The following is a 72,089-nucleotide window of genomic DNA, read 5'->3' as shown; positions in this document are numbered from 1 at the left end:
CAGTGTCCTCCTCAGCTATATTCATGTCCCCTTGCGTGAACACCGAAGAGAAATATTGGTTCAATGCTTCACCAATCTCCTCCCGTTCCACACATAACTTCCCTCTGCCATCTATAACTGGCCCTAAACTTGCCCTAACCAACCTTCTGTTCTTGACATACCTATAGAACGCCTTAGGATTCTCTTTAACCCTATCCGCCAAAGTCTTCTCATGTCCCCTTTTAGCCCTTCTAAGCTCGCTCTTCAACTCCCTCTTAGCCAATCTAAAGCTTTCTAGTGCACTACCCGAGTGCTCACGTCTCATCCGAACATAAGCCTCCTTTTTCTTTTTAACCAACAAAGAAACTTTTTTGGTGCACCACGGTTCCCTAGCCCTACCAATTCCTCCTTGCCTGACAGGGACATACCTATCACAGACTCGCAGTAGCTGCTCCTTGAAAAAACTCCACATGTCGGACGTTCCCAGTCCCTGTAATCTCCTAGTCCAACCTATGTTTCCTAATTCTCTCCTAATAGCCTCATAATTACCCTTCCCCCAGCTAAAACCACTGGCCCGAGGTTCATGCCTATCCCTTTCCATCACTAAGGTGAACGTAACCGAATTGTGGTCACTATCACCAAAATGCACACCAACTTCCAAGTCTAGCACCTGGTCTGGCTCATTTCCCAGCACCAGATCCAATATAGCCTCACCTCTAGTTGGCCTGTCTACATACTGAGTCAAAAAACCTTCCTGCACGCTTTGAACAAAAACTGACCCCTCTAACGAGCTAGAGCTATAACAATTCCAGTCAATATTAGTCAAGTTAAAATCCCCCATAACAATTGCCCTATTACTTTCACTCCTAAGCAGGATTGACTCCGCAATCCTTTCCTCAACCTCTCTAGAACTTTTAGGAGGTCTATAAAAGACTCCCAACAGGGTGACCTCTCCTCTCCTATTTCTAATCTCCGCCCATACTACCTCAACAGATAAGTCCTCATCAAACCTCCTCTCTGACACTGTGATACAATCTCTGACCAATAATGCTACCCCTCCTCCTCTTCTACCTCCTTCCCTACTTCGACTAAAACACTTGAACCCCGGGACCTGCAGCATCCATTCCTGCCCCTGCTCTATCCATGTCTCTGAAATAGCCACAACATCGAAGTCCCAGGTACTGATCCACGCTGCAAGTTCACCCACTTTATTGCGAATACTCCTGGCATTGAAGTATACACATTTCAAACCCTGCTCCACCCCACCTCTGCAATGCCGTGCATTGCAGTCCCCATCCATGCATCCCTCACTTTCAGCCCCACTACTCAGGATCCCTCCCCCCCCCCCGAATCAGTTTAAACCTCCTTGCATGGCCTTAGCAAATTTACCCCCCAGGATATTGGTCCCCTTCTGATTAAGGTGTAGACCATCCTTCTCATAGAGGTCACACCTTCCCCAGTACGAGCCCCAATTGCTTAAGTACCTGAACCCCTCCCTCCTGCACCATCCCCTCAGCCATGAATTCAAACCTTCCCTCTCCCTATTCCTCTCTAAACTATCCCGTGGTACAGGCAAGAGTCCAGAGATAACCACTCTGTCAGTCTTGGCCTTTAGTTTCCACCCCAACTCCATACATCCCTGCCTAATATCCCCTTCCCCTATCCTCCCTATGTCGTGTGTCCCCACATGTACAATAACTTGTGGTTTATCTCCCTCCCCCCTAAGAATCCTGAATACCCTGTCAGACACATCCCGGACCCCAGCCCCTGGTAGGCAACACACCAACCCTGAGTCCCTACCTTTAGTTCCGACCCTCCTATCTGTCCCCTTAATTGTGTAGTCCCCAATCACAAGGCCCAGTCTTTTACAGCCCCTAACCACCTGAGCTTTCTCACTCGGCTCACCCCCAGAGATCTGCTCTCTATGCTCAGTTGATTCCTCCTCAACTGTAGCCTCCAGCACCGAAAACCTATTATGGAGGGGAACCGCCCCAGGGGATTGTCTTCCCGATTGCTTCTTACCCCTCCTCCTGGCATTGACCCAAGCCTCATTTCTAGGAGTTACTATTTCTCTATAACTCCTATCAACTTCCACCTCCGCCTCCCGAATTATGCGGAGTTCCTCTACCTCCCCCTCCAGCTCCTTTACACGCTCCTCCAGAAGCTGCAATCTAATGCACTTCTTACAACTAAAATCTCCTGAAACACTACTGGATTTCCTCACCACATACATCCCACAGGAGATGCAGCATACTGCCTGAACTGCCATCCCTGAAGCCATTACCAGCAAGAAAAAAAAAAAACTTCCCACACTTCCCCAACTGTCACTCTCCACTGCAGCCCGAGCAGCACTCCCTCACTGAGACACCAACTGTCACTCTCCACTGCAGCCCGAGCAGCACTACCTCACTGAGACACCAACTGAACGGTATCCAATCCAATCCAGTCCAATGCAATCCAATCCAATCCAATGAGATCAAATCCAATCCAATCCACTCCAATGAACGGCATCCAATGCAATCCAATCCAATCCGAGCCAATCCAATCCAATCTAGGGAACGGCATCCAATCCAATCCAATCCAATCCAAGGAACGGCATCTCATCCAATCCAATCCAATGCAATGCAATCCAATCCAAACCAATCCAATCCAATCCAATCCAATCCAATCTAAGGAACTGCATTCAATCCAATCCAATACAATCCAATCCAAGCCAATCCAATCCAATCCAATCCAATCCAATCCAATCCAATCCAATCCAATCCAATCCAATCCAATCCAATCAAATCCAATCCAATGAACGGCATGCAATCCAATCCAATGCAATCCAATCCTATCCTATCCAATCCAAGGAACGCCATTCAATCCAATCCATTGCAATCCAAACCGATCCAATCCAATCCAATCCAATCCAATCCGATCCAATCCAATGCAATCCAGCCCAATCCAATCAAATCCATTCCAACGAACTGCATCCAGCCCGATCCAATCCAATCCAATCTAATCCGATCCAATCCAATCCAATCCAATCCAATCCAAGGAACGGTATCCAATCCAATCCAATCCAATGCAATCCAATCCAATCCAATGAGATCAAATCCAATCCAATCCAATCCAATGAACGGCATCCAATGCAATCCAATCCAATCCGAGCCAATCCAATCCAATCCAAGGAACATAGAACATAGAACATAGAACATTACAGCGCAGAACAGGCCCTTCGGCCCACGATGTTGCACCGACCAGTTAAAAAAAAAAAAAAAAACTGTGACCCTCCAACCTAAACCAATTTCTTTTCGTCCATGAACCTATCTACGGATCTCTTAAACGCCCCCAAACTAGGCGCATTTACAACTGATGCTGGCAGGGCATTCCAATCCCTCACCACCCTCTGGGTAAAGAACCTACCCCTGACATCGGTTCTATAACTACCCCCCCTCAATTTAAAGCCATGCCCCCTCGTGCTGGATTTCTCCATCAGAGGAAAAAGGCTATCACTATCCACCCTATCTAAACCTCTAATCATCTTATATGTTTCAATAAGATCCCCTCTTAGCCGCCGCCTTTCCAGCGAAAACAATCCCAAATCCCTCAGCCTCTCCTCATAGGATCTCCCCTCCATACCAGGCAACATCCTGGTAAACCTCCTCTGCACCCTCTCCAAAGCCTCCACATCCTTCCTGTAATGTGGGGACCAGAACTGCACACAGTACTCCAAGTGCGGCCGCACCAGAGTTGTGTACAGTTGCAACATAACGCTACGACTCCTAAATTCAATCCCCCTACCAATAAACGCCAAGACACCATATGCCTTCTTAACAACCTTATCTACTTGATTCCCAACTTTCAGGGATCTATGCACACATACACCCAGATCCCTCTGCTCCTCCACACTATTCAAAGTCCTCCCGTTAGCCCTATACTCAACACATCTGTTATTCCTACCAAAGTGAATTACCTCACACTTCTCCGCATTAAACTCCATCCGCCACCTCTCGGCCCAACTTTGCAACCTGTCTAAGTCTTCCTGCAAACTACGACACCCTTCCTCACTGTCTACCACACCACCGACTTTGGTGTCATCAGCAAATTTGCTAATCCACCCAACTATACCCTCATCCAGATCATTAATAAATATTACAAACAGCAGTGGCCCCAAAACAGATCCCTGAGGTACACCACTTGTAACCGCACTCCATGATGAATATTTACTATCAACCACCACCCTCTGTTTCCTATCCGCTAGCCAATTCCTGATCCAATTTCCTAGATCACCCCCAATCCCATACATCTGCATTTTCTGCAGAAGCCTACCATGGTGAACCTTATCAAACGCCTTACTAAAATCCATATATACCACGTCCACTGCCTTGCCCCCATCCACCTCCTTGGTCACTTTCTCAAAAAACTCAATAAGGTTAGTAAGGCACGACCTACCTGCCACAAAACCATGCTGACTATCACCTATCAATTCATTACTCTCCAAATAACTATAAATCCTATCCCTTATAATTTTTTCCAACATCTTGCCGACAACAGAAGTGAGACTCACCGGTCTATAATTCCCGGGGAAGTCTCTGTTCCCCTTCTTAAACAATGGGACAACATTCGCTAACCTCCAATCTTCTGGTACTATACCAGAGGCCAACGACGACCTGAAGATCAGAGCCAGAGGCTCTGCAATCACTTCTCTTGCCTCCCAGAGAATCCTTGGATAAATCCCATCCGGACCAGGGGATTTATCTATTTTCAGACCCTCCAGAATATCCTGCACATCCTCCTTATCAACTGTAATACTGTCCATTCGACTCCCTTGCAACCCAGTGTCCTCCTCAGCTATATTCATGTCCCCTTGCGTGAACACCGAAGAGAAATATTGGTTCAATGCTTCACCAATCTCCTCCCGTTCCACACATAACTTCCCTCTGCCATCTATAACTGGCCCTAAACTTGCCCTAACCAACCTTCTGTTCTTGACATACCTATAGAACGCCTTAGGATTCTCTTTAACCCTATCCGCCAAAGTCTTCTCATGTCCCCTTTTAGCCCTTCTAAGCTCGCTCTTCAACTCCCTCTTAGCCAATCTAAAGCTTTCTAGTGCACTACCCGAGTGCTCACGTCTCATCCGAACATAAGCCTCCTTTTTCTTTTTAACCAACAAAGAAACTTTTTTGGTGCACCACGGTTCCCTAGCCCTACCAATTCCTCCTTGCCTGACAGGGACATACCTATCACAGACTCGCAGTAGCTGCTCCTTGAAAAAACTCCACATGTCGGACGTTCCCAGTCCCTGTAATCTCCTAGTCCAACCTATGTTTCCTAATTCTCTCCTAATAGCCTCATAATTACCCTTCCCCCAGCTAAAACCACTGGCCCGAGGTTCATGCCTATCCCTTTCCATCACTAAGGTGAACGTAACCGAATTGTGGTCACTATCACCAAAATGCACACCAACTTCCAAGTCTAGCACCTGGTCTGGCTCATTTCCCAGCACCAGATCCAATATAGCCTCACCTCTAGTTGGCCTGTCTACATACTGAGTCAAAAAACCTTCCTGCACGCTTTGAACAAAAACTGACCCCTCTAACGAGCTAGAGCTATAACAATTCCAGTCAATATTAGTCAAGTTAAAATCCCCCATAACAATTGCCCTATTACTTTCACTCCTAAGCAGGATTGACTCCGCAATCCTTTCCTCAACCTCTCTAGAACTTTTAGGAGGTCTATAAAAGACTCCCAACAGGGTGACCTCTCCTCTCCTATTTCTAATCTCCGCCCATACTACCTCAACAGATAAGTCCTCATCAAACCTCCTCTCTGACAGTGTGATACAATCTCTGACCAATAATGCTACCCCTCCTCCTCTTCTACCTCCTTCCCTACTTCGACTAAAACACTTGAACCCCGGGACCTGCAGCATCCATTCCTGCCCCTGCTCTATCCATGTCTCTGAAATAGCCACAACATCGAAGTCCCAGGTACTGATCCACGCTGCAAGTTCACCCACTTTATTGCGAATACTCCTGGCATTGAAGTATACACATTTCAAACCCTGCTCCACCCCACCTCTGCAATGCCGTGCATTGCAGTCCCCATCCATGCATCCCTCACTTTCAGCCCCACTACTCAGGATCCCTCCCCCCCCCCCCGAATCAGTTTAAACCTCCTTGCATGGCCTTAGCAAATTTACCCCCCAGGATATTGGTCCCCTTCTGATTAAGGTGTAGACCATCCTTCTCATAGAGGTCACACCTTCCCCAGTACGAGCCCCAATTGCTTAAGTACCTGAACCCCTCCCTCCTGCACCATCCCCTCAGCCATGAATTCAAACCTTCCCTCTCCCTATTCCTCTCTAAACTATCCCGTGGTACAGGCAAGAGTCCAGAGATAACCACTCTGTCAGTCTTGGCCTTTAGTTTCCACCCCAACTCCATAAATCCCTGCCTAATATCCCCTTCCCCTATCCTCCCTATGTCGTGTGTCCCCACATGTACAATAACTTGTGGTTTATCTCCCTCCCCCCTAAGAATCCTGAATACCCTGTCAGACACATCCCGGACCCCAGCCCCTGGTAGGCAACACACCAACCCTGAGTCCCTACCTTTAGTTCCGACCCTCCTATCTGTCCCCTTAATTGTGTAGTCCCCAATCACAAGGCCCAGTCTTTTACAGCCCCTAACCACCTGAGCTTTCTCACTCGGCTCACCCCCAGAGATCTGCTCTCTATACTCAGTTGATTCCTCCTCAACTGTAGCCTCCAGCACCGAAAACCTATTATGGAGGGGAACCGCCCCAGGGGATTGTCTTCCCGATTGCTTCTTACCCCTCCTCCTGGCATTGACCCAAGCCTCATTTCTAGGAGTTACTATTTCTCTATAACTCCTATCAACTTCCACCTCCGCCTCCCGAATTATGCGGAGTTCCTCTACCTCCCCCTCCAGCTCCTTTACACGCTCCTCCAGAAGCTGCAATCTAATGCACTTCTTACAACTAAAATCTCCTGAAACACTACTGGATTTCCTCACCACATACATCCCACAGGAGATGCAGCATACTGCCTGAACTGCCATCCCTGAAGCCATTACCAGCAAGAAAGAAAAAAAACTTCCCACACTTCCCCAACTGTCACTCTCCACTGCAGCCCGAGCAGCACTCCCTCACTGAGACACCAACTGTCACTCTCCACTGCAGCCCGAGCAGCACTACCTCACTGAGACACCAACTGAACGGTATCCAATCCAATCCAGTCCAATGCAATCCAATCCAATCCAATGAGATCAAATCCAATCCAATCCACTCCAATGAACGGCATCCAATGCAATCCAATCCAATCCGAGCCAATCCAATCCAATCTAGGGAACGGCATCCAATCCAATCCAATCCAATCCAAGGAACGGCATCTCATCCAATCCAATCCAATGCAATGCAATCCAATCCAAACCAATCCAATCCAATCCAATCCAATCCAATCTAAGGAACTGCATTCAATCCAATCCAATACAATCCAATCCAAGCCAATCCAATCCAATCCAATCCAATCCAATCCAATCCAATCCAATCCAATCCAATCCAATCCAATCCAATCCAATCCAATCAAATCCAATCCAATGAACGGCATGCAATCCAATCCAATGCAATCCAATCCTATCCTATCCAATCCAAGGAACGCCATTCAATCCAATCCATTGCAATCCAAACCGATCCAATCCAATCCAATCCAATCCAATCCGATCCAATCCAATGCAATCCAATCCAATCCAATCAAATCCATTCCAATGAACGGCATGCAATCCAATCCAATGCAATCCAATCCTATACCATCCAATCCACGGAACGCCATACAATCCAATCCAATGCAATCCAAACTCTCCAATCCAATCCATTCCAATCCAATCCAATCCAATCCAAGGAACGGCATCCAATCGAAACCACTCCAATCCAAGCCAATCCAATCCAATCCAATCCAATTCAATCCAAGGAACGGCATTCAATCCAATCCAATCCAATCCAATGCAATCCATTCCAATCCAATCCAATCCAATCCAATCCAATCCAATCTGAGGAACGGCATCCAATCCAATCCAATCCTATCCAAGTAACGGCAGTCAATCCAATCCAATCCAATCCAATCCACGGAACGCCATCCAATGCGATCCAATCCTATCCAATCCAATCCGATCCAATCCAATCCAGTCCAATACAACCCAATTCAAGGAACGGCATCCAATCCAATCCAATCAAATGCAATCCAATACAAGGAACGGCATCCAATCCAATACAATCCAAGGAACGGCATTAGACCAATCCAATCCAATCCATTCCAACGAACGGCATCCAGCCCAATCCAATTAAATCCATTCCAACGACCTGCATCCAGCCCAATCCAATCCAATCCAATCAAATCCGATCCAATCCAATCCAAAACAATCCAATCCAAGGAACGGTATCCAATCCAATCCAATCCAATGCAATCCAATCCAATCCAATGAGATAAAATCCAATCCAATCCAATCCAATGAACGGCATCCAATGCAATCCAATCCAATCCGAGCCAATCCAATCCAATCCAATCCAATCCAATCCAATCCAAGGAACGGTATCCAATCCAATCCAGTCCAATGCAATCCAATCCAATCCAATGAGATCAAATCCAATCCAATCCAATCCAATGAACGGCATCCAATGCAATCCAATCCAATCCGAGCCAATCCAATCCAATCTCGGGAACGGCATCCAATCCAATTCAATCCAATCCAAGGAACGGCATCTAATCCAATCCAATGCAATGCAATCCAATCCAAACCAATCCAATCCAATCTGATCCAAACCAATCTTAGGAACTGCATTCAATCCAATCCAATCCAATCCAATCCAAGCCAATCTAATCCAATCCAATCCAATCCAATCCAATACAATCCAATCCAATCAAATCCAATCCAATGAACGGCATGCAATCCAATCCAATGCAATCCAATCCTATCCCATCCAATCCAAGGAACGCCATTCAATCCAATCCATTGCAATCCAAACCGATCCAATCCAATCCAATCCAAGCCAATCCAATCCAATCAAAGGAATGGCATCCAATCCAATCCAATCCAATCCAAGCAACGGCATCCAATCCAATCCAATCCAATGCAATCCATTCCAATCCAATCCAATCCAATCCAATCTAAGGAACGGCATCCAATCCGATCCAATCCAATCCAATCGAATCCGATCCAATCCAATCCAATCCATGGAACGGCATCAAATCCAATCCAATCCAATCAAATTCAATACAATCCAATCCAATCCAATACAACCAAATTCAAGGAACGGCATCCAATCCAATCCAATGCAATCCAAACCGATCCAATCCAATCCAATCCAAGCCAATCCAATCCAATCCAATCCAATCAAAGGAAAGGCCTCCAATCCAATCCAATCCAATACAAGGAACGGCATCCAATCCATTGCAATCCATTCTAATCCAATCCAATCCAACGAACGGCAGCCAATTCAATCCAATCCAATCCAATCCAATCCAAGGAACGCCATCCAATCCGATCCAATCCAATCCAATCCAAAACGATCCAATCCAATCCACTCCAAGGAACGGCATCAAATACAATCCAATTCAATCAAATTAAATCCAAAACAATCCAATCCAATACAACCCAATTCAAGGAACGGCATCCAATCCAATCCAATGCAATCCAAACCGATTCAATCCAATCCAATCCAAGCCAATCCAATCCAATCCAATCCAATCAAAGGAAAGGCATCCAATCCAATACAATACAATACAAGGAACGGCATTCAATCCATTACAATCCATTCCAATCCAATCCAATCCAATCTCAGGAACGGCATCCAATCCAATCCAACAAACGGCAGCCAATTCAATCCAATCCAATCCAAGGAACGCCATCCAATCCGATCCAATCCAATCCAATCCAATCCAATCCGATCCAATCCAATCCAATCCAATCCAATCCGATCCAATCCAATGCAATCCAATCCAATCCAATCAAATCCAATCCAATGAACGGCATGCAATCCAATCCAATGCAATCCAATCCTATACCATCCAATCCACGGAACGCCATACCATCCAATCCAATGCAATCCAAACCGCTCCAATCCAATCCATTCCAATCCAATCCAATCCAATCCAAGGAACGGCATCCAATCGAAACCACTCCAATCCAAGCCAATCCAATCCAATCCAATCCAATCCAAGCCAATCCAATCCAATCCAATCCAATCCAATCCAATCAAATCCAATCCAATGAACGGCATGCAATCCAATCCAATGCAATCCAATCCTATCCCATCCAATCCAAGGAACGCCATTCAATCCAATCCATTGCAATCCAAACCGATCCAATCCAATCCAATCCAATCCAATCCGATCCAATCCAATGCAATCCAATCCAATCCAATCAAATCCAATCCAATGAACGGCATGCAATCCAATCCAATGCAATCCAATCCTATACCATCCAATCCACGGAACGCCATATAATCCAATCCAATGCAATCCAAGCTCTCCAATCCAATCCATTCCAATACAATCCAATCCAATCCAAGGAACGGCATCCAATCGAAACCACTCCAATCCAAGCCAATCCAATCCAATCCAATCCAATTCAATCCAAGGAACGGCATTCAATCCAATCCAATCCAATCCAATGCAATCCATTCCAATCCAATCCAATCCAATCCAATCCAATCTGAGGAACGGCATCCAATCCAATCCAATCCAATCCTATCCAAGTAACGGCAGTCAATCCAATCCAATCCAATCCAATCCACGGAACGCCATCCAATCCGATCCAATCCGATCCAATCGAATCCGATCCAATCCAATCGAGTCCAATACAACCCAATTCAAGGAACGGCATCCAATCCAATCCAATCAAATACAATCCAATCCAAGGAACGGCATCCAATCCAATCCAATCCAATCCATGGAACGGCATCAAATCCAATCCAATCCAATCAAATTCAATACAATCCAATCCAATCCAATACAACCAAATTCAAGGAACGGCATCCAATCCAACCCAATGCAATCCAAACCGATCCAATCCAATCCAATCCAAGCCAATCCAATCCAATCCAATCCAATCAAAGGAAAGGCATCCAATCCAATCCAATCCAATACAAGGAACGGCATCCAATCCATTGCAATCCATTCCAATCCAATCCAATCCAACTAACGGCAGCCAATTCAATCCAATCCAATCCAATCCAAGGAACGCCATCCAATCCGATCCAATCCAATCCAATCCAAAACGATCCAATCCAATCCACTCCAAGGAACGGCATCAAATACAATCCAATTCAATCAAATTAAATCCAATCCAATCCAATCCAATACAACCCAATTCAAGGAACGGCATCCAATCCAATCCAATGCAAGCCAAACCGATTCAATCCAATCCAATCCAAGCCAATCCAATCCAATCCAATCCAATCAAAGGAAAGGCATCCAATCCAATCCAATACAATACAAGGAACGGCATTCAATCCATTACAATCCATTCCAATCCAATCCAATCCAATCTCAGGAACGGCATCCAATCCAATCCAACAAACGGCAGCCAATTCAATCCAATCCAATCCAATCCAATCCAAGGAACGCCATCCAATCCGATCCAATCCAATCCAATCCAATCCGATCCAATCCAATCCAATCCAATCCGATCCAATCCAATGCAATCCAATCCAATCCAATCAAATCCAATCCAATGAACGGCATGCAATCCAATCCAATGCAATCCAATCCTATACCATCCAATCCACGGAACGCCATACCATCCAATCCAATGCAATCCAAACCGCTCCAATCCAATCCATTCCAATCCAATCCAATCCAATCCAAGGAACGGCATCCAATCGAAACCACTCCAATCCAAGCCAATCCAATCCAATCCAATCCAATCCAATCCAAGCCAATCCAATCCAATCCAATCCAATCCAATCAAATCCAATCCAATGAACGGCATGCAATCCAATCCAATGCAATCCAATCCTATTCCATCCAATCCAAGGAACGCCATTCAATCCAATACATTGAAATCCAAACCGATCCAATCCAATCCAATCCAATCCAATCGGATCCAATCCAATGCAATCCAATCCAATCCAATCAAATCCAATCCAATGAACGGCATGCAATCCAATCCAACGCAATCCAATCCTATACCATCCAATCCACGGAACGCCATACAATCCAATCCAATGCAATCCAAGCTCTCCAATCCAATCCATTCCAATACAATCCAATCCAATCCAAGGAACGGCATCCAATCGAAACCACTCCAATCCAAGCCAATCCAATCCAATCCAATCCAATTCAATCCAAGGAACGGCATTCAATCCAATCCAATCCAATCCAATGCAATCCATTCCAATCCAATCCAATCCAATCCAATCCAATCTGAGGAACGGCATCCAATCCAATCCAATCCAATCCAATCCTATCCAAGTAACGGCAGTCAATCCAATCCAATCCAATCCAATCCAATCCACGGAACGCCATCCAATCCGATCCAATCCTATCCAATCCAATCCGATCCAATCCAATCCAGTCCAATACAACCCAATTCAAGGAACGGCATCCAATCCAATCCAATCAAATGCAATCCAATCCAAGGAACGGCATCCAATCCAATCCAATCCAATCCAATCCAAGGAACGACATTAGACCAATCCAATCCAATCCATTCCAACGAACGGCATCCAGCCCAATCCAATCAAATCCATTCCAACGAACTTCATCCAGCCCAATCCAATCCAATCCAATCTAATCCGATCCAATCCAATCCAATCCAATCCAATCCAAGGAACGGTATCCAATCCAGTCCAATCCAATGGAATCCAATCCAATCCAATGAGATCAAATCCAATCCAATCCAATCCAATGAACGGCATCCAATGCAATCCAATCCAATCCGAGCCAATCCAATCCAATCCAATCCAATCCAATCCAAGGAACGGTATCCAATCCAATCCAGTCCAATGCAATCCAATCCAATCCAATGTGATCAAATCCAATCCAATCCAATCCAATGAACGGCATCCAATGCAATCCAATCCAATCCGAGCCAATCCAATGCAATCTAGGGAACGGCATCCAATCCAATCCAATCCAATCCAAGGAACGGCATCTCATCCAATCCAATGCAATGCAATCCAATCCAAACCAATCCAATCCAATCTAATCCAATCCAATCTAAGGAACTGCATTCAATCCAATCCAATCCAATCCAATCCAATCCAAGCCAATCCAATCCAATCCAATCCAATCCAATCAAATCCAATCCAATGAACGGCATGCAATCCAATCCAATGCAATCCAATCCTATCCCATCCAATCCAAGGAACGCCATTCAATCCAATCCATTGCAATCCAAACCGATCCAATCCAATCCAATCCAATCCAATCCGATCCAATCCAATGCAATCCAATCCAATCCAATCAAATCCATTCCAATGAACGGCATGCAATCCAATCCAATGCAATCCAATCCTATACCATCCAATCCACGGAACGCCATACAATCCAATCCAATGCAATCCAAACTCTCCAATCCAATCCATTCCAATCCAATCCAATCCAATCCAAGGAACGGCATCCAATCGAAACCACTCCAATCCAAGCCAATCCAATCCAATCCAATCCAATTCAATCCAAGGAACGGCATTCAATCCAATCCAATCCAATCCAATGCAATCCATTCCAATCCAATCCAATCCAATCCAATCCAATCTGAGGAACGGCATCCAATCCAATCCAATCCTATCCAAGTAACGGCAGTCAATCCAATCCAATCCAATCCAATCCACGGAACGCCATCCAATGCGATCCAATCCTATCCAATCCAATCCGATCCAATCCAATCCAGTCCAATACAACCCAATTCAAGGAACGGCATCCAATCCAATCCAATCAAATGCAATCTAATACAAGGAACGGCATCCAATCCAATACAATCCAAGGAACGGCATTAGACCAATCCAATCCAATCCATTCCAACGAACGGCATCCAGCCCAATCCAATTAAATCCATTCCAACGACCTGCATCCAGCCCAATCCAATCCAATCCAATCAAATCCGATCCAATCCAATCCAAACAATCCAATCCAAGGAACGGTATCCAATCCAATCCAATCCAATGCAATCCAATCCAATCCAATGAGATAAAATCCAATCCAATCCAATCCAATGAACGGCATCCAATGCAATCCAATCCAATCCGAGCCAATCCAATCCAATCCAATCCAATCCAATCCAAGGAACGGTATCCAATCCAATCCAGTCCAATGCAATCCAATCCAATCCAATGAGATCAAATCCAATCCAATCCAATCCAATGAACGGCATCCAATGCAATCCAATCCAATCCGAGCCAATCCAATCCAATCTCGGGAACGGCATCCAATCCAATTCAATCCAATCCAAGGAACGGCATCTAATCCAATCCAATGCAATGCAATCCAATCCAAACCAATCCAATCCAATCTGATCCAAACCAATCTTAGGAACTGCATTCAATCCAATCCAATCCAATCCAATCCAAGCCAATCTAATCCAATCCAATCCAATCCAATCCAATCCAATACAATCCAATCCAATCAAATCCAATCCAATGAACGGCATGCAATCCAATCCAATGCAATCCAATCCTATCCCATCCAATCCAAGGAACGCCATTCAATCCAATCCATTGCAATCCAAACCGATCCAATCCAATCCAATCCAAGCCAATCCAATCCAATCAAAGGAATGGCATCCAATCCAATCCAATCCAATCCAAGCAACGGCATCCAATCCAATCCAATCCAATGCAATCCATTCCAATCCAATCCAATCCAATCCAATCTAAGGAACGGCATCCAATCCGATCCAATCCAATCCAATCGAATCCGATCCAATCCAATCCAATCCATGGAACGGCATCAAATCCAATCCAATCCAATCAAATTCAATACAATCCAATCCAATCCAATACAACCAAATTCAAGGAACGGCATCCAATCCAATCCAATGCAATCCAAACCGATCCAATCCAATCCAATCCAAGCCAATCCAATCCAATCCAATCCAATCAAAGGAAAGGCATCCAATCCAATCCAATCCAATACAAGGAACGGCATCCAATCCATTGCAATCCATTCTAATCCAATCCAATCCAACGAACGGCAGCCAATTCAATCCAATCCAATCCAATCCAATCCAAGGAACGCCATCCAATCCGATCCAATCCAATCCAATCCAAAACGATCCAATCCAATCCACTCCAAGGGACGGCATCAAATACAATCCAATTCAATCAAATTAAATCCAAAACAATCCAATCCAATACAACCCAATTCAAGGAACGGCATCCAATCCAATCCAATGCAATCCAAACCGATTCAATCCAATCCAATCCAAGCCAATCCAATCCAATCCAATCCAATCAAAGGAAAGGCATCCAATCCAATACAATACAATACAAGGAACGGCATTCAATCCATTACAATCCATTCCAATCCAATCCAATCCAATCTCAGGAACGGCATCCAATCCAATCCAACAAACGGCAGCCAATTCAATCCAATCCAATCCAAGGAACGCCATCCAATCCGATCCAATCCAATCCAATCCAATCCAATCCGATCCAATCCAATCCAATCCAATCCAATCCGATCCAATCCAATGCAATCCAATCCAATCCAATCAAATCCAATCCAATGAACGGCATGCAATCCAATCCAATGCAATCCAATCCTATACCATCCAATCCACGGAACGCCATACCATCCAATCCAATGCAATCCAAACCGCTCCAATCCAATCCATTCCAATCCAATCCAATCCAATCCAAGGAACGGCATCCAATCGAAACCACTCCAATCCAAGCCAATCCAATCCAATCCAATCCAATCCAAGCCAATCCAATCCAATCCAATCCAATCCAATCCAATCAAATCCAATCCAATGAACGGCATGCAATCCAATCCAATGCAATCCAATCCTATCCCATCCAATCCAAGGAACGCCATTCAATCCAATCCATTGCAATCCAAACCGATCCAATCCAATCCAATCCAATCCAATCCGATCCAATCCAATGCAATCCAATCCAATCCAATCAAATCCAATCCAATGAACGGCATGCAATCCAATCCAATGCAATCCAATCCTATACCATCCAATCCACGGAACGCCATATAATCCAATCCAATGCAATCCAAGCTCTCCAATCCAATCCATTCCAATACAATCCAATCCAATCCAAGGAACGGCATCCAATCGAAACCACTCCAATCCAAGCCAATCCAATCCAATCCAATCCAATTCAATCCAAGGAACGGCATTCAATCCAATCCAATCCAATCCAATGCAATCCATTCCAATCCAATCCAATCCAATCCAATCCAATCTGAGGAACGGCATCCAATCCAATCCAATCCAATCCAATCCTATCCAAGTAACGGCAGTCAATCCAATCCAATCCAATCCAATCCACGGAACGCCATCCAATCCGATCCAATCCGATCCAATCCAATCCGATCCAATCCAATCGAGTCCAATACAACCCAATTCAAGGAACGGCATCCAATCCAATCCAATCAAATACAATCCAATCCAAGGAACGGCATCCAATCCAATCCAATCCAATCCATGGAACGGCATCAAATCCAATCCAATCCAATCAAATTCAATACAATCCAATCCAATCCAATACAACCAAATTCAAGGAACGGCATCCAATCCAACCCAATGCAATCCAAACCGATCCAATCCAATCCAATCCAAGCCAATCCAATCCAATCCAATCCAATCAAAGGAAAGGCATCCAATCCAATCCAATCCAATACAAGGAACGGCATCCAATCCATTGCAATCCATTCCAATCCAATCCAATCCAACTAACGGCAGCCAATTCAATCCAATCCAATCCAATCCAAGGAACGCCATCCAATCCGATCCAATCCAATCCAATCCAAAACGATCCAATCCAATCCACTCCAAGGAACGGCATCAAATACAATCCAATTCAATCAAATTAAATCCAATCCAATCCAATCCAATACAACCCAATTCAAGGAACGGCATCCAATCCAATCCAATGCAAGCCAAACCGATTCAATCCAATCCAATCCAAGCCAATCCAATCCAATCCAATCCAATCAAAGGAAAGGCATCCAATCCAATCCAATACAATACAAGGAACGGCATTCAATCCATTACAATCCATTCCAATCCAATCCAATCCAATCTCAGGAACGGCATCCAATCCAATCCAACAAACGGCAGCCAATTCAATCCAATCCAATCCAATCCAATCCAAGGAACGCCATCCAATCCGATCCAATCCAATCCAATCCAATCCAATCCGATCCAATCCAATCCAATCCAATCCGATCCAATCCAATGCAATCCAATCCAATCCAATCAAATCCAATCCAATGAACGGCATGCAATCCAATCCAATGCAATCCAATCCTATACCATCCAATCCACGGAACGCCATACCATCCAATCCAATGCAATCCAAACCGCTCCAATCCAATCCATTCCAATCCAATCCAATCCAATCCAAGGAACGGCATCCAATCGAAACCACTCCAATCCAAGCCAATCCAATCCAATCCAATCCAATCCAAGCCAATCCAATCCAATCCAATCCAATCCAATCCAATCAAATCCAATCCAATGAACGGCATGCAATCCAATCCAATGCAATCCAATCCTATTCCATCCAATCCAAGGAACGCCATTCAATCCAATACATTGCAATCCAAACCGATCCAAACCAATCCAATCCAATCAAATCCAATCCAATGAACGGCATGCAATCCAATCCAACGCAATCCAATCCTATACCATCCAATCCACGGAACGCCATACAATCCAATCCAATGCAATCCAAGCTCTCCAATCCAATCCATTCCAATACAATCCAATCCAATCCAAGGAACGGCATCCAATCGAAACCACTCCAATCCAAGCCAATCCAATCCAATCCAATCCAATTCAATCCAAGGAACGGCATTCAATCCAATCCAATCCAATCCAATGCAATCCATTCCAATCCAATCCAATCCAATCCAATCCAATCTGAGGAACGGCATCCAATCCAATCCAATCCAATCCAATCCTATCCAAGTAACGGCAGTCAATCCAATCCAATCCAATCCAATCCACGGAACGCCATCCAATCCGATCCAATCCTATCCAATCCAATCCGATCCAATCCAATCCAGTCCAATACAACCCAATTCAAGGAACGGCATCCAATCCAATCCAATCAAATGCAATCCAATCCAAGGAACGGCATCCAATCCAATCCAATCCAATCCAATCCAAGGAACGACATTAGACCAATCCAATCCAATCCATTCCAACGAACGGCATCCAGCCCAATCCAATCAAATCCATTCCAACGAACTTCATCCAGCCCAATCCAATCCAATCCAATCTAATCCGATCCAATCCAATCCAATCCAATCCAATCCAAGGAACGGTATCCAATCCAGTCCAATCCAATGGAATCCAATCCAATCCAATGAGATCAAATCCAATCCAATCCAATCCAATGAACGGCATCCAATGCAATCCAATCCAATCCGAGCCAATCCAATCCAATCCAATCCAATCCAATCCAAGGAACGGTATCCAATCCAATCCAGTCCAATGCAATCCAATCCAATCCAATGTGATCAAATCCAATCCAATCCAATCCAATGAACGGCATCCAATGCAATCCAATCCAATCCGAGCCAATCCAATGCAATCTAGGGAACGGCATCCAATCCAATCCAATCCAATCCAAGGAACGGCATCTCATCCAATCCAATGCAATGCAATCCAATCCAAACCAATCCAATCCAATCTAATCCAATCCAATCTAAGGAACTGCATTCAATCCAATCCAATCCAATCCAATCCAATCCAAGCCAATCCAATCCAATCCAATCCAATCCAATCCAATCCAATCCAATCCAATCAAATCAAATCAAATCCAATCCAATGAACGGCATGCAATCCAATCCAATGCAATCCAATCCTATCCCATCCAATCCAAGGAACGCCATTCAATCCAATCCATTGCAATCCAAACCGATCCAATCCAATCCAATCCAATCCAATCCGATCCAATCCAATGCAATCCAATCCAATCCAATCAAATCCAATCCAATGAACGGCATGCAATCCAATCCAATGCAATACAATCCTATACCATCCAATCCACGGAACGCCATACAATCCAATCCAATGCAATCCAAGCTCTCCAATCCAATCCATTCCAATCCAATCCAATCCAATCCAATCCAAGGAACGGCATCCAATCGAAACCACTCCAATCCAAGCCAATCCAATCCAATCCAATCCAATTCAATCCAAGGAACGGCATTCAATCCAATCCAATCCAATCCAATGCAATCCATTCCAATCCAATCCAATCCAATCCAATCCAATCTGAGGAAAGGCATCCAATCCAATCCAATCCAATCCAATCCAATCCAATCCTATCCAAGTAACGGCAGTCAATCCAATCCCATCCAATCCACGGAACGCCATCCAATCCGATCCAATCCTATCCAATCCAATCCGATCCAATCCAATCCAGTCCAATACAACCCAATTCAAGGAACGGCATCCAATCCAATCCAATCAAATGCAATCCAATCCAAGGAACGGCATCCAATCCAATCCAATCCAATCCAATCCAAGGAACGGCATTAGACCAATCCAATCCAATCCATTCCAACGAACGGCATCCAGCCCAATCCAATCAAATCCATTCCAACGACCTGCATCCAGCCCAATACAATCCAGTCCAATCTAATCCGATCCAATCCAATCCAATCCAATCCAAGGAACGGTATCCAATCCAATCCAATGCAATGCAATCCAATCCAATCCAATGAGATCAAATCCAATCCAATCCAATCCAATGAACGGCATCCAATGCAATCCAATCCAATCCGAGCCAATCCAATCCAATCCAATCCAATCCAAGGAACGGTATTCAATCCAATCCAGTCCAATGCAATCCAATCCAATCCAATGAGATCAAATCCAATCCAATCCAATCCAATGAACGGCATCCAATGCAATCCAATCCAATCCGAGCCAATCCAATCCAATCTAGGGAACGGCATCCAATCCAATCCAATCCAATCCAAGGAACGGCATCTAATCCAACCCAATGCAATGCAATCCAATCCAAACCAATCCAATCCAATCTCATCCAATCCAATCGAAGGAACTGCATTCAATCCAATCCAATCCAATCCAAGCCAATCCAATCCAATCCAATCCAATACAATCCAATCCAATCAAATCCAATCCAATGAACGGCATGCAATCCAATCCAATGCAATCCAATCCTATCCCATCCAATCCAAGGAACGCCATTCAATCCAATCCATTGCAATCCAAACCGATCCAATCCAATCCAATCCAATCCAAGCCAATCCAATCCAATCAAAGGAATGGCATCCAATCCAATCCAATCCAATCCAAGCAACGGCATCCAATCCAATCCAATCCAATGCAATCCATTCCAATCCAATCCAATCCAATCCAATCTAAGGAACGGCATCCAATCCGATCCAATCCAATCCAATCGAATCCGATCCAATCCAATCCAATCCATGGAACGGCATCAAGTCCAATCCAATCCAATCAAATTCAATCCAATCCAATCCAATCCAATACAACCAAATTCAAGGAACGGCATCGAATCCAACCCAATGCAATCCAAACCGATCCAATCCAATCCAATCCAAGCCAATCCAATACAATCCAATCCAATCAAAGGAAAGGCATCCAATCCAATCCAATCCAATACAAGGAACGGCATCCAATCCATTGCAATCCATTCCAATCCAATCCAATCCAACTAACGGCAGCCAATTCAATCCAATCCAATCCATTCCAATCCAAGGAACGCCATCCAATCCGATCCAATCCAATCCAATCCAAAACGATCCAATCCAATCCACTCCAAGGAACGGCATCAAATACAATCCAATTCAATCAAATTAAATCCAATACAATCCAATCCAATACAACCCACTTCAAGGAACGGCATCCAATCCAATCCAATGCAATCCAAACCGATCCAATCCAATCCAATCCCAGCCAATCCAATCCAATCCAATCCAATCAAAGGAAAGGCATCCAATCCAATCCAAAACAAGGAACGGCATCCAATCCATTGCAATCCATTCCAATCCAATCCAATCCAACTAACGGCAGCCAATTCAATCCAATCCAATCCAATCCAATCCAAGGAACGCCATCCAATCCGATCCAATCCAATCCAATGCAAAACGTTCCAATCCAATCCACTCCAAGGAACGGCATCAAATACAATCCAATTCAATCAAATTAAATCCAATACAATCCAATCCAATACAACCCACTTCAAGGAACGGCATCCAATCCAATCCAATGCAATCCAAACCGATCCAATCCAATCCAATCCAAGCCAATCGAATCCAATCCAATCAAAGGAAAGGCATCCAATCCAATCCAATCCAATACAAGGAACGGCATCCAATCCATTACAATCCATTCCAATCCAATCCAATCTCAGGAACGGCATCCAATTCAATCCAATCCAATCCAATCCAATCCATGGAACGCCATCCAATCCGATCCAATCCAATCCAATCCAATCCGATCCAATCCAATCCAATCCAATCCAATCCAAGGAACGGCATCAAATCCAATCCAATTCAATCAAATTAAATCCAATCCAATCCAATACAACCCAATTCAAGGAACGGCATCCAATCCAATTCAAACCAATGGAATCCATTACATTCGAATCTATTCCAATCCAATCTATGGAACGGCATTCAATTCAATCCAATCCAATCCAATTCAATCCAAGTAACGGCATCCAATACAATCCAGTCCAATCCAATCCAATCCAATCCAATCCAATCCAATCCAATCCAATCCAATCCAATCCAATCCAATCCAATCCAATCTAAGGAACGGCATCCAATTCAATTCAATCCAATCCAATCCAATCCAATCCAATCCAATCCAATCCAATCCAATCCAAATAACGGCATCCAATCCAATCCAATGCAATCCATTCCAATCCAATCCAATCCAATCTGAGGAACGGCATCCAATCCAATCCAATCCAACTAACGGCAGCCAATTCAATCCAATCCAATCCAATCCAATCCAAGGAACGCCATCCAATCCGATCCAATCCAATCCAATCGAATGCAATCCAATCCAATCCAATGAGATCAAATCCAATCCAATCCAATCCAATGAACGGCATCCAATGCAATCCAATCCAATCCGAGCCAATCCAATCCAATCCAATCCAATCCAAGGAACGGTATCCAATCCAATCCAGTCCAATGCAATCCAATCCAATCCAATGAGATCAAATCCAATCCAATCCAATCCAATGAACGGCATCCAATGCAATCCAATCCAATCCGAGCCAATCCAATCCAATCTAGGGAACGGCATCCAATCCAATCCAATCCAATCCAAGGAACGGCATCTAATCCATTCCAAAGCAATGCAATCCAATCCAAACCAATCCAATCCAATCTAATCCAATCCAATCTAAGGAACTGCATTCAATCCAATCCAATCCAATCCAATCCAAGCCAATCCAATCCAATCCAATCCAATCCAATCAAATGCAATCAAATCCAATCCAATGAACGGCATGCAATCCAATCCAATGCAATCCAATCCTATCCCATCCAATCCAAGGAACGCCATTCAATCCAATCCATTGCAATCCAAACCGATCCAATCCAATCCAATCCAATCCAAGCCAATCCAATCCAATCAAAGGAATGGCATCCAATCCAATCCAATCCAATCCAAGCAACGGCATCCAATCCAATCCAATCCAATGCAATTCATTCCAATCCAATCCAATCCAATCTAAGGAACGGCATCCAATCCGATCCAATCAATTCCAATCGAATCCGATCCAATCCAATCCAATCCATGGAACGGCATCAAATCCAATTCAATCCAATCAAATTCAATACAATCCAATCCAATCCAATACAACCAAATTCAAGGAACGGCATCCAATCCAACCCAATGCAATCCAATCCGATCCAATCCAATCCAATCCAAGCCACTCCAATCCAATCCAATCAAAGGAAAGGCATCCAATCCAATCCAATCCAATACAAGGAACGGCATCCAATCCATTGCAATCCATTCCAATCCAATCCAATCCAATCCAACTAACGGCAGCCAATTCAATCCAATCCAATCCAATCCAATCCAAGGAACGCCATCCAATCCAATCCAATCCAATCCAAAACGATCCAATCCAATCCAATCCAATCCGATCCAATCCAATGCAATCCAATCCAATCCAATCAAATCCAATCCAATGAACGGCATGCAATCCAATCCAATGCAATACAATCCTATACCATCCAATCCACGGAACGCCATACAATCCAATCCAATGCAATCCAAGCTCTCCAATCCAATCCATTCCAATCCAATCCAATCCAATCCAAGGAACGGCATCCAATCGAAACCACTCCAATCCAAGCCAATCCAATCCAATCCAATCCAATTCAATCCAAGGAACGGCATTCAATCCAATCCAATCCAATCCAATGCAATCCATTCCAATCCAATCCAATCCAATCCAATCCAATCTGAGGAAAGGCATCCAATCCAATCCAATCCAATCCAATCCAATCCAAGCCAATCCAATCCAATCCAATCCAATCCTATCCAAGTAACGGCAGTCAATCCAATCCAATCCAATCCACGGAACGCCATCCAATCCGATCCAATCCTATCCAATCCAATCCGATCCAATCCAATCCAGTCCAATACAACCCAATTCAAGGAACGGCATCCAATCCAATCCAATCAAATGCAATCCAATCCAAGGAACGGCATCCAATCCAATCCAATCCAATCCAAGGAACGGCATTAGACCAATCCAATCCAATCCATTCCAACGAACGGCATCCAGCCCAATCCAATCAAATCCATTCCAACGACCTGCATCCAGCCCAATACAATCCAATCCAATCTAATCCGATCCAATCCAATCCAATCCAATCCAAGGAACGGTATCCAATCCAATCCAATGCAATGCAATCCAATCCAATCCAATGAGATCAAATCCAATCCAATCCAATCCAATGAACGGCATCCAATGCAATCCAATCCAATCCGAGCCAATCCAATCCAATCCAATCCAATCCAAGGAACGGTATCCAATCCAATCCAGTCCAATGCAATCCAATCCAATCCAATGAGATCAAATCCAATCCAATCCAATCCAATGAACGGCATCCAATGCAATCCAATCCAATCCGAGCCAATCCAATCCAATCGAGGGAACGGCATCCAATCCAATCCAAGGAACGGCATCTAATCCATTCCAAAGCAATGCAATCCAATCCAAACCAATCCAATCCAATCTAATCCAATCCAATCTAAGGAACTGCATTCAATCCAATCCAATCCAATCCAATCCAAGCCAATCCAATCCAATCCAATCCAATCCAATGCAATCAAATCCAATCCAATGAAAGGCATGCAATCCAATCCAATGCAATCCAATCCTATCCCATCCAATCCAAGGAACGCCATTCAATCCAATCCATTGCAATCCAAACCGATCCAATCCAATCCAATCCAATCCAAGCCAATCCAATCCAATCAAAGGAATGGCATCCAATCCAATCCAATCCAATCCAAGCAACGGCATCCAATCCAATCCAATCCAATGCAATTCATTCCAATCCAATCCAATCCAATCTAAGGAACGGCATCCAATCCGATCCAATCCAATCCAATCGAATCCGATCCAATCCAATCCAATCCATGGAACGGCATCAAATCCAATTCAATCCAATCAAATTCAATACAATCCAATCCAATCCAATACAACCAAATTCAAGGAACGGCATCCAATCCAACCCAATGCAATCCAATCCGATCCAATCCAATCCAATCCAAGCCACTCCAATCCAATCCAATCAAAGGAAAGGCATCCAATCCAATCCAATCCAATACAAGGAACGGCATCCAATCCATTGCAATCCATTCCAATCCAATCCAATCCAACTAACGGCAGCCAATTCAATCCAATCCAATCCAATCCAATCCAAGGAACGCCATCCAATCCAATCCAATCCAAAACTATCCAATCCAATCCAATCCAATCCAATCCGATCCAATCCAATGCAATCCAATCCAATCCAATCAAATCCAATCCAATGAACGGCATGCAATCCAATCCAATGCAATACAATCCTATACCATCCAATCCACGGAACGCCATACAATCCAATCCAATGCAATCCAAGCTCTCCAATCCAATCCATTCCAATCCAATCCAATCCAATCCAAGGAACGGCATCCAATCGAAACCACTCCAATCCAAGCCAATCCAATCCAATCCAATCCAATTCAATCCAAGGAACGGCATTCAATCCAATCCAATCCAATCCAATGCAATCCATTCCAATCCAATCCAATCCAATCCAATCCAATCTGAGGAAAGGCATCCAATCCAATCCAATCCAATCCAATCCAATCCAATCCAATCCTATCCAAGTAACGGCAGTCAATCCAATCCAATCCAATCCACGGAACGCCATCCAATCCGATCCAATCCTATCCAATCCAATCCGATCCAATCCAATCCAGTCCAATACAACCCAATTCAAGGAACGGCATCCAATCCAATCCAATCAAATGCAATCCAATCCAAGGAACGGCATCCAATCCAATCCAATCCAATCCAATCCAAGGAACGGCATTAGACCAATCCAATCCAATCCATTCCAACGAACGGCATCCAGCCCAATCCAATCAAATCCATTCCAACGACCTGCATCCAGCCCAATACAATCCAATCCAATCTAATCCGATCCAATCCAATCCAATCCAATCCAAGGAACGGTATCCAATCCAATCCAATGCAATGCAATCCAATCCAATCCAATGAGATCAAATCCAATCCAATCCAATCCAATGAACGGCATCCAATGCAATCCAATCCAATCCGAGCCAATCCAATCCAATCCAATCCAATCCAAGGAACGGTATCCAATCCAATCCAGTCCAATGCAATCCAATCCAAACCAATGAGATCAAATCCAATCCAATCCAATCCAATGAACGGCATCCAATGCAATCCAATCCAATCCGAGCCAATCCAATCCAATCTAGGGAACGGCATCCAATCCAATCCAAGGAACGGCATCTAATCCAATCCAATGCAATGCAATCCAATCCAAACCAATCCAATCCAATCTCATCCAATCCAATCGAAGGAACTGCATTCAATCCAATCCAATCCAATCCAAGCCAATCCAATCCAATCCAATCCAATACAATCCAATCCAATCAAATCCAATCCAATGAACGGCATGCAATCCAATCCAATGCAATCCAATCCTATCCCATCCAATCCAAGGAACGCCATTCAATCCAATCCATTGCAATCCAAACCGATCCAATCCAATCCAATCCAATCCAAACCAAGCCAATCCAATCCAATCAAAGGAATGGCATCCAATCCAATCCAATCCAATCCAAGCAACGGCATCCAATCCAATCCAATCCAATGCAATCCATTCCAATCCAATCCAATCCAATCCAATCTAAGGAACGGCATCCAATCCGATCCAATCCAATCCAATCGAATCCGATCCAATCCAATCCAATCCATGGAACGGCATCAAGTCCAATCCAATCCAATCAAATTCAATCCAATCCAATCCAATCCAATACAACCAAATTCAAGGAACGGCATCGAATCCAACCCAATGCAATCCAAACCGATCCAATCCAATCCAATCCAAGCCAATCCAATCCAATCCAATCCAATCAAAGGAAAGGCATCCAATCCAATCCAAAACAAGGAACGGCATCCAATCCATTGCAATCCATTCCAATCCAATCCAATCCAACTAACGGCAGCCAATTCAATCCAATCCAATCCAATCCAATCCAAGGAACGCCATCCAATCCGATCCAATCCAATCCAATCCAAAACGATCCAATCCAATCCACTCCAAGGAACGGCATCAAATACAATCCAATTCAATCAAATTAAATCCAATACAATCCAATCCAATACAACCCACTTCAAGGAACGGCATCCAATCCAATCCAATGCAATCCAAACCGATCCAATCCAATCCAATCCAAGCCAATCGAATCCAATCCAATCAAAGGAAAGGCATCCAATCCAATCCAATCCAATACAAGGAACGGCATCCAATCCATTACAATCCATTCCAATCCAATCCAATCTCAGGAACGGCATCCAATTCAATCCAATCCAATCCAATCCAATCCATGGAACGCCATCCAATCCGATCCAATCCAATCCAATCCAATCCGATCCAATCCAATCCAATCCAATCCAATCCAAGGAACGGCATCAAATCCAATCCAATTCAATCAAATTAAATCCAATCCAATCCAATACAACCCAATTCAAGGAACGGCATCCAATCCAATTCAAACCAATGGAATCCATTACATTCGAATCTATTCCAATCCAATCTATGGAACGGCATTCAATTCAATCCAATCCAATCCAATTCAATCCAAGTAACGGCATCCAATACAATCCAGTCCAATCCAATCCAATCCAATCCAATCCAATCCAATCCAATCCAATCCAATCCAATCCAATCCAATCCAATCCAATCTAAGGAACGGCATCCAATTCAATTCAATCCAATCCAATCCAATCCAATCCAATCCAATCCAATCCAATCCAATCCAATCCAATCCAAATAACGGCATCCAATCCAATCCAATGCAATCCATTCCAATCCAATCCAATCCAATCTGAGGAACGGCATCCAATCCAATCCAATCCAACTAACGGCAGCCAATTCAATCCAATCCAATCCAATCCAATCCAAGGAACGCCATCCAATCCGATCCAATCCAATCCAATCGAATGCAATCCAATCCAATCCAATGAGATCAAATCCAATCCAATCCAATCCAATGAACGGCATCCAATGCAATCCAATCCAATCCGAGCCAATCCAATCCAATCCAATCCAATCCAATCCAAGGAACGGTATCCAATCCAATCCAGTCCAATGCAATCCAATCCAATCCAATGAGATCAAATCCAATCCAATCCAATCCAATGAACGGCATCCAATGCAATCCAATCCAATCCGAGCCAATCCAATCCAATCTAGGGAACGGCATCCAATCCAATCCAATCCAATCCAAGGAACGGCATCTAATCCATTCCAAAGCAATGCAATCCAATCCAAACCAATCCAATCCAATCTAATCCAATCCAATCTAAGGAACTGCATTCAATCCAATCCAATCCAATCCAATCCAATCCAAGCCAATCCAATCCAATCCAATCCAATCCAATCCAATCCAATGCAATCAAATCCAATCCAATGAACGGCATGCAATCCAATCCAATGCAATACAATCCTATCCCATCCAATCCAAGGAACGCCATTCAATCCAATCCATTGCAATCCAAACCGATCCAATCCAATCCAATCCAATCCAAGCCAATCCAATCCAATCAAAGGAATGGCATCCAATCCAATCCAATCCAATCCAAGCAACGGCATCCAATCCAATCCAATCCAATGCAATTCATTCCAATCCAATCCAATCCAATCTAAGGAACGGCATCCAATCCGATCCAATCCAATCCAATCGAATCCGATCCAATCCAATCCAATCCATGGAACGGCATCAAATCCAATTCAATCCAATCAAGTTCAATACAATCCAATCCAATCCAATACAACCAAATTCAAGGAACGGCATCCAATCCAACCCAATGCAATCCAATCCGATCCAATCCAATCCAATCCAAGCCACTCCAATCCAATCCAATCAAAGGAAAGGCATCCAATCCAATCCAATCCAATACAAGGAACGGCATCCAATCCATTGCAATCCATTCCAATCCAATCCAATCCAACTAACGGCAGCCAATTCAATCCAATCCAATCCAATCCAATCCAAGGAACGCCATCCAATCCAATCCAATCCAATCCAAAACGATCCAATCCAATCCACTCCAAGGAACGGCATCAAATCCAATCCAATTCAATCAAATTAAATCCAATCCAATCCAATCCAATACAACCCAATTCAAGGAACGGCATCCAATCCAATCCAATGCAATCCAAACCGATCCAATCCAATCCACTCCAAGGAACGGCATCAAATCCAATCCAATTCAATCAAATTAAATCCAATCCAATCCAATCCAATACAACCCAATTCAAGGAACGGCATCCAAGCCAATCCAATCCAATCCAATCCAATCAAAGGAAAGGCATCCAATCCGATCCAATCCAATACAAGGAACGGCATCCAATCCATTACAATCCATTCCAATCCAATCCAATCCAATCTCAGGAACGGCATCCAATCCAATCCAATCCAACAAACGGCAGCCAATTCAATCCAATCTAATCCAATCCAATCCATGGAACGCCATCCAATCCGATCCAATCCAATCCAATCCAATCCGATCCAATCCAATCCAATCCAATCCAAGGAACGGCATCAAATCCAATCCAATTCAATCAAATTAAATCCAATCCAATCCAATCCAATCTGAGGAACGGCATCCAATCCAATCCAATCCAATCCAATCCAATCCTATCCAAGTAACGGCAGTCAATCCAATCCAATCCAATCCAATCCACGGAACGCCATCCAATCCGATCCAATCCTATCCAATCCAATCCGATCCAATCCAATCCAGTCCAATAAAACCCAATTCAAGGAACGGCATCCAATCCAATCCAATCAAATGCAATCCAATACAAGGAACGGCATCCAATCCAATCCAATACAAGGAACGGCATTAGACCAATCCAATCCAATCCATTCCAACGAACGGCATCCAGCCCAATCCAATCAAATCCATTCCAACGAACTTCATCCAGCCCAATCCAATCCAATCCAATCTAATCCGATCCAATCCAATCCAATCCAATCCAATCCAAGGAACGGTATCCAATCCAGTCCAATCCAATGGAATCCAATCCAATCCAATAAGATCAAATCCAATCCAATCCAATCCAATGAACGGCATCCAATGCAATCCAATCCAATCCGAGCCAATCCAATCCAATCCAATCCAATCCAAGGAACGGTATCCAATCCAATCCAGTCCAATGCAATCCAATCCAATCCAATGAGATCAAATCCAATCCAATCCAATCCAATGAACGGCATCCAATGCAATCCAATCCAATCCGAGCCAATCCAATGCAATCCAGGGAACGGCATCCAATCCATTCCAATCCAATCCAAGGAACGGCATCTCATCCAATCCAATGCAATGCAATCCAATCCAAACCAATCCAATCCAATCTAATCCAATCCAATCTAAGGAACTGCATTCAATCCAATCCAATCCAATCCAATCCAATCCAAGCCAATCCAATCCAATCCAATCCAATCCAATCAAATGCAATCCAATGAACGGCATGCAATCCAATCCAATGCAATCCAATCCGATCCCATCCAATCCAAGGAACGCCATTCAATCCAATCCATTGCAATCCAAACCGATCCAATCCAATCCAATCCAATCCAATCCGATCCAATCCAATGCAATCCAATCCAATCCAATCAAATCCAATCCAATGAACGGCATGCAATCCAATCCAATGCAATACAATCCTATACCATCCAATCCACGGAACGCCATACAATCCAATCCAATGCAATCCAAGCTCTCCAATCCAATCCATTCCAATCCAATCCAATCCAATCCAAGGAACGGCATCCAATCGAAACCACTCCAATCCAAGCCAATCCAATCCAATCCAATCCAATTCAATCCAAGGAACGGCATTCAATCCAATCCAATCCAATCCAATGCAATCCATTCCAATCCAATCCAATCCAATCCAATCTGAGGAAAGGCATCCAATCCAATCCAATCCAATCCAATCCAATCCAATCCAATCCTATCCAAGTAACGGCAGTCAATCCAATCCAATCCAATCCAATCCACGGAACGCCATCCAATCCGATCCAATCCTATCCAATCCAATCCGATCCAATCCAATCCAGTCCAATACAACCCAATTCAAGGAACGGCATCCAATCCAATCCAATCAAATGCAATCCAATCCAAGGAACGGCATCCAATCCAATCCAATCCAATCCAAGGAACGGCATTAGACCAATCCAATCCAATCCATTCCAACGAACGGCATCCAGCCCAATCCAATCAAATCCATTCCAACGACCTGCATCCAGCCCAATACAATCCAATCCAATCTAATCCGATCCAATCCAATCCAATCCAATCCAAGGAACGGTATCCAATCCAATCCAATGCAATGCAATCCAATCCAATCCAATGAGATCAAATCCAATCCAATCCAATCCAATGAACGGCATCCAATGCAATCCAATCCAATCCGAGCCAATCCAATCCAATCCAATCCAATCCAAGGAACGGTATCCAATCCAATCCAGTCCAATGCAATCCAATCCAATCCAATGAGATCAAATCCAATCCAATCCAATCCAATGAACGGCATCCAATGCAATCCAATCCAATCCGAGCCAATCCAATCCAATCGAGGGAACGGCATCCAATCCAATCCAATCCAATCCAAGGAACGGCATCTAATCCAATCCAATGCAATGCAATCCAATCCAAACCAATCCAATCCAATCTCATCCAATCCAATCGAAGGAACTGCATTCAATCCAATCCAATCCAATCCAATCCAAGCCAATCCAATCCAATCCAATCCAATCCAATACAATCCAATCCAATCAAATCCAATCCAATGAACGGCATGCAATCCAATCCAATGCAATCCAATCCTATCCCATCCAATCCAAGGAACGCCATTCAATCCAATCCATTGCAATCCAAACCGATCCAATCCAATCCAATCCAATCCAATCCAAGCCAATCCAATCCAATCAAAGAAATGGCATCCAATCCAATCCAATCCAATCCAAGCAACGGCATCCAATCCAATCCAATCCAATGCAATCCATTCCAATCCAATCCAATCCAATCCAATCTAAGGAACGGCATCCAATCCGATCCAATCCAATCCAATCGAATCCGATCCAATCCAATCCAATCCATGGAACGGCATCAAGTCCAATCCAATCCAATCAAATTCAATCCAATCCAATCCAATCCAATACAACCAAATTCAAGGAACGGCATCGAATCCAACCCAATGCAATCCAAACCGATCCAATCCAATCCAATCCAAGCCAATCCAATACAATCCAATCCAATCAAAGGAAAGGCATCCAATCCAATCCAATCCAATACAAGGAACGGCATCCAATCCATTGCAATCCATTCCAATCCAATCCAATCCAACTAACGGCAGCCAATTCAATCCAATCCAATCCAATCCAATCCAAGGAACGCCATCCAATCCGATCCAATCCAATCCAATCCAAAACGATCCAATCCAATCCACTCCAAGGAACGGCATCAAATACAATCCAATTCAATCAAATTAAATCCAATACAATCCAATCCAATACAACCCACTTCAAGGAACGGCATCCAATCCAATCCAATGCAATCCAAACCGATCCAATCCAATCCAATCCCAGCCAATCCAATCCAATCCAATCCAATCAAAGGAAAGGCATCCAATCCAATCCAATCCAATCCAAGGAACGGTATCCAATCCAATCCAATGCAATGCAATCCAATCCAATCCAATGAGATCAAATCCAATCCAATCCAATCCAATGAACGGCATCCAATGCAATCCAATCCAATCCGAGCCAATCCAATCCAATCCAATCCAATCCAAGGAACGGTATCCAATCCAATCCAGTCCAATGCAATCCAATCCAATCCAATGAGATCAAATCCAATCCAATCCAATCCAATGAACGGCATCCAATGCAATCCAATCCAATCCGAGCCAATCCAATCCAATCGAGGGAACGGCATCCAATCCAATCCAATCCAATCCAAGGAACGGCATCTAATCCAATCCAATGCAATGCAATCCAATCCAAACCAATCCAATCCAATCTCATCCAATCCAATCGAAGGAACTGCATTCAATCCAATCCAATCCAATCCAATCCAAGCCAATCCAATCCAATCCAATCCAATACAATCCAATCCAATCAAATCCAATCCAATGAACGGCATGCAATCCAATCCAATGCAATCCAATCCTATCCCATCCAATCCAATGAACGCCATTCAATCCAATCCATTGCAATCCAAACCGATCCAATCCAATCCAATCCAATCCAATCCAAGCCAATCCAATCCAATCAAAGAAATGGCATCCAATCCAATCCAATCCAATCCAAGCAACGGCATCCAATCCAATCCAATCCAATGCAATCCATTCCAATCCAATCCAATCCAATCCAATCTAAGGAACGGCATCCAATCCGATCCAATCCAATCCAATCGAATCCGATCCAATCCAATCCATGGAACGGCATCAAGTCCAATCCAATCCAATCAAATTCAATCCAATCCAATCCAATCCAATACAACCAAATTCAAGGAACGGCATCGAATCCAACCCAATGCAATCCAAACCGATCCAATCCAATCCAATCCAAGCCAATCCAATACAATACAATCCAATCAAAGGAAAGGCATCCAATCCAATCCAATCCAATACAAGGAACGGCATCCAATCCATTGCAATCCATTCCAATCCAATCCAATCCAACTAACGGCAGCCAATTCAATCCAATCCAATCCAATCCAATCCAAGGAACGCCATCCAATTCGATCCAATCCAATCCAATCCAAAACGATCCAATCCAATCCACTCCAAGGAACGGCATCAAATACAATCCAATTCAATCAAATTAAATCCAATACAATCCAATCCAATACAACCCACTTCAAGGAACGGCATCCAATCCAATCCAATGCAATCCAAACCGATCCAATCCAATCCAATCCCAGCCAAACCAATCCAATCCAATCCAATCAAAGGAAAGGCATCCAATCCAATCCAATCCAAAACAAGGAACGGCATCCAATCCATTGCAATCCATTCCAATCCAATCCAATCCAACTAACGGCAGCCAATTCAATCCAATCCAATCCAATCCAATCCAAGGAACGCCATCCAATCCGATCCAATCCAATCCAATCCAAAACGATCCAATCCAATCCACTCCAAGGAACGGCATCAAATACAATCCAATTCAATCAAATTAAATCCAATACAATCCAATCCAATACAACCCACTTCAAGGAACGGCATCCAATCCAATCCAATGCAATCCAAACCGATCCAATCCAATCCAATCCAAGCCAATCGAATCCAATCCAATCAAAGGAAAGGCATCCAATCCAATCCAATCCAATACAAGGAGCGGCATCCAATCCATTACAATCCATTCCAATCCAATCCAATCCAATCTCAGGAACGGCATCCAATTCAATCCAATCCAATCCAATCCAATCCATGGAACGCCATCCAATCCGATCCAATCCAATCCAATCCAATCCGATCCAATCCAATCCAATCCAATCCAAGGAACGGCATCAAATCCAATCCAATTCAATCAAATTAAATCCAATCCAATCCAATACAACCCAATTCAAGGAACGGCATCCAATCCAATTCAAACCAATGGAATCCATTACATTCGAATCTATTCCAATCCAATCTATGGAACGGCATCCAATACAATCCAGTCCAATCCAATCCAATCCAATCCAATCCAATCCAATCCAATCCAATCCAATCCAATCTAAGGAACGGCATCCAATTCAATTCAATCCAATCCAATCCAATCCAATCCAATCCAATCCAAATAACGGCATCCAATCCAATCCAATGCAATCCATTCCAATCCAATCCAATCCAATCTGAGGAACGGCATCCAATCTTTCCAATCCAACTAACGGCAGCCAATTCAATCCAATCCAATCCAATCCAAGGAACGCCATCCAATCCGATCCAATCCAATCCAATCGAATGCAATCCAATCCAATCCAATGAGATCAAATCCAATCCAATCCAATCCAATGAACGGCATCCAATGCAATCCAATCCAATCCGAGCCAATCCAATCCAATCCAATCCAATCCAATCCAATCCAAGGAACGGTATCCAATCCAATCCAGTCCAATGCAATCCAATCCAATCCAATGAGATCAAATCCAATCCAATCCAATCCAATGAACGGCATCCAATGCAATCCAATCCAATCCGAGCCAATCCAATCCAATCTAGGGAACGGTATCCAATCCAATCCAATCCAATCCAAGGAACGGCATCTAATCCATTCCAAAGCAATGCAATCCAATCCAAACCAATCCAATCCAATCTAATCCAATCCAATCTAAGGAACTGCATTCAATCCAATCCAATCCAAGCCAATCCAATCCAATCCAATCCAATCCAATCCAATGCAATCAAATCCAATCCAATGAACGGCATGCAATCCAATCCAATGCAATCCAATCCTATCCCATCCAATCCAAGGAACGCCATTCAATCCAATCCATTGCAATCCAAACCGATCCAATCCAATCCAATCCAATCCAATCCAAGCCAATCCAATCCAATCAAAGGAATGGCATCCAATCCAATCCAATCCAATCCAAGCAACGGCATCCAATCCAATCCAATCCAATGCAATTCATTCCAATCCAATCCAATCCAATCCAATCTAAGGAACGGCATCCAATCCGATTCAATCCAATCCAATCGAATCCGATCCAATCCAATCCAATCCATGGAACGGCATCAAATCCAATTCAATCCAATCAAATTCAATACAATCCAATCCAATCCAATACAACCAAATTCAAGGAACGGCATCCAATCCAACCCAATGCAATCCAATCCGATCCAATCCAATCCAATCCAAGCCAATCCAATCAAATCCAATCAAAGGAAAGGCATCCAATCCAATCCAATCCAATACAAGGAACGGCATCCAATCCATTGCAATCCATTCCAATCCAATCCAATCCAACTAACGGCAGCCAATTCAATCCAATCCAATCCAATCCAATCCAAGGAACGCCATCCAATCCGATCCAATCCAATCCAATCCAAAACGATCCAATCCAATCCACTCCAAGGAACGGCATCAAATCCAATCCAATTCAATCAAATTAAATCCAATCCAATCCAATCTAATACAACCCAATTCAAGGAACGGCATCCAATCCAATCCAATGCAATCCAAACCGATCCAATCCAATCCACTCCAAGGAACGGCATCAAATCCAATCCAATTCAATCAAATTAAATCCAATCCAATCCAATCCAATACAACCCAATTCAAGGAACGGCATCCAAGCCAATCCAATCCAATCCAATCCAATCTAAGGAACGGCATCCAATCCGATCCAATCCAATCCAATCGAATCCGATCCAATCCAATCCAATCCATGGAACGGCATCAAATCCAATTCAATCCAATCAAATTCAATACAATCCAATCCAATCCAATACAACCAAATTCAAGGAACGGCATCCAATCCAACCCAATGCAATCCAATCCGATCCAATCCAATCCAATCCAAGCCAATCCAATCAAATCCAATCAAAGGAAAGGCATCCAATCCAATCCAATCCAATACAAGGAACGGCATCCAATCCATTGCAATCCATTCCAATCCAATCCAATCCAACTAACGGCAGCCAATTCAATCCAATCCAATCCAATCCAATCCAAGGAACGCCATCCAATCCGATCCAATCCAATCCAATCCAAAACGATCCAATCCAATCCACTCCAAGGAACGGCATCAAATCCAATCCAATTCAATCAAATTAAATCCAATCCAATCCAATCCAATACAACCCAATTCAAGGAACGGCATCCAATCCAATCCAATGCAATCCAAACCGATCCAATCCAATCCACTCCAAGGAACGGCATCAAATCCAATCCAATTCAATCAAATTAAATCCAATCCAATCCAATCCAATACAACCCAATTCAAGGAACGGCATCCAAGCCAATCCAATCCAATCCAATCCAATCAAAGGAAAGGCATCCAATCCAATCCAATACAAGGAACGGCATCCAATCCATTACAATCCATTCCAATCCAATCCAATCCAATCTCAGGAACGGCATCCAATCCAATCCAATCCAACAAACGGCAGCCAATTCAATCCAATCTAATCCAATCCAATCCATGGAACGCCATCCAATCCGATCCAATCCAATCCAATCCAATCCAATCCAATCCGATCCAATCCAATCCAATCCAATCCAAGGAACGGCATCAAATCCAATCCAATTCAATCAAATTAAATCCAATCCAATCCAATACAACCCAATTCAAGGAACGGCATCCAATCCAATTCAAACCAATGGAATCCATTACATTCGAATCTATTCCAATCCAATCTATGGAACGGCATCCAATTCAATCCAATCCAATCCAATTCAATCCAAGTAACGGCATCCAATACAATCCAGTCCAATCCAATCCAATCCAATCCAATCCAATCCAATCCAATCCAATCCAATCCAATCCAATCTAAGGAACGGCATCCAATTCAATTCAATTCAATCCAATCCAATCCAATCCAATCCAATCCAATCCAAATAACGGCATCCAATCCAATCCAATCCAATGCAATCCATTCCAATCCAATCCAATCCAATCTGAGGAACGGCATCCAATCCAATCCAATCCAACTAACGGCAGCCATTTCAATCCAATCCAATCCAATCCAATCCAAGGAACGCCATCCAATCCGATCCAATCCAATCCAATCGAATGCAATCCAATCCAATCCAATGAGATCAAATCCAATCCAATCCAATCCAATGAACGGCATCCAATGCAATCCAATCCAATCCGAGCCAATCCAATCCAATCCAATCCAATCCAAGGAACGGTATCCAATCCAATGCAATCCAATCCAATCCAATGAGATCAAATCCAATCCAATCCAATCCAATGAACGGCATCCAATGCAATCCAATCCAATCCGAGCCAATCCAATCCAATCTCGGGAACGGCATCCAATCCAATCCAATCCAATCCAAGGAACGGCATCTAATCCAATCCAATGCAATGCAATCCAATCCAAACCAATCCAATCCAATCTAATCCAATCCAATCTAAGGAACTGCATTCAATCCAATCCAATCCAATCCAATCCAATCCAATCCAAGCCAATCCAATCCAATCCAATCCAATCCAATCCAATCCAATCCAATGCAATCAAATCCAATCCAATGAACGGCATGCAATCCAATCCAATGCAATCCAAACCGATCCAATCCAATCCAAGCCAATCCAATCCAATCAAAGGAATGGCATCCAATCCAATCCAATCCAATCCAAGCAACGGCATCCAATCCAATCCAATCCAATGCAATTCATTCCAATCCAATCCACTCCAATCCAATCTAAGGAACGGCATCCAATCCGATCCAATCCAATCCAATCGAATCCGATCCAATCCAATCCAATCCATGGAACGGCATCAAATCCAATCCACCCAATCAAATTCAATACAATCCAATCCAATCCAATACAACCAAATTCAAGGAACGGCATCCAATCCAACCCAATGCAATCCAATCCGATCCAATCCAATCCAATCCAAGCCAATCCAATCCAATCCAATCAAAGGAAAGGCATCCAATCCAATCCAATCCAATACAAGGAACGGCATCCAATCCAATCCAATGCAATCCATTCCAATCCAATCCAATCCAATCTAAGGAACGGCATCCAATCCAATCCAATCCAACTAACGGCAACCAATCCAATCCAATTCAATCCAAGTAACGGCATCCAATCCAATCCAGTCCACTCAAATCCAATCCAATCCAATCCAATTCAATCCAATCTAAGGAATGGCATCCAATTCAATTCAATCCAATCCAATCCAATCCAAATAACGGCATCCAATCCAATCCAATGCAATCCATTCCAATCCAATCCAATCCAATCTAAGGAACGGCATCCAATCCAATCCAATCCAACTAACGGCAGCCAATTCAATCCAATCCAATCCAATCCAAGGAACGCCATCCAATCCGATCCAATCCAATCGAATCCGATCCAATCCAATCCAAGGAACGGCATCAAATCCAATCCAATCCAATCAAATTCAATACAATCCAATCCAATCCAATGCAACCCAATTCAAGGAACGCCATCCAATCCAATCCAATGCAATCCAATCCAATCCAATCCAATCCACGCCAATCCAATCAAATCCAATCAAAGGAACGGCATCCAATCCAATCCAATCTAATCCAATCCAATCCTATCCAATCCAAGGAACGGCATCCAATCCAATCCAATCCAATGCAATCCATTCCAATCCAATCCAATCCAATCCAATCTAAGGAACGGCATCCAATCCAATCCAATCCAACGAACGGCAGCCAATTCAATCCAATCCAAACAAATCCAATCCAATCCAAGAAACGCCATCCAATCCGATCCAATCCAATCCAATCCGATCCAATCCAATCCAATCCAAGGAACGGCATCAAATCCAATGCAATTCAATCAAATTCAATACAATCCAATCCAATCAAATCCAAACCAATTCAAGGAACGGCATCCAATGCAACCCAAACCAATGGAATCCATTACAATCGAATCCAATCCAATCCAATCTATGGAACGGCATCCAATCCAATCCAGTCCAATCCAATCCAATCCAATCCAATCCAATCCAAGGAACGGCATTAAACCAATCCAATCCAATCCAATCCAATCTAAGGAACGGCATCCAATTCAATCCAATCCAGTCCAATCCAATCCAATCCAAGGAACGGCATTCAATCCAATCCAGTCCAATCCAATCCAATCCAATCCAAGGAACGGCATTAAACCAATCCAATCCAATCCGTTCCAAACCAATCCAATCCAATCCAATGTAAGGAACGGCATCCATCCAACCCAATCCATTCCAATCCAATCCAAACCATGTAACGCCATCCAATCCAATCCAATCCAATCCAATCCAATCCAGTCCAGTCCAATCCAAGGAACGGCCTCCATTCCAATCCAATCCAAACCATTCCAATTCAACCCAATCCATGCCAAGGAAAGGCGTCCAATCAATCCAATCCAATCCAAACCAATCCAATCCAATCCAACACAATACAATCCAATCCAATGAACGGAATCCAATCCAATCCAATCCAATCCTATCCAATCCAATCCAATCCGAGCCAATCCAATCCAATCTAAAGAACGGCATCCAATTCAATGCAATCCAATCCAAGGAACGGCATCCAATCCAATCCAATGCAGTGCAATCCAATCCAATCCAATCCAATCCGATCCAATCCAATCCAATCCAATCCAATCCAATCAAATCCAATCCAATGAACGGCATGCAATCCAATCCAATGCAATCCAATCCTATACCATCCAATCCACGGAACGCCATCCAATCCAATCCAATGCAATCCAAACCGATCCAATCCATTCCAATCCAATCCAATCCAAGGAACGGCATCCAATCAAATCCAATCCACTCCAATACAACCCAATCCAATCCAATACAATCAAAGGAACGGCATTCAATCCAATCCAATCCAATCCAAGGAACGGCATTCAATCCAATCCAATCCAATCCAATCCAATCCATTACAATCCAATCCAATCCAATCCAATCTGAGGAACGGCATCCAATCCAATCGAATCCAATCCAATCCAAGTAACGGCAGCCAATCCAATCCAATCCAATCCACGGAACGCCATCCAATCCGATCCAATCCTATCCAATCCAATCCGATCCAATCCAATCCAGTCCAATACAACCCAATTCAAGGAACGGCATCCAATCCAATCCAATCCAATGCAATCCAATCCAAGTAACGGCATCCAATCCAATCCAATCCAATCCAAACCAGGGAACGGCATTAGAACAATCCAATAAAATACATTCCAACGAACGCCATCCAGCCCAATCCAATCCAATTCATTCCAACGAACGGCATCCAGCCCAATCCAATCCAATCCAATCTAATGCGATCCAATCCAATCCAAGTAACGCCATCCAATCCAATCCAATCCAATCCAATCCGATCCAATCCAATCCAATCCAATCCAATCCAAGAAACGGTATCCAATCCAATCCAATCCCATGCAAACCAATCCAATCCAAGCAGATCAAATCCAATCCAATCCAATCCAATGAACGGCATCCAATGCAATCCAATTCAATCCAATCCGAGCTAATCCAATCCAATCTAGGGATCGGCATCCAATCCAATCCAATCCAATCCAATCCACGGAACGCTATCCAATCCGATCCAATCCAATCCAATCCAATCCGATCCAATCCAATCCAATCCAATCCAAGGAACGGCATCAAATCCAATCCAATTCAATCAAATTCAATCCAATCCAATCCAATCCAATACAACCCAATTCAAGGAACGGCATCCAATCCAATCCAAACCAATGGAATCCATTACATTCGAATCCAATCCAATCCAATCTATGGAACGGCATCCAATTCAATCCAATCCAATCAATTCCAATTCAATCCAAGTAACGGCATCCAATCCAATCCAGTCAAATCCAATCCAATCCAATCCAATCCAATCCAATCTAAGGAACGGCATCCAATTCAATTTAATCCAATCCAAACCAATCCAATCCAATCTAATCCAATCCAATCTAAGGAACTGCATTCAATCCAATCCAATCCAATCCAAGCCAATCCAATCCAATCAAATCCAATCCATTCCAATGCAATCAAATCCAATCCAATGAACGGCATGCAATCCAATCCAATGCAATCCAATCCTATCCCATCCAATCCAAGGAACGCCATTCAATCCAATCCATTGCAATCCAAACCGATCCAATCCAATCCAATCCAATCCAAGCCAATCCAATCCAATCAAAGGAATGGCATCCAATCCAATCCAATCCAATCCAAGCAACGGCATCCAATCCAATACAATCCAATGCAATTCATTCCAATCCAATCCAATCCAATCCAATCTAAGGAACGGCATCCAATCCGATCCAATCCAATCCAAGCGAATCCGATCCAATCCAATCCAATCCATGGAACGGCATCAAATCCAATCCAATCCAATCAAATTCAATACAATCCAATCCAATCCAATACAACCAAATTCAAGAAACGGCATCCAATCCAACCCAATGCAATCCAATCCGATCCAATCCAATCCAATCCAAGCCAATCCAATCCAATCCAATCAAAGGAAAGGCATCCAATCCAATCCAATCCAATACAAGGAACGGCATCCAATCCATTGCAATCCATTCCAATCCAATCCAATCCAACTAACGGCAGCCAATTCAATCCAATCCAATCCAATCCAATCCAAGGAACCCCATCCAATCCGAACCAATCCAATCCAATCCAAAACGATCCAATCCAATCCACTCCAAGGAACGGCATCAAATCCAATCCAATTCAATCAAATTAAATCCAATCCAATCCAATCCAATACAACCCAATTCAAGGAACGGCATCCAATCCAATCCAATGCAATCCAAACCGATCCAATCCAATCCACTCCATGGAACGGCATCAAATCCAATCCAATTCAATCAAATTAAATCCAATCCAATCCAATCCAATACAACCCAATTCAAGGAACGGCAGCCAAGCCAATCCAATCCAATCCAATCCAATCAAAGGAAAGGCATCCAATCCAATCCAATCCAATACAAGGAACGGCATCCAATCCATTACAATACATTCCAATCCAATCCAATCCAATCTCAGGAACGGCATCCAATCCAATCCAATCCAACAAACGGCAGCCAATTCAATCCAATCCAATCCAATCCAATCCAAGGAACGCCATCCAATCCGATCCAATCCAATCCAATCCAATCCGATCCAATCCAATCCAATCCAATCCAAGGAACGGCTTAAAATCCAATCCAAATCAATCAAATTAAATCCGATCCAATCCAATACAACCCAATTCAAGGAACGGCATCCGATCCAATTCAAACCAATGGAATCCATTACATTCGAATCTATTCCAATCCAATCTATGGAACGGCATCCAATTCAATCCAATCCAATCCAATTCAATCAAAGTCACGGCATCCAATCCAATCCAGTCCAGTCCAATCAAATCCAATCCAATCCAATCCAATCTAAGGAACGGCATCCAATTCAATTTAATCCAATCCAATCCAATCCAAATAACGGCATCCAATCCAATCCAATGCAATCCATTCCAATCCAATCCAATCCAATCTAAGGAACGGCATCCAATCCAATCCAATCCAACTAACGGCAGCCAATTCAATCCAATCCAATCCAATCCAAGGAACGCCATCCAATCCGATCCAATCCAATCCAATCGAATCCGATCCAATACAATCCAAGGAACGGCATCAAATCCAATCCAATCCAATCAAATTCAATACAATCCAATCCAATCCAATGCAACCCAATTCAAGGAACGCCATCCAATCCAATCCAATGCAATCCAAACTGATGCAATCGAATCCAATCCAATCCAATCCACGCCAATCCAATCAAATCCAATCAAAGGAACGGCATCCAATCCAATCCAATCTAATCCAATCCAATCCTATCCAATCCAAGGAACGGCATCCAATCCAATCCAATCCAATGCAATCCATTCCAATCCAATCCAATCCAATCCAATCTAAGGAACGGCATCCAATTCAATTCAATCCAATCCAATCCAATCCAAATAACGGCATCCAATCCAATCCAATGCAATCCATTCCAATCCAATCCAATCCAATCTAAGGAACGGCATCCAATCCAATCCAATCCAACCAACGGCAGCCAATTCAATCCAATCCAATCCAATCCAAGGAACGCCATCCAATCCGATCCAATCCAATCCAATCGAATCCGATCCAATCCAATCCAAGGAACGGCATCAAATCCAATCCAGTCCAATCAAATTCAATACAATCCAATCCAATCCAATGCAACCCAATTCAAGGAACGCCATCCAATCCAATCCAATGCAATCCAAACTGATGCAATCCAATCCAATCCAATCCAATCCACGCCAATCCAATCAAATCCAATCAAAGGAACGGCATCCAATCCAATCCAATCTAATCCAATCCAATCCTATCCAATCCAAGGAACGGCATCCAATCCAATCCAATCCAATGCAATCCATTCCAATCCAATCCAATCCAATCCAATCTAAGGAACGGCATCCAATCCAATCCAATCCAACTAACGGCAGCCAATTCAATCCAATCCAAACAAATCCAATCCAATCCAAGAAACGCCATCCAATCCGATCCAATCCAATCCAATCCGATCCAATCCAATCCAATCCAAGGAACGGCATCAAATCCAATGCAATTCAATCAGATTCAATACAATCCAATCCAATCAAATCCAAACCAATTCAAGGAACGGCATCCAATGCAACCCGAACCAATGGAATCCATTACAATCGAATCCAATCCAATCCAATCTATGGAACGGCATCCAATCCAATCCAGTCCAATCCAATCCAATCCAATCCAAGGAACGGCATTAAACCAATCCAATCCAATCTAAGGAACGGCATCCAATTCAATCCAATCCAGTCCAATCCAATCCAATCCAATCCAAGGAACGGCATCCAATCCAATCCAGTCCAATCCAATCCAATCCAATCCAAGGAACGGCATTAAACCAATCCACTCCAATCCGTTCCAAACCAATCCAATCCAATCCAATGTAAGGAACGGCATCCATCCAACCCAATCCATTCCAATCCAATCCAAACCATGTAACGCCATCCAATCCAATCCAATCCAATCCAATCCAATCCAATCCAGTCCAGTCCAATCCAAGGAACGGCCTCCAATCCAATCCAATCCAAACCATTCCAGTTCAACCCAATCCATGCCAAGGAAAGGCGTCCAATCAATCCAATCCAATCCAAACCAATCCAATACAATCCAACACAATACAATCCAATCCAATGAACAGAATCCAATCCAATCCAATCCTATCCAATACAATCCAATCCGAGCTAATCCAATCCAATCTAAAGAAGGGCATCCAATCCAATGCAATCCAATCCAAGGAACGGCATCCAATCCAATCCAATGCAGTGCAATGCAATCCAATCCAATCCAATCCGATCCAATCCAATCCAATCCAATCCAATCCAATCCAATCAAATCCAATCCAATGAACGGCATGCAATCCAATCCAATGCAATCCAATCCTATACCATCCAATCCACGGAACGCCATCCAATCCAATCCAATGCAATCCAAACCGATCCAATCCATTCCAATCCAATCCAATCCAATCCAAGGAACGGCATCCAATCAAATCCAATCCAATCCACTCCAATACAACCCAATCCAATTCAATACAATCAAAGGAACGGCATTCAATCCAATCCAATCCAATCCAAGGAACGGCATTCAATCCAATCCAATCCAATCCAATCCATTACAATCCAATCCAATCCAATCCAATTCAATCTGAGGAACGGCATCCAATCCAATCGAATCCAATCCAATCCAAGTAACGGCAGCCAATCCAATCCAATCCAATCCAATCCAATCCACGGAACGCCATCCAATCCGATCCAATCCTATCCAATCCAATCCGATCCAATCCAATCCAGTCCAATACAACCCAATTCAAGGAACGGCATCCAATCCAATCCAATCCAATGCAATCCAATCCACGTAACGGCATCCAATCCAATCCAATCCAATCCAAACCAGGGAACGGCATTAGAACAATCCAATCAAATACATTCCAACGAACGCCATCCAGCCCAATCCAATCCAATTCATTCCAACGAACGGCATCCAGCCCAATCCAATCCAATCCAATCTAATGCGATCCAATCCAATCCAGGTAACGCCATCCAATCCAATCCAATCCATTCCAATCCAATCCGATTCAATCCAATCCAATCCAATCCAATCCAATCCAAGAAACGGTATCCAATCCAATCCAATCCAATGCAATCCAATCCAATCCAAGCAGATCAAATCCAATCCAATCCAATCCAATGAACGGCATCCAATGCAATCCAATTCAATCCAATCCGAGCCAATCCAATCCAATCTAGGGATCGGCAACCAATCCAATCCAATCCAATCAAATCCAATTCAATCCAAGTAACGGCATCCAATCCAATCCAGTCAAATCCAATCCAATCCAATCCAATCCAATCCAATCTAAGGAACGGCATCCAATTCAATTCAATCCAATCCAAACCAATCCAATCCAATCCAAGTAACGGCATCCAATCCAATCCAATGCAATCCATTCCAATCCAATCCAATCCAATCCAATCTAAGGAACGGCATCCAATCCAATCCAATCTAACTAACGGCAGCCAGTTCAATCCAATCCAATCCAATCCAATCCAAGGAACGCCATCCAATCCGATCCAATCCAATCCAATCGAATCCGATCTAATCCAATCCAATCCAAGGAACGGCATCAAATCCAATCCAATTCAATCAAATTCAATCCAATCCAATCCAATCCAATCCAATACAACCCAATTCAAGGAACGGCATCCAATCCAATCCAAACCAATGGAATCCATTACATTCGAATCCAATCCAATCCAATCTATGGAACGGCATCCAATTCAATCCAATCCAATCAAATCCAATTCAATCCAAGTAACGGCATCCAATACAATCCAGTCAAATCCAATCCAATCCAATCCAATCCAATCTAAGGAACGGCATCCAATTCAATTCAATCCAATCCAAACCAATACAATCCAATCCAAGTAACGGCATCCAATCCAATCCAATGCAATCCATTCCAATCCAATCCAATCCAATCCAATCTAAGGAACGGCATCCAATCCAATCCAATCCAACTAACGGCAGCCAATTCAATCCAATCCAATCGAATCCAATCCAAGGAACGCCATCCAATCCGATCCAATCCAATCCAATCGAATCCGATCCAATCCAATCCAATCCAAGGAACGGCATCAAATCCAATCCAATCCAATCAAATTCAATCCAATCCAATCCAATCCAATACAACCCAATTCAAGGAACGCCATCCAATCCAATCCAATGCAATCCAAACAGATCCAATCCAATCCAATCCAATCCACGCCAATCCAATCAAATCCAATCAAAGGAACGGCATCCAATCCAATCCAAGTAACGGCATCCAATCCAATCCAATCCAATGCAATCCATTCCAATCCAATCCAATCCATTCCAATCTAAGGAACGGCATCCAATCCAATCCAATCTAACTAACGGCAGCCAATTCAATCTAATCCAAACAAATCCAATCCAATCCAAGGACCGCCATCCAATCCGATCCAATCCAATCCAATCGAAGCCGTTCCAATCCAATCCAATCCATGGAACGGCATCAAATCCAATCCAATCCAATAAAATTCAATACAATCCAATCCAATACAATACAACCCAATTCAAGGAACGGCATCCAATCCAATCCAATGCAATCCAAACCGATCCAATCCAATCCAAACCAATCCAATCCAATCCAATCAAAGGAAAGGCATCCAATCCAATCCTATCCAATCCACTCCAAGGAACGGCATCCAATCCAATCCAATCCAATGCAATCCATTCCAATCCAATCCAATCCAATCTCAGAAACGGCATCCAATCGAATCCAATCGAACTAACGGCAGCCAATTCAATCCAATCCAATCCAATGCAATCCAAGGAACGCCATCCAATCCGATCCAATCCAATCCAATCCAATCCGATCCACTCCAATCCAATCCAAGGAACGGCATCAAATCCAATCCAATTCAATCAAATTCAATACAATACAATCCAATCCAATACAACCCAATTCAAGGAACGGCATCCAATCCAATCCAAGCCAATGGAATCCATTACAATCGAATCTCATCCAATCCAATTCAATCCAAGTAACGGCATCCAATCCAATCCAGTCCAATCCAATCCAATCCAATCCAATCCGATCCAATCCGATCCAATTCAATCCAAGGAACGGCATTAAACCAATCCAATCCAATCCAATCCAATCCAATCTAATGAACGGCATCCAATTCAATCCAATCCAGTCCAATCCAATCCAATCCAAGTAACGGCATTCAATACAATCCAGTCCAATCGAATCCAATCCAATCCAATCCAAGGAACGGCATTAAACCAATGCAATACAATCCATTCCAAACCAATCCAATCCAATGTAAGGAACGGCATCCATCCAACCAAATCCATTCCAATCCAATCCAAACCATGTAACGGCATCCAATACAATCCAATCCAATCCAATCCAGTCCAGTCCAATCCAAGGAACGGCCTCCAATCCAATCCAATCCAAACAATTCCAATGCAATCCAATCCATTCCAAGGAAAGGCATCCAATCCAATCCAATCCAAACCAATCCAATCCAATTCAACACAATACAATACAATCCAATGAACGGCATCCAATCCAATCCAATCCAATCCGAGCCAGTCCAATCCAATCGAAAGAACGGCATCCAATTCAATGCAATCGAATCCAAGGAACGGCATGCAATCCAATCCAATGCAATGCAATCCAATTCAAAACAATCCGATCCAATCCAATCCAATCCAACCCAATCCGATCCAATCAAATCCAATCAAATCCAATACAATGAACGGCATGCTATCCAATCCAATGCAATCCAATCCTATACCATCCAATCCACGGAACGCCATCCAATCCAATCCAATGCAATCCAAACCGATCCAATCCAATCCATTCCAATCCAATCCAATCCAATCCAATCCAATCCAAGGAACGGCATCCAATCAAATCCAATCCAATCCACTCCAATCCAAGCCAATCCAATCCAATCCAATCCAATCCAATCCAATCCAATCCAATCCAATCCAATCCAATCCAATCAAAGGAACGGGATCCAATCCAATCCCATCCAATCCAATCCAAGGAACGGCATTCAATCCAATCCAATGCAATCCAAACCGTTCCAATCCAATCCAATCCAATCCAATTCACGCCAATCCAATCAAATCCAATCAAAGGAACGGCATCCAATCCAATCCAATCCAATCCAAGGAACGGCATCCAATCCAATCCAATCCAATGCAATCCATTCCAATCCAATCCAATCCAATCCAATGAAAGGAACGGTATCCAATCCAATCCAGTCCAATGCAATCCAATCCAATCCAATGACATCATATCCAATCCAATCCAATCCAATGAACGGCATCCAATGCAATCCAATCCAATCCGAGCCAATCCAATCCAATCCAATCCAATCCAAGGAACGGTATCCAATCCAATCCAGTCCAATGCAATCCAATCCAATCCAATGAGATCAAATCCAATCCAATCCAATCCAATGAACGGCATCCAATGCAATCCAATCCAATCCGAGCCAATCCAATCCAATCTAGGGAACGGCATCCAATCCAATCCAATCCAATCCAAGGAACGGCATCTAATCCAATCCAATGCAATGCAATCCAATCCAAACCAATCCAATCCAATCTCATCCAATCCAATCGAAGGAACTGCATTCAATCCAATCCAATCCAATCCAAGCCAATCCAATCCAATCCAATCCAATACAATCCAATCCAATCAAATCCAATCCAATGAACGGCATGCAATCCAATCCAATGCAATCCAATCCTATCCCATCCAATCCAAGGAACGCCATTCAATCCAATCCATTGCAATCCAAACCGATCCAATCCAATCCAATCCAATCCAATCCAAGCCAATCCAATCCAATCAAAGGAATGGCATCCAATCCAATCCAATCCAATCCAAGCAACGGCATCCAATCCAATCCAATCCAATGCAATCCATTCCAATCCAATCCAATCCAATCCAATCTAAGGAACGGCATCCAATCCGATCCAATCCAATCCAATCAAATTCAATCCAATCCAATCCAATCCAATACAACCAAATTCAAGGAACGGCATCGAATCCAACCCAATGCAATCCAAACCGATCCAATCCAATCCAATCCAAGCCAATCCAATACAATCCAATCCAATCAAAGGAAAGGCATCCAATCCAATCCAATCCAATACAAGGAACGGCATCCAATCCATTGCAATCCATTCCAATCCAATCCAATCCAACTAACGGCAGCCAATTCAATCCAATCCAATCCAATCCAATCCAAGGAACGCCATCCAATCCGATCCAATCCAATCCAATCCAAAACGATCCAATCCAATCCACTCCAAGGAACGGCATCAAATACAATCCAATTCAATCAAATTAAATCCAATACAATCCAATCCAATACAACCCACTTCAAGGAACGGCATCCAATCCAATCCAATGCAATCCAAACCGATCCAATCCAATCCAATCCCAGCCAATCCAATCCAATCCAATCCAATCAAAGGAAAGGCATCCAATCCAATCCAAAACAAGGAACGGCATCCAATCCATTGCAATCCATTCCAATCCAATCCAATCCAACTAACGGCAGCCAATTCAATCCAATCCAATCCAATCCAATCCAAGGAACGCCATCCAATCCGATCCAATCCAATCCAATGCAAAACGTTCCAATCCAATCCACTCCAAGGAACGGCATCAAATACAATCCAATTCAATCAAATTAAATCCAATACAATCCAATCCAATACAACCCACTTCAAGGAACGGCATCCAATCCAATCCAATGCAATCCAAACCGATCCAATCCAATCCAATCCAAGCCAATCGAATCCAATCCAATCAAAGGAAAGGCATCCAATCCAATCCAATCCAATACAAGGAACGGCATCCAATCCATTACAATCCATTCCAATCCAATCCAATCTCAGGAACGGCATCCAATTCAATCCAATCCAATCCAATCCAATCCATGGAACGCCATCCAATCCGATCCAATCCAATCCAATCCAATCCGATCCAATCCAATCCAATCCAATCCAATCCAATCCAATCCAAGGAACGGCATCAAATCCAATCCAATTCAATCAAATTAAATCCAATCCAATCCAATACAACCCAATTCAAGGAACGGCATCCAATCCAATTCAAACCAATGGAATCCATTACATTCGAATCTATTCCAATCCAATCTATGGAACGGCATTCAATTCAATCCAATCCAATCCAATTCAATCCAAGTAACGGCATCCAATACAATCCAGTCCAATCCAATCCAATCCAATCCAATCCAATCCAATCCAATCCAATCCAATCCAATCCAATCCAATCCAATCCAATCCAATCCAATCCAATCCAATCCAATCTAAGGAACGGCATCCAATTCAATTCAATCCAATCCAATCCAATCCAATCCAATCCAATCCAATCCAATCCAAATAACGGCATCCAATCCAATCCAATGCAATCCATTCCAATCCAATCCAATCCAATCTGAGGAACGGCATCCAATCCAATCCAATCCAACTAACGGTAGCCAATTCAATCCAATCCAATCCAATCCAATCCAAGGAACGCCATCCAATCCGATCCAATCCAATCCAATCGAATGCAATCCAATCCAATGAGATCAAATCCAATCCAATCCAATCCAATGAACGGCATCCAATGCAATCCAATCCAATCCGAGCCAATCCAATCCAATCCAATCCAATCCAATCCAAGGAACGGTATCCAATCCAATCCAGTCCAATGCAATCCAATCCAATGAGATCAAATCCAATCCAATCCAATCCAATGAACGGCATCCAATGCAATCCAATCCAATCCGAGCCAATCCAATCCAATCTAGGGAACGGCATCCAATCCAATCCAATCCAATCCAAGGAACGGCATCTAATCCATTCCAAAGCAATGCAATCCAATCCAAACCAATCCAATCCAATCTAATCCAATCCAATCTAAGGAACTGCATTCAATCCAATCCAATCCAATCCAATCCAATCCAAGCCAATCCAAACCAATCCAATCCAATCCAATCCAATGCAATCAAATCCAATCCAATGAACGGCATGCAATCCAATCCAATGCAATACAATCCTATCCCATCCAATCCAAGGAACGCCATTCAATCCAATCCATTGCAATCCAAACCGATCCAATCCAATCCAATCCAATCCAAGCCAATCCAATCTAATCAAAGGAATGGCATCCAATCCAATCCAATCCAATCCAAGCAACGGCATCCAATCCAATCCAATCCAATGCAATTCATTCCAATCCAATCCAATCCAATCTAAGGAACGGCATCCAATCCGATCCAATCCAATCCAATCGAATCCGATCCAATCCAATCCAATCCATGGAACGGCATCAAATCCAATTCAATCCAATCAAATTCAATACAATCCAATCCAATCCAATACAACCAAATTCAAGGAACGGAATCCAATCCAACCCAATGCAATCCAATCCGATCCAATCCAATCCAATCCAAGCCACTCCAATCCAATCCAATCAAAGGAAAGGCATCCAATCCAATCCAATCCAATACAAGGAACGGCATCCAATCCATTGCAATCCATTCCAATCCAATCCAATCCAACTAACGGCAGCCAATTCAATCCAATCCAATCCAATCCAATCCAAGGAACGCCATCCAATCCAATCCAATCCAATCCAAAACGATCCAATCCAATCCACTCCAAGGAACGGCATCAAATCCAATCCAATTCAATCAAATTAAATCCAATCCAATCCAATCCAATACAACCCAATTCAAGGAACGGCATCCAATCCAATCCAATGCAATCCAAACCGATCCAATCCAATCCACTCCAAGGAACGGCATCAAATCCAATCCAATTCAATCAAATTAAATCCAATCCAATCCAATCCAATACAACCCAATTCAAGGAACGGCATCCAAGCCAATCCAATCCAATCCAATCCAATCAAAGGAAAGGCATCCAATCCAATCCAATACAATACAAGGAACGGCATCCAATCCATTACAATCCATTCCAATCCAATCCAATCCAATCTCAGGAACGGCATCCAATCCAATCCAATCCAACAAACGGCAGCCAATTCAATCCAATCTAATCCAATCCAATCCATGGAACGCCATCCAATCCGATCCAATCCAATCCAATCCAATCCGATCCAATCCAATCCAATCCAATCCAAGGAACGGCATCAAATCCAATCCAATTCAATCAAATTAAATCCAATCCAATCCAATCCAATCTGAGGAACTGCATCCAATCCAATCCAATCCAATCCAATCCTATCCAAGTAACGGCAGTCAATCCAATCCAATCCAATCCAATCCACGGAACGCCATCCAATCCGATCCAATCCTATCCAATCCAATCCGATCCAATCCAATCCAGTCCAATAAAACCCAATTCAAGGAACGGCATCCAATCCAATCCAATCAAATGCAATCCAATCCAAGGAACGGCATCCAATCCAATCCAATCCAAGGAACGGCATTAGACCAATCCAATCCAATCCATTCCAACGAACGGCATCCAGCCCAATCCAATCAAATCCATTCCAACGAACTTCATCCAGCCCAATCCAATCCAATCCAATCTAATCCGATCCAATCCAATCCAATCCAATCCAATCCAAGGAACGGTATCCAATCCAGTCCAATCCAATGGAATCCAATCCAATCCAATAAGATCAAATCCAATCCAATCCAATCCAATGAACGGCATCCAATGCAATCCAATCCAATCCGAGCCAATCCAATCCAATCCAATCCAATCCAAGGAACGGTATCCAATCCAATCCAGTCCAATGCAATCCAATCCAATCCAATGAGATCAAATCCAATCCAATCCAATCCAATGAACGGCATCCAATGCAATCCAATCCAATCCGAGCCAATCCAATGCAATCCAGGGAACGGCATCCAATCCAATCCAATCCAATCCAAGGAACGGCATCTCATCCAATCCAATGCAATGCAATCCAATCCAAACCAATCCAATCCAATCTAATCCAATCCAATCTAAGGAACTGCATTCAATCCAATCCAATCCAATCCAATCCAATCCTAGCCAATCCAATCCAATCCAATCCAATCCAATCAAATCCAATCCAATGAACGGCATGCAATCCCATCCAATGCAATCCAATCCTATCCCATCCAATCCAAGGAACGCCATTCAATCCAATCCATTGCAATCCAAACCGATCCAATCCAATCCAATCCAATCCAATCCGATCCAATCCAATGCAATCCAATCCAATCCAATCAAATCCAATCCAATGAACGGCATGCAATCCAATCCAATGCAATACAATCCTATACCATCCAATCCACGGAACGCCGTACAATCCAATCCAATGCAATCCAAGCTCTCCAATCCAATCCATTCCAATCCAATCCAATCCAATCCAAGGAACGGCATCCAATCGAAACCACTCCAATCCAAGCCAATCCAATCCAATCCAATCCAATTCAATCCAAGGAACGGCATTCAATCCAATCCAATCCAATCCAATGCAATCCATTCCAATCCAATCCAATCCAATCCAATCCAATCCAATCTGAGGAAAGGCATCCAATCCAATCCAATCCAATCCAATCCAATCCAATCCTATCCAAGTAACGGCAGTCAATCCAATCCAATCCAATCCAATCCACGGAACGCCATCCAATCCGATCCAATCCTATCCAATCCAATCCGATCCAATCCAATCCAGTCCAATACAACCCAATTCAAGGAACGGCATCCAATCCAATCCAATCAAATGCAATCCAATCCAAGGAACGGCATCCAATCCAATCCAATCCAATCCAATCCAAGGAACGGCATTAGACCAATCCAATCCAATCCATTCCAACGAACGGCATCCAGCCCAATCCAATCAAATCCATTCCAACGACCTGCATCCAGCCCAATACAATCCAATCCAATCTAATCCGATCCAATCCAATCCAATCCAATCCAAGGAACGGTATCCAATCCAATCCAATGCAATGCAATCCAATCCAATCCAATGAGATCAAATCCAATCCAATCCAATCCAATGAACGGCATCCAATGCAATCCAATCCAATCCGAGCCAATCCAATCCAATCCAATCCAATCCAAGGAACGGTATCCAATCCAATCCAGTCCAATGCAATCCAATCCAATCCAATGAGATCAAATCCAATCCAATCCAATCCAATGAACGGCATCCAATGCAATCCAATCCAATCCGAGCCAATCCAATCCAATCGAGGGAACGGCATCCAATCCAATCCAAGGAACGGCATCTAATCCAATCCAATGCAATGCAATCCAATCCAAACCAATCCAATCCAATCTCATCCAATCCAATCGAAGGAACTGCATTCAATCCAATCCAATCCAATCCAATCCAAGCCAATCCAATCCAATCCAATCCAATACAATCCAATCCAATCAAATCCAATCCAATGAACGGCATGCAATCCAATCCAATGCAATCCAATCCAATACAATCCAATCCAATCAAATCCAATCCAATGAACGGCATGCAATCCAATCCAATGCAATCCAATCCTATCCCATCCAATCCAAGGAACACCATTCAATCCAATCCATTGCAATCCAAACCGATCCAATCCAATCCAATCCAATCCAAGCCAATCCAATCCAATCAAAGGAATGGCATCCAATCCAATCCAATCCAATCCAAGCAACGGCATCCAATCCAATCCAATCCAATGCAATCCATTCCAATCCAATCCAATCCAATCCAATCTAAGGAACGGCATCCAATCCGATCCAATCCAATCCAATCGAATCCGATCCAATCCAATCCAATCCATGGAACGGCATCAAGTCCAATCCAATCCAATCAAATTCAATCCAATCCAATCCAATCCAATACAACCAAATTCAAGGAACGGCATCGAATCCAACCCAATGCAATCCAAACCGATCCAATCCAATCCAATCCAAGCCAATCCAATACAATCCAATCCAATCAAAGGAAAGGCATCCAATCCAATCCAATCCAATACAAGGAACGGCATCCAATCCATTGCAATCCATTCCAATCCAATCCAATCCAACTAACGGCAGCCAATTCAATCCAATCCAATCCAATCCAATCCAAGGAACGCCATCCAATCCGATCCAATCCAATCCAATCCAAAACGATCCAATCCAATCCACTCCAAGGAACGGCATCAAATACAATCCAATTCAATCAAATTAAATCCAATACAATCCAATCCAATACAACCCACTTCAAGGAACGGCATCCAATCCAATCCAATGCAATCCAAACCGATCCAATCCAATCCAATCCCAGCCAATCCAATCCAATCCAATCCAATCCAATCAAAGGAAAGGCATCCAATCCAATCCAATCCAATCCAAGGAACGGTATCCAATCCAATCCAATGCAATGCAATCCAATCCAATCCAATGAGATCAAATCCAATCCAATCCAATCCAATGAACGGCATCCAATGCAATCCAATCCAATCCGAGCCAATCCAATCCAATCCAATCCAATCCAAGGAACGGTATCCAATCCAATCCAGTCCAATGCAATCCAATCCAATCCAATGAGATCAAATCCAATCCAATCCAATCCAATGAACGGCATCCAATGCAATCCAATCCAATCCGAGCCAATCCAATCCAATCGAGGGAACGGCATCCAATCCAATCCAATCCAATCCAAGGAACGGCATCTAATCCAATCCAATGCAATGCAATCCAATCCAAACCAATCCAATCCAATCTCATCCAATCCAATCGAAGGAACTGCATTCAATCCAATCCAATCCAATCCAATCCAAGCCAATCCAATCCAATCCAATCCAATACAATCCAATCCAATCAAATCCAATCCAATGAACGGCATGCAATCCAATCCAATGCAATCCAATCCTATCCCATCCAATCCAAGGAACGCCATTCAATCCAATCCATTGCAATCCAAACCGATCCAATCCAATCCAATCCAATCCAATCCAATCCAAGCCAATCCAATCCAATCAAAGAAATGGCATCCAATCCAATCCAATCCAATCCAAGCAACGGCATCCAATCCAATCCAATCCAATGCAATCCATTCCAATCCAATCCAATCCAATCCAATCTAAGGAACGGCATCCAATCCGATCCAATCCAATCCAATCGAATCCGATCCAATCCAATCCAATCCATGGAACGGCATCAAGTCCAATCCAATCCAATCAAATTCAATCCAATCCAATCCAATCCAATACAACCAAATTCAAGGAACGGCATCGAATCCAACCCAATGCAATCCAAACCGATCCAATCCAATACAATCCAAGCCAATCCAATACAATCCAATCCAATCAAAGGAAAGGCATCCAATCCAATCCAATCCAATACAAGGAACGGCATCCAATCCATTGCAATCCATTCCAATCCAATCCAATCCAACTAACGGCAGCCAATTCAATCCAATCCAATCCAATCCAATCCAAGGAACGCCATCCAATTCGATCCAATCCAATCCAATCCAAAACGATCCAATCCAATCCACTCCAAGGAACGGCATCAAATACAATCCAATTCAATCAAATTAAATCCAATACAATCCAATCCAATACAACCCACTTCAAGGAACGGCATCCAATCCAATCCAATGCAATCCAAACCGATCCAATCCAATCCAATCCCAGCCAAACCAATCCAATCCAATCCAATCAAAGGAAAGGCATCCAATCCAATCCAATCCAAAACAAGGAACGGCATCCAATCCATTGCAATCCATTCCAATCCAATCCAATCCAACTAACGGCAGCCAATTCAATCCAATCCAATCCAATCCAATCCAATCCAAGGAACGCCATCCAATCCGATCCAATCCAATCCAATCCAAAACGATCCAATCCAATCCACTCCAAGGAACGGCATCAAATACAATCCAATTCAATCAAATTAAATCCAATACAATCCAATCCAATACAACCCACTTCAAGGAACGGCATCCAATCCAATCCAATGCAATCCAAACCGATCCAATCCAATCCAATCCAAGCCAATCGAATCCAATCCAATCAAAGGAAAGGCATCCAATCCAATCCAGTCCAATACAAGGAGCGGCATCCAATCCATTACAATCCATTCCAATCCAATCCAATCCAATCTCAGGAACGGCATCCAATTCAATCCAATCCAATCCAATCCAATCCATGGAACGCCATCCAATCCGATCCAATCCAATCCAATCCAATCCGATCCAATCCAATCCAATCCAATCCAAGGAACGGCATCAAATCCAATCCAATTCAATCAAATTAAATCCAATCCAATCCAATACAACCCAATTCAAGGAACGGCATCCAATCCAATTCAAACCAATGGAATCCATTACATTCGAATCTATTCCAATCCAATCTATGGAACGGCATCCAATACAATCCAGTCCAATCCAATCCAATCCAATCCAATCCAATACAATCCAGTCCAATCCAATCCAATCCAATCCAATCCAATCCAATCCAATCCGATCCAATCCAAGCCAATCCAAGCCAATCCAATCAAATCCAATCAAAGGAAAGGCATCCAATCCAATCCAATCCAAAACAAGGAACGGCATCCAATCCATTGCAATCCATTCCAATCCAATCCAATCCAACTAACGGCAGCCAATTCAATCCAATCCAATCCAATCCAATCCAAGGAACGCCATCCAATCCGATCCAATCCAATCCAATCCAATCCAAATAACGGCATCCAATCCAATCCAATGCAATCCATTCCAATCCAATCCAATCCAATCTGAGGAACGGCATCCAATCCAATCCAATCCAACTAACGGCAGCCAATTCAATCCAATCCAATCCAATCCAATCCAAGGAACGCCATCCAATCCGATCCAATCCAATCCAATCGAATGCAATCCAATCCAATCCAATGAGATCAAATCCAATCCAATCCAATCCAATGAACGGCATCCAATGCAATCCAATCCAATCCGAGCCAATCCAATCCAATCCAATCCAATCCAATCCAATCCAATCCAATCCAAGGAACGGTATCCAATCCAATCCAGTCCAATGCAATCCAATCCAATCCAATGAGATCAAATCCAATCCAATCCAATCCAATGAACGGCATCCAATGCAATCCAATCCAATCCGAGCCAATCCAATCCAATCTAGGGAACGGTATCCAATCCAATCCAATCCAATCCAAGGAACGGCATCTAATCCATTCCAAAGCAATGCAATCCAATCCAAACCAATCCAATCCAATCTAATCCAATCCAATCTAAGGAACTGCATTCAATCCAATCCAATCCAATCCAAGCCAATCCAATCCAATCCAATCCAATCCAATCCAATGCAATCAAATCCAATCCAATGAACGGCATGCAATCCAATCCAATGCAATCCAATCCTATCCCATCCAATCCAAGGAACGCCATTCAATCCAATCCATTGCAATCCAAACCGATCCAATCCAATCCAATCCAATCCAATCCAAGCCAATCCAATCCAATCAAAGGAATGGCATCCAATCCAATCCAATCCAATCCAAGCAACGGCATCCAATCCAATCCAATCCAATGCAATTCATTCCAATCCAATCCAATCCAATCCAATCTAAGGAACGGCATCCAATCCGATCCAATCCAATCCAATCGAATCCGATTCAATCCAATCCAATCCATGGAACGGCATCAAATCCAATTCAATCCAATCAAATTCAATACAATCCAATCCAATCCAATACAACCAAATTCAAGGAACGGCATCCAATCCAACCCAATGCAATCCAATCCGATCCAATCCAAGCCAATCCAAGCCAATCCAATCAAATCCAATCAAAGGAAAGGCATCCAATCCAATCCAATCCAATACAAGGAACGGCATCCAATCCATTGCAATCCATTCCAATCCAATCCAATCCAACTAACGGCAGCCAATTCAATCCAATCCAATCCAATCCAATCCAAGGAACGCCATCCAATCCGATCCAATCCAATCCAATCCAAAACGATCCAATCCAATCCACTCCAAGGAACGGCATCAAATCCAATCCAATTCAATCAAATTAAATCCAATCCAATCCAATCTAATACAACCCAATTCAAGGAACGGCATCCAATCCAATCCAATGCAATCCAAACCGATCCAATCCAATCCACTCCAAGGAACGGCATCAAATCCAATCCAATTCAATCAAATTAAATCCAATCCAATCCAATCCAATACAACCCAATTCAAGGAACGGCATCCAAGCCAATCCAATCCAATCCAATCCAATCTAAGGAACGGCAACCAATCCGATCCAATCCAATCCAATCGAATCCGATCCAATCCAATCCAATCCATGGAACGGCATCAAATCCAATTCAATCCAATCAAATTCAATACAATCCAATCCAATCCAATACAACCAAATTCAAGGAACGGCATCCAATCCAACCCAATGCAATCCAATCCGATCCAATCCAATCCAATCCAAGCCAATCCAATCAAATCCAATCAAAGGAAAGGCATCCAATCCAATCCAATCCAATACAAGGAACGGCATCCAATCCATTGCAATCCATTCCAATCCAATCCAATCCAACTAACGGCAGCCAATTCAATCCAATCCAATCCAATCCAATCCAAGGAACGCCATCCAATCCGATCCAATCCAATCCAAAACGATCCAATCCAATCCACTCCAAGGAACGGCATCAAATCCAATCCAATTCAATCAAATTAAATCCAATCCAATCCAATCCAATACAACCCAATTCAAGGAACGGCATCCAATCCAATCCAATGCAATCCAAACCGATCCAATCCAATCCACTCCAAGGAACGGCATCAAATCCAATCCAATTCAATCAAATTAAATCCAATCCAATCCAATCCAATACAACCCAATTCAAGGAACGGCATCCAAGCCAATCCAATCCAATCCAATCCAATCAAAGGAAAGGCATCCAATCCAATCCAATACAAGGAACGGCATCCAATCCATTACAATCCATTCCAATCCAATCCAATCCAATCTCAGGAACGGCATCCAATCCAATCCAATCCAACAAACGGCAGCCAATTCAATCCAATCTAATCCAATCCAATCCATGGAACGCCATCCAATCCGATCCAATCCAATCCAATCCAATCCAATCCAATCCGATCCAATCCAATCCAATCCAATCCAAGGAACGGCATCAAATCCAATCCAATTCAATCAAATTAAATCCAATCCAATCCAATACAACCCAATTCAAGGAACGGCATCCAATCCAATTCAAACCAATGGAATCCATTACATTCGAATCTATTCCAATCCAATCTATGGAACGGCATCCAATTCAATCCAATCCAATCCAATTCAATCCAAGTAACGGCATCCAATACAATCCAGTCCAATCCAATCCAATCCAATCCAATCCAATCCAATCCAATCCAATCCAATCCAATCCAATCCAATCCAATCCAATCCAATCCAATCTAAGGAACGGCATCCAATTCAATTCAATCCAATCCAATCCAATCCAATCCAATCCAATCCAATCCAATCCAATCCAAATAACGGCATCCAATCCAATCCAATGCAATCCATTCCAATCCAACCCAATCCAATCTGAGGAACGGCATCCAATCCAATCCAATCCAACTAACGGCAGCCATTTCAATCCAATCCAATCCAATCCAATCCAAGGAACGCCATCCAATCCGATCCAATCCAATCCAATCGAATGCAATCCAATCCAATCCAATGAGATCAAATCCAATCCAATCCAATCCAATGAACGGCATCCAATGCAATCCAATCCAATCCGAGCCAATCCAATCCAATCCAATCCAATCCAAGGAACGGCATCCAATCCAATCCAATCCAATCCAAGGAACGGCATCTAATCCAATCCAATGCAATGCAATCCAATCCAAACCAATCCAATCCAATCTAATCCAATCCAATCTAAGGAACTGCATTCAATCCAATCCAATCCAATCCAATCCAATCCAATCCAAGCCAATCCAATCCAATCCAATCCAATCCAATCCAATCCAATGCAATCAAATCCAATCCAATGAACGGCATGCAATCCAATCCAATGCAATCCAAACCGATCCAATCCAATCCAAGCCAATCCAATCCAATCAAAGGAATGGCATCCAATCCAATCCAATCCAATCCAAGCAACGGCATCCAATCCAATCCAATCCAATGCAATTCATTCCAATCCAATCCACTCCAATCCAATCTAAGGAACGGCATCCAATCCGATCCAATCCAATCCAATCGAATCCGATCCAATCCAATCCAATCCATGGAACGGCATCAAATCCAATCCACCCAATCAAATTCAATACAATCCAATCCAATCCAATACAACCAAATTCAAGGAACGGCATCCAATCCAACCCAATGCAATCCAATCCGATCCAATCCAATCCAATCCAAGCCAATCCAATCCAATCCAATCAAAGGAAAGGCATCCAATCCAATCCAATCCAATAAAAGGAACGGCATCCAATCCAATCCAATGCAATCCATTCCAATCCAATCCAATCCAATCTAAGGAACGGCATCCAATCCAATCCAATCCAACTAACGGCAACCAATCCAATCCAATTCAATCCAAGTAACGGCATCCAATCCAATCCAGTCCAATCAAATCCAATCCAATCCAATCCAATTCAATCCAATCTAAGGAACGGCATCCAATTCAATTCAATCCAATCCAATCCAATCCAAATAACGGCATCCAATCCAATCCAATGCAATCCATTCCAATCCAATCCAATCCAATCTAAGGAACGGCATCCAATCCAATCCAATCCAACTAACGGCAGCCAATTCAATCCAATCCAATCCAATCCAAGGAACGCCATCCAATCCGATCCAATCCAATCGAATCCGATCCAATCCAATCCAAGGAACGGCATCAAATCCAATCCAATCCAATCAAATTCAATACAATCCAATCCAATCCAATGCAACCCAATTCAAGGAACGCCATCCAATCCAATCCAATGCAATCCAAACTGATGCAATCCAATCCAATCCAATCCAATCCACGCCAATCCAATCAAATCCAATCAAAGGAACGGCATCCAATCCAATCCAATCTAATCCAATCCAATCCTATCCAATCCAAGGAACGGCATCCAATCCAATCCAATCCAATGCAATCCATTCCAATCCAATCCAATCCAATCCAATCTAAGGAACGGCATCCAATCCAATCCAATCCAACTAACGGCAGCCAATTCAATCCAATCCAAACAAATCCAATCCAATCCAAGAAACGCCATCCAATCCGATCCAATCCAATCCAATCCGATCCAATCCAATCCAATCCAAGGAACGGCATCAAATCCAATGCAATTCAATCAAAGTCAATACAATCCAATCCAATCAAATCCAAACCAATTCAAGGAACGGCATCCAATGCAACCCAAACCAATGGAATCCATTACAATCGAATCCAATCCAATCCAATCTATGGAACGGCATCCAATCCAATCCAGTCCAATCCAATCCAATCCAATCCAATCCAATCCAAGGAACGGCATTAAACCAATCCAATCCAATCCAATCCAATCTAAGGAACGGCATCCAATTCAATCCAATCCAGTCCAATCCAATCCAATCCAAGGAACGGCATCCAATCCAATCCAGTCCAATCCAATCCAATCCAATCCAAGGAACGGCATTAAACCAATCCAATCCAATCCGTTCCAAACCAATCCAATCCAATCCAATGTAAGGAACGGCATCCATCCAACCCAATCCATTCCAATCCAATCCAAACCATGTAACGCCATCCAATCCAATCCAATCCAATCCAATCCAATCCAGTCCAGTCCAATCCAAGGAACGGCCTCCATTCCAATCCAATCCAAACCATTCCAATTCAACCCAATCCATGCCAAGGAAAGGCGTCCAATCAATCCATTCCAATCCAAACCAATCCAATCCAATCCAACACAATACAATCCAATCCAATGAACGGAATCCAATCCAATCCAATCCAATCCTATCCAATCCAATCCAATCCGAGCCAATCCAATCCAATCTAAAGAACGGCATCCAATTCAATGCAATCCAATCCAAGGAACGGCATCCAATCCAATCCAATGCAGTGCAATCCAATCCAATCCAATCCAATCCGATCCAATCCAATCCAATCCAATCCAATCCAATCAAATCCAATCCAATGAACGGCATGCAATCCAATCCAATGCAATCCAATCCTATACCATCCAATCCACGGAACGCCATCCAATCCAATCCAATGCAATCCAAACCGATCCAATCCATTCCAATCCAATCCAATCCAATCCAAGGAACGGCATCCAATCAAATCCAATCCAATCCACTCCAATACAACCCAATCCAATCCAATACAATCAAAGGAACGGCATTCAATCCAATCCAATCCAATCCAAGGAACGGCATTCAATCCAATCCAATCCAATCCAATCCAATCCAATCCATTACAATCCAATCCAATCCAATCCAATCTGAGGAACGGCATCCAATCCAATCGAATCCAATCCAATCCAAGTAACGGCAGCCAATCCAATCCAATCCAATCCACGGAACGCCATCCAATCCGATCCAATCCTATCCAATCCAATCCGATCCAATCCAATCCAGTCCAATACAACCCAATTCAAGGAACGGCATCCAATCCAATCCAATCCAATGCAATCCAATCCAAGTAACGGCATCCAATCCAATCCAATCCAATCCAAACCAGGGAACGGCATTAGAACAATCCAATAAAATACATTCCAACGAACGCCATCCAGCCCAATCCAATCCAATTCATTCCAACGAACGGCATCCAGCCCAATCCAATCCAATCCAAGTAACGCCATCCAATCCAATCCAATCCAATCCAATCCGATCCAATCCAATCCAATCCAATCCAATCCAAGAAACGGTATCCAATCCAATCCAATCCCATGCAAACCAATCCAATCCAAGCAGATCAAATCCAATCCAATCCAATCCAATGAACGGCATCCAATGCAATCCAATTCAATCCAATCCGAGCTAATCCAATCCAATCTAGGGATCGGCATCCAATCCAATCCAATCCAATCCAATCCAATCCACGGAACGCTATCCAATCCGATCCAATCCAATCCAATCCAATCCGATCCAATCCAATCCAATCCAATCCAAGGAACGGCATCAAATCCAATCCAATTCAATCAAATTCAATCCAATCCAATCCAATCCAATACAACCCAATTCAAGGAACGGCATCCAATCCAATCCAAACCAATGGAATCCATTACATTCGAATCCAATCCAATCCAATCTATGGAACGGCATCCAATTCAATCCAATCCAATCAATTCCAATTCAATCCAAGTAACGGCATCCAATCCAATCCAGTCAAATCCAATCCAATCCAATCCAATCCAATCCAATCCAATCTAAGGAACGGCATCCAATTCAATTTAATCCAATCCAAACCAATCCAATCCAATCTAATCCAATCCAATCTAAGGAACTGCATTCAATCCAATCCAATCCAATCCAAGCCAATCCAATCCAATCAAATCCAATCCATTCCAATGCAATCAAATCCAATCCAATGAACGGCATGCAATCCAATCCAATGCAATCCAATCCTATCCCATCCAATCCAAGGAACGCCATTCAATCCAATCCATTGCAATCCAAACCGATCCAATCCAATCCAATCCAATCCAAGCCAATCCAATCCAATCAAAGGAATGGCATCCAATCCAATCCAATCCAATCCAAGCAACGGCATCCAATCCAATACAATCCAATGCAATTCATTCCAATCCAATCCAATCCAATCCAATCTAAGGAACGGCATCCAATCCGATCCAATCCAATCCAAGCGAATCCGATCCAATCCAATCCAATCCATGGAACGGCATCAAATCCAATCCAATCCAATCAAATTCAATACAATCCAATCCAATCCAATACAACCAAATTCAAGGAACGGCATCCAATCCAACCCAATGCAATCCAATCCGATCCAATCCAATCCAATCCAAGCCAATCCAATCCAATCCAATCAAAGGAAAGGCATCCAATCCAATCCAATCCAATACAAGGAACGGCATCCAATCCATTGCAATCCATTCCAATCCAATCCAATCCAACTAACGGCAGCCAATTCAATCCAATCCAATCCAATCCAATCCAAGGAACCCCATCCAATCCGAACCAATCCAATCCAATCCAAAACGATCCAATCCAATCCACTCCAAGGAACATAGAACATAGAACATAGAACATAGAACATTACAGCGCAGAACAGGCCCTTCGGCCCACGATGTTGCACCGACCAGTTACAAACAAAAAAAAAAAAAAAAAAAAAAAAAAAAAAAAAAAAAAAAAAAAAGTGACCCTCCAACCTAAACCAATTTCTTATCGTCCATGAATCTATCTACGGCTCTCTTAAACGCCCCCAAACTAGGCGCATTTACAACTGATGCTGGTAGGGCATTCCAATCCCTCACCACTCTCTGGGTAAAGAACCTACCCCTGACATCGGTCCTGTAACTACCCCCCCTCAATTTAAAGCCATGCCCCCTCGTGCTGGATTTCTCCATCAGAGGAAAAAGGCTATCACTATCCACCCTATCTAATCCTCTAATCATCTTATATGTTTCAATAAGATCCCCTCTTAGCCGCCGCCTTTCCAGCGAAAACAATCCCAACTCACTCAGCCTCTCCTCATAGGATCTCCCCTCCATACCAGGCAACATCCTGGTAAACCTCCTCTGCACCTTCTCCAAAGCCTCCACATCCTTCCTGTAATGTGGGGACCAGAACTGCACACAGTACTCCAAGTGCGGCCGCACCAGAGTTGTGTACAGTAGCAACATAACGCTACGACTCCTAAATTCAATCCCCCTACCAATAAACGCCAAGACACCATATGCCTTCTTAACAACCTTATCTACTTGATTCCCAACTTTCAGGGATCTATGTACACATACACCTAGATCCCTCTGCTCCTCCACACTATTCAAAGTCCTCCCGTTAGCCCTATACTCAACACATCTGTTATTCCTACCAAAGTGAATTACCTCACACTTCTCCGCATTAAACTCCATCCGCCACCTCTCGGCCCAACATTGCAACCTGTCTAAGTCTTCCTGCAAACTACGACACCCTTCCTCACTGTCTACCACACCACCGACTTTGGTGTCATCAGCAAATTTGCTAATCCACCCAATTATACCCTCATCCAGGTCATTAATAAATATTACAAACAGCAGTGGCCCCAAAACAGATCCCTGAGGTACACCACTTGTAACCGCACTCCATGATGAATATTTACTATCAACCACCACCCTCTGTTTCCTATCCGCTAGCCAATTCCTGATCCAATTTCCTAGATCACCCCCAATCCCATACATCTGCATTTTCTGCAGAAGCCTACCATGGTGAACCTTATCAAACGCCTTACTAAAATCCATATATATCACGTCCACTGCCTTGCCCCCATCCACCTCCTTGGTCACTTTCTCAAAAAACTCAATAAGGTTAGTAAGGCACGACCTACCTGCCACAAAACCATGCTGACTATCACCTATCAATTCATTACTCTCCAAATAACTATAAATCCTATCCCTTATAATTTTTTCCAACATCTTGCCGACAACAGAAGTGAGACTCACCGGTCTATAATTCCCGGGGAAGTCTCTGTTCCCCTTCTTAAATAATGGAACAACATTCGCTAACCTCCAATCTTCTGGTACTATACCAGAGGCCAACGACGACCTGAAGATCAGAGCCAGAGGCTCTGCAATCACTTCTCTTGCCTCCCAGAGAATCCTTGGATAAATCCCATCCGGACCAGGGGATTTATCTATTTTCAGACCCTCCAGAATATCATGCACATCCTCCTTATCAACTGTAATACTGTTAATTCTACTCCCCTGCAACCCAGTGTCTTCCTCAGCTATATTCATGTCCCCTTGCGTGAACACCGAAGAGAAATATTGGTTCAATGCTTCACCAATCTCCTCCGGTTCCACACATAACTTCCCTCTGCCATCTATAACTGGCCCTAAACTTGCCCGAACCAGCCTTCTGTTCTTGACATACCTATAGAACGCCTTAGGATTCTCTTTAACCCTATCCGCCAAAGTCTTCTCATGTCCCCTTTTAGCCCTTCTAAGCTCGCTCTTCAACTCCCTCCTAGCCAATCTAAAGCTTTCTAGTGCACTACCCGAGTGCTCACGTCTCATCCAAACATAAGCCTCCTTTTTCTTTTTAACCAACAAAGAAACTTTTTTGGTGCACCACGGTTCCCTAGCCCTATCAATTCCTCCTTGCCTGACAGGGACATACCTATCACAGACTCGCAGTAGCTGCTCCTTGAAAAAACTCCACATGTCGGACGTTCCCAGTCCCTGTAATCTCCTAGTCCAACCTATGTTTCCTAATTCTCTCCTAATAGCCTCATAATTACCCTTACCCCAGCTAAAACCACTGGCCCGAGGTTCATGCCTATCCCTTTCCATCACTAAGGTGAACGTAACCGAATTGTGGTCACTATCACCAAAATGCACACCAACTTCCAAGTCTAGCACTTGGTCCGGCTCATTTCCCAGCACCAGATCCAATATAGCCTCACCTCTAGTTGGCCTGTCTACATACTGAGTCAAAAAACCTTCCTGCACGCTTTGAACAAAAACTGACCCCTCTAACGAGCTAGAGCTATAACAATTCCAGTCAATATTCGTAAAGTTAAAATCCCCCATAACAATTGCCCTATTACTTTCACTCCTAAGCAGGATTGACTCAGCAATCCTTTCCTCAACCTCTCTAGAACTTTTAGGAGGTCTATAAAAGACTCCCAACAGGTTGACCTCTCCTCTCCTATTTCTAATCTCCGCCCATACTACCTCAACAGATAAGTCCTCATCAAACCTCCTCTCTGACACTGTGATACAATCTCTGACCAATAATGCTACCCCTCCCCCTCTTCTACCTCCTTCCCTACTTCGACTAAAACATTTGAACCCCGGGACCTGCAGCATCCATTCCTGCCCCTGCTCTATCCATGTCTCTGAAATAGCCACAACATCGAAGTCCCAGGTACTGATCCACGCTGCAAGTTCACCCACTTTATTGCGAATACTCCTGGCATTGAAGTATACACATTTCAAACCCTGCTCCACCTCACCTCTGCAATGCCGTGTATTGCAGTCCCCATCCATGCATCCCTCACTTTCAGCCCCACTACTCAGGATCCCTCCCCCCCCCCGAATCAGTTTAAACCTCCCTGCATGGCCTTAGCAAATTTACCCCCCAGGATATTGGTCCCCTTCCGATTCAGGTGTAGACCATCCTTCTCATAGAGGTCACACCTTCCCCAGTACGAGCTCCAATTGCTTAAGTACCTGAACCCCTCCCTCCTGCACCATCCCCTCAGCCATGAATTCAAACCCTCCCTCTCCCTATTCCTCTCTAAACTATCCCGTGGCACAGGCAAGAGACCAGAGATAACCACTCTGTCAGTCTTGGCCTTTAGTTTCCACCCCAACTCCATAAATCCCTGCCTGATATCCCCTTCCCCTATCCTCCCTATGTCATGTGTCCCCACATGTACAATAACTTGTGGTTTATCTCCCTCCCCCCTAAGAGTTCTGAATACCCTGTCAGACACATCCCGGACCCTAGCCCCTGGTAGGCAACACACCAACCCTGAGTCCCTACCTTTAGTTCCGACCCTCCTATCTGTCCCCTTAATTGTGGAGTCCCCAATCACAAGGCCCAGTCTTTTACAGCCCCTAACCACCTGAGCTTTCTCACTCGGCTCACCCCCAGAGATCTGCTCTCTATGCTCAGTTGATTCCTCATCAACTGTAGCCTCCAGCACCGAAAACCTATTATGGAGGGGAACCGCCCCAAGTGATTGTCCTCCCGATTGCTTCTTACTCCTCCTCCTGGCATTAACCCAAGCCTCATTTCTAGGAGTTACTATTTCTTTATAACTCCCATCAATTTCCACCTCTACCTCCCGAATTATGCGGAGTTCCTCTAACTCCCCCTCCAGCTCCTTTACACGCTCCTCCAGAAGCTGCAATCTAATGCACTTCTTACAACTAAAATCTCCTGAAACACTACTGAATTCCCTCACCACATACATCCCACAGGAGATGCAGCATACTGCCTGAACTGCCATCCCTGAAGCCAAAAAACTTCCCCACACTTATAATTAGGTTAGAGGAGGATGGAAGGGTGGGATCCTCTACCAGTGTAGAGGATCGGGTATCTCTTCTGCACCAATTTATAGGGCTAGGAACTAGCTAGAACGGCATCAAATCCAATCCAATTCAATCAAATTAAATCCAATCCAATCCAATCCAATACAACCCAATTCAAGGAACGGCATCCAATCCAATCCAATGCAATCCAAACCGATCCAATCCAATCCACTCCATGGAACGGCATCAAATCCAATCCAATTCAATCAAATTAAATCCAATCCAATCCAATCCAATACAACCCAATTCAAGGAACGGCAGCCAAGCCAATCCAATCCAATCCAATCCAATCAAAGGAAAGGCATCCAATCCAATCCAATCCAATACAAGGAACGGCATCCAATCCATTACAATACATTCCAATCCAATCCAATCCAATCTCAGGAACGGCATCCAATCCAATCCAATCCAACAAACGGCAGCCAATTCAATCCAATCCAATCCAATCCAATCCAAGGAACGCCATCCAATCCGATCCAATCCAATCCAATCCAATCCGATCCAATCCAATCCAATCCAATCCAAGGAACGGCTTAAAATCCAATCCAAATCAATCAAATTAAATCCGATCCAATCCAATACAACCCAATTCAAGGAACGGCATCCGATCCAATTCAAACCAATGGAATCCATTACATTCGAATCTATTCCAATCCAATCTATGGAACGGCATCCAATTCAATCCAATCCAATCCAATTCAATCAAAGTCACGGCATCCAATCCAATCCAGTCCAGTCCAATCAAATCCAATCCAATCCAATCCAATCTAAGGAACGGCATCCAATTCAATTCAATCCAATCCAATCCAATCCAAATAACGGCATCCAATCCAATCCAATGCAATCCATTCCAATCCAATCCAATCCAATTTAAGGAACGGCATCCAATCCAATCCAATCCAACTAACGGCAGCCAATTCAATCCAATCCAATCCAATCCAAGGAACGCCATCCAATCCGATCCAATCCAATCCAATCGAATCCGATCCAATACAATCCAAGGAACGGCATCAAATCCAATCCAATCCAATCAAATTCAATACAATCCAATCCAATCCAATGCAACCCAATTCAAGGAACGCCATCCAATCCAATCCAATGCAATCCAAACTGATGCAATCGAATCCAATCCAATCCAATCCACGCCAATCCAATCAAATCCAATCAAAGGAACGGCATCCAATCCAATCCAATCTAATCCAATCCAATCCTATCCAATCCAAGGAACGGCATCCAATCCAATCCAATCCAATGCAATCCATTCCAATCCAATCCAATCCAATCCAATCTAAGGAACGGCATCCAATTCAATTCAATCCAATCCAATCCAATCCAAATAACGGCATCCAATCCAATCCAATGCAATCCATTCCAATCCAATCCAATCCAATCTAAGGAACGGCATCCAATCCAATCCAATCCAACCAACGGCAGCCAATTCAATCCAATCCAATCCAATCCAAGGAACGCCATCCAATCCGATCCAATCCAATCCAATCGAATCCGATCCAATCCAATCCAAGGAACGGCATCAAATCCAATCCAATCCAATCAAATTCAATACAATCCAATCCAATCCAATGCAACCCAATTCAAGGAACGCCATCCAATCCAATCCAATGCAATCCAAACTGATGCAATCCAATCCAATCCAATCCAATCCACGCCAATCCAATCAAATCCAATCAAAGGAACGGCATCCAATCCAATCCAATCCAATCCAATCCAATCATATCCAATCCAAGGAACGGCATCCAATCCAATCCAATCCAATGCAATCCATTCCAATCCAATCCAATCCAATCCAATCTAAGGAACGGCATCCAATCCAATCCAATCCAACTAACGGCAGCCAATTCAATCCAATCCAAACAAATCCAATCCAATCCAAGAAACGCCATCCAATCCGATCCAATCCAATCCAATCCGATCCAATCCAATCCAATCCAAGGAACGGCATCAAATCCAATGCAATTCAATCAGATTCAATACAATCCAATCCAATCAAATCCAAACCAATTCAAGGAACGGCATCCAATGCAACCCTAACCAATGGAATCCATTACA

Source organism: Mustelus asterias, chromosome 23 (genome assembly GCF_964213995.1).
Source record: "Mustelus asterias chromosome 23, sMusAst1.hap1.1, whole genome shotgun sequence".
NCBI classification, from domain to species: domain Eukaryota; kingdom Metazoa; phylum Chordata; class Chondrichthyes; order Carcharhiniformes; family Triakidae; genus Mustelus; species Mustelus asterias.
Note: the sequence above shows the minus strand (reverse complement) of the source record.